This window comes from Pleurodeles waltl, chromosome 1_2, assembly GCF_031143425.1.
Source record: "Pleurodeles waltl isolate 20211129_DDA chromosome 1_2, aPleWal1.hap1.20221129, whole genome shotgun sequence".
NCBI classification, from domain to species: Eukaryota; Metazoa; Chordata; class Amphibia; order Caudata; family Salamandridae; genus Pleurodeles; species Pleurodeles waltl.
Window position 1 is genome coordinate 642378324 of NC_090437.1, and position 72089 is coordinate 642450412.

Consider the following 72089-nt stretch of genomic DNA (forward strand, 5'->3'; position numbering starts at 1 on the left):
CACAAAATTTCTACCACCCAGTGATTCCTCACCTGTCCTGATAAAAACACTACCACACTTGAGTGCCTATACCTAGTGCCTGCGTAAGGAATGGATCACCCCTGGGTCAACAGTTGCCTCATGTAAGTACCAACATTGACCATTGTGTGATCTATTCCTGTCGCGGGCACTAGGCCTACCCCAACAAGTGAGATATCATTTTTATCAGGAGACTTGGGGTAACGCTGGGTGGAACGAAATTTCTTATGCCCAGCCCTGAAACCTGAAATTGAATATTAAAACTGTATTTTGATGATTTACTGATGTCTCCATCATCTGCTTTGAAATCTAACAATTAGGTGCATATTGTGTTGTTGCTAGTTTATATCATTCTTTTGGAGTGATTAACAGTATTGATGTTTAGTAGGCTAAATCTTTTCAGAGGTTTCGGTCAGTTCATGGTTTTCATGTATGTTTATAATGTAGTTTTGAGCACCATATATGTGACATTGATTTTGCGATTGTAATAAAGCTTTGAAATTTATCCAGTTTGGAGTTTGATTTGGTGTTAACCCCTTAAGTGCGGGCGTCGGCCAATGGCCGACGCCCGCACTACTTCCCTGGTGCGGGTCACGACCAGTCGCCGACACCGGGGAGGCAGTTTGAAAATCCAACGCACCCGAGGATTTTTTTTTTTTTTTATCCCCGGGAGACACGGAAGAGCTTCCGTGTCTCCCCCCGCCCCCCCACCCGCCCCTTTGTGACATCAGCGCGCGCTGACGTCACACTGTTGTTTTCCCCATTGGAGCAAGAAGCAGCCGTAAGGCCGCTTCCTGCTCCGATGGGGAAAACGGCCCCAAACGGCCTTCCCTGCGTTCGGGAAGGCCTCGTATGAAAGGGGAGACTCTCATACGAGGCCTTCCTGAGCGCGTTTCCTGGCCTCCGATCGCAGCACAGTTGCGATCGGGGAACCAGGAAACGCCACTAGACGCCAGGGATTTCACTTGGGGGGGTTGGCCCCCCTAGGAAAACGGGTCAGCCATATTTTAAAAATTTAATGTTGGGGCCCCCTGGGAGGGCGCGATTGCACGCGATCGCGCCACCCACAAGGGGTATTTAAAAAAAAAAATAAATAAGGACATTGACAAGGGGTCGCCCATAGGCAGGGCGACCCCCTGTGGGCCATATTTTGTATTGTTGATGTTGGGGCCCCCTGGGGGGGGGCACGATCGCGCCACCCCCAGGGGCTAATTTAAAAAAAAAAATTAACAAAAAAGAAACAAAATTGGCAGGGGGTCGCCCATAGGCAGGGCGACCCCCTGTGGGGGCAATTTTTTTTAGTAGTTGTAGGGTTTCCCAGGGGGCCATTTTGGCCCCAAGGAAACCCTACAACTACCCAAAAAAATAAAAGACAGATATAGATATAGATATATATAGATATATCAATCCATGTAGATAGATATGTCTATCTACATGGATATATCTATAGATCGATCTACATATATATATATATATATATATATATATATATATATATATTTATATATATAGAGATATATATAGATCAATCTATAGATATATCCATGTAGATAGATATATCTATATAGAGATCTATATATATATATATATATATATATATATATATATATATATATATATATATATATATATATATATATATATATATATATATATCACTTTTGTCAGTGCATGTGTGGTTTCCCTGGGGGCTGCAATCGGCATATATATATATATTTGCCAACAGCTGTCTTGCAGTTGCAGCTTGCGTCTTCAAAGCAGTGCACATACTTCAACTGACGCATTTCAACTGTAGCTTTTAGGCAGCAATAAAGAAGTCAAGTAAGTCTTGTGATTATGTTTCTTCTACAAAAGGATAAGACTTTTGTCTAGTGGCAGTTTTAGTGCCATAAAGAAGCGCAGAAGGTTTATGTGACTACTGCAAAGAGCAAATCTCTATTTTAAGTAAATAGCTGAGTACGTTAGTAAAGTCAGCCACTACCTGCGCTATAATACAAATGAAATGTATGTGCGGGGTGTGGGGTGGCTATGGAGAGATGAAGAGCATGTTTGCTGGGTGGTAATGAGGGAATCCGAGGAGGAGGACATGGGAGTGGGAGCACCAATAATGATTGTTGGACTGGGCGCAGGAGGTGCTAAAGACTGTGAGGAATGGTATGTGACAAGGTGTTTGAGTGTCTTGAAAGAACGTACTGATTGAGGGAAGAAGTGCAGGTAAGGTGGCCTCTACTGTTGCACGTATCACACACACCAGCAATTTTGTGACTGTCTATGTAGGCTAGTGTTTTAGAGAAACAGTTTAGCCAATAGCAGAGATGGCATCTTGATGGATGACTGCTGCTGACGTCACTCTGGTTATAGAGGACAGCTCTGACATAGGATCAGAGACTGAAACAGCAGATACTGAGACAGCATCTGACGGATAGGACAATGGTGCAGACTCTGGGAATGATTTTTCAGTTGGAGGAGTGCCATTGGATAACTCCTTCCAGTAAATTGTGAGGGAGGTGATGAGGGCAGTCCTGTTGTCCCTTCGCAAGCACAGTCTGTGCAACAGGGCAATAGTGGGTTAGCCCAACCCAGAGAGCAGGTGAATGTGGGGGCAAGCACAGAGAGGGTGCTCTCCTGGGAGCTACCCAATTTAGTTCAGCCACGAATTCCAGTGCCCAAATTGTATTGTGGAGACATCAAAATTATCTATCACAAAACCAACTGGTTTTGTAAGGCAGGCACCTGTGTTTTTGGTCCTGGGTTCGGCGGCTATATAGGGAAACATACTAAACCCAAACATTCCTGGAAGCTAGACATCCGGGGGAGTCCACAGAGGTGTGACTTGTGTGGATTCCCCAAAGTTTTCTTACCCAGAATACCCTGCAAGACTGAAATGTTGAATAAAAACTCTATTTTTCTTGCATTTCTGTCACACAAACTACAGGAATATGCTGCGATACACAAAATTTCTACCACCCAGTGATTCCTCACCTGTCCTGATAAAAACACTACCACACTTGAGTGCCTATACCTAGTGCCTGCGTAAGGAATGGATCACCCCTGGGTCAACAGTTGCCTCATGTAAGTACCAACATTGACCATTGTGTGATCTATTCCTGTCGCGGGCACTAGGCCTACCCCAACAAGTGAGATATCATTTTTATCAGGAGACTTGGGGTAACGCTGGGTGGAACGAAATTTGTGCCTTCTTTCAGATTCCAGAACTTTCTGTCACCAAAATGAGAGGAAAAAGTGTTTTTTTGGCCACATGTTTAGGTTTGCAAAGGATTCTGGGTAACAGAACCTGATCAGAGCCCCACAAGTCACCCCATCTTGGATTCCCCTAGGTGTCTAGTTTTCAAAACTGTGCAGGTTTGCTAGGTTTCCCTAGGTGCCTGCTGAGCTAGAGGCCAAAATCCACAGCTAGGCACTTTGCAAAAAACAGCTCTGTTTTCTTTGTCAAAATGTGATGTGTCCATGTTGTGTTTTGGGGCATTTCCTGTTGCGGGCACTAGGCCTACCCCCACAAGTAGGGTGTCATTTTTATCGGGAGACTTAGGGGAACGCTGGGTGGAAGGAAATTTGTGGCTCCTCTCAGATTCCAGAACTTTCTGTCACCGAAATGTGAGGAAAAAGTGTTTTTTTGGCCACATTTTGAGGTTTACAAAGGATTCTGGGTAACAGAACCTGATCAGAGCCCCACAAGTCACCCCATCTTGGATTCCCCTGGGTGTCTAGTTTTCAAAACTGTGCAGGTTTGCTAGGTTTCCCTAGGTGCCTGCTGAGCTAGAGGCCAAAATCCACAGCTAGGCACTTTGCAAAAAACAACTCTGTTTTCTTTGTCAAAATGTGATGTGTCCATGTTGTGTTTTGGGGCATTTCCTGTCGCGGGCACTAGGCCTACCCCTACAAGTGAGGTATCATTTTTATCGGGAGACTTGGAGGAACGCTGGGTGGAAGGAAATTTGTGGCTCCTCTCAGATTCCAGAACTTTCTGTCACCGAAATGTGAGGAAAAAGTGTTTTTTTGGCCACATTTTGAGGTTTACAAAGGATTCTGGGTAACAGAACCTGATCAGAGCCCCACAAGTCACCCCATCTTGGATTCCCCTGGGTGTCTAGTTTTCAAAACTGTGCAGGTTTGCTAGGTTTCCCTACGTGCCTGCTGAGCTAGAGGCCAAAATCCACAGCTAGGCACTTTGCAAAAAACAGCTCTGTTTTCTTTGTCAAAATGTGATGTGTCCATGTTTTGTTTTGGGGCATTTCCTGTCACGGGCACTAGGCCTACCCCTACAAGTGAGGTATCATTTTTATCGGGAGACTTGGAGGAACGCTGGGTGGAAGGAAATTTGTGGCTCATCTCAGATTCCAGAACTTTCTGTCACCGAAATGTGAGGGAAAAGTGTTTTTTTGGTCACATTTTGAGGTTTGCAAAGGATTCTGGGTAACAGAACCTGATCAGAGCCCCACAAGTCACCCCATCTTGGATTCCCCTAGGTGTCTAGTTTTCAAAACTGTGCAGGTTTGCTAGGTTTCCCTAGGTGCCTGCTGAGCTAGAGGCCAAAATCCACAACTAGGCACTTTGCAAAAAACAGCTCTGTTTTCTTTCTCAAAATGTGATGTGTCCATGTTGTGTTTTGGGGCATTTCCTGTCACGGGCACTTAGGCCTACCCCTACAAGTGAGGTATCATTTTTATCGAGAGACTTGGGGGAACGCTGGGTGGAAGGAAATTTGTGGCTCATCTCAGATTCCAGAACTTTCTGTCAACGAAATGTGAGGAAAAAGTGTTTTTTTGGCCACATTTTGAGGTTTGCAAAGGATTCTGGGTAACAGAACCTGATTAGATCCCCACAAGTCAGCCCATCCTGGATTCCCCTAGGTGTCTAGTTTTCAAAAATGTGCAGGTTTTGTAGGTTTCCCTAGGTGCTGGCTGAGCTAGAGGCCAAAATCTACAGTATAGCACTTTGCAAAAAACACATCAGATTTCAGTATAAAAATGTGATGTGTCCATGTTGCCTTTCCTGACGCGTGCATTAGGCCTACCCACGCAAGCGAGGTACCATTTTTATCGGGAGACTTGGGGGAACACAGAATAGCACAACAAGTGTTATTGCCCCTTGTCTTTCTCTACATTTTTTCCTTCCAAATGTAAGACAGTGTGTAAAAAAGACGTCTATTTGAGAAATGGCCTGTAACTCACATGCTAGTATGGGCACCCCGGAATTCAGGGATGGGCAAATAACCACTGCTGCTCAATACCTTATCTTATGCCCATTTCGGAAATACAAAGGTTTTCTTGATACCTATTTTTCACTCTTTATATTTCAGCAAATGAATTGCTGTATACCCGGTATAGAATGAAAACCCATTGCAAGGTGCAGCTCATTTGTTGGCTCTGGGTACCAAGGGATCTTGATGAACCCACAAGCCATATATATCCCTGCAACCAGAAGAGTCCAGCACATGTAACGGTATATTGCATTAAAAAATCTGACATTGCAGGAAAAAGTTACAGAGTAAAACGCTGAGAAAAATGGCTGTTTTTTTCAGCTCAATTTCAATTTTTTATTTTTTCAGCTGTTATTTTCTGTAGGAAAACCTTGTAGGATCTATAAAAATGACCCCTTGCTAAATTCAGAATTTCGTCTACTTTTCAGAAATGCTTAGCTTTCCGGGATCCAGTATTGGTTTCACACCCATTCCTGTCACTAACTGGAAGGAGGCTGAAAGCACCAAAAATAGTAAAAATGGAGTATGTCCCAGTAAAATGCCACAATTGTGTTGAAAAATGTGGTTTTCTGATTCAAGTCTGCCTGTTCCTGAAAGCTGGGAAGATGGTGATTTTAGCACCACAAACCTTTTGTTGATGCCATTTTTAGGGAAAAAAAACCAAGCATTCTTCGGCAGCCCTTTTTTCCAATTTTTTGGAAAAAAACAAAATTTTATGTGTATTTTGCCTAATTTCTTGGTCTCCTCCAGGGGAACCCAGAAACTCTGGGTACCTTTAGAATCCCTGGGATGTTGGAAAAAAAGGACGCAAATTTGGCATGGATAGCTTATGTGGACAAAAAGTTATGAAGGCCTAAGCGCAAACTACCCCAAATAGCCAAAAAAGGGCTCAGCACTGGGGGGGAAAAGGCCCAGCAGCTAAGAGGTTAAATTGTCTATGCTATCTAGAATTGGTTATGGTATAATGTAATTGATTTGGGATTGAATGATTCTGAATACTACACTCTTCGCCAAGTCCAAAGATCTAGTCGACCTCTATAAGTGAGAATAGTAATAGTGTTTCACCTGTGCGCTTGTGGTTTCTGAACTTGAGACTGGGAGGAAATCTTCCCGGCCCCAGCAAGCCAACAGCAGCATTGAATACTAATGAACTCCGTCCTTTATACCAATGATTCGCACAAGTTCCTGTACAGGATCTGGAATGAAAGTGGTGGACACCTATACATCTATAGGTTGAGATAATTTGGATATCAGGTCTAATAAGCTGTAGCCTACAAGCAAATCTGACCAATAATTTTCCACACAGGCACCAGAGTCCTCTAAAAATGTTGGGACAAACCAACAAAAATAAAGGTAGAACAAAAACATGGGGTGGATCTCTACAACTGGAGCCCACTGAAAAACGTTGCATTTTGGTTAACTGTGATACATTGACACAGCCTGAAGTTATCAGTATGCTGATACACATCCTTCTTAGTCCTTTCAACACTCCCCAGACAAATGCTCTAAGAGAAGATGTCCAAGTGCAGATGCAAAGGGTATGTGAAACCCAAAACAGACTCACAACGCTCATCTAACATCATCATAAAAAACAAATTGAATGAATTAGGGTTTTGTCCCACAACAAAACCCTAATTCAAAAAAGAAGGTGGCAGATATTTATGTTAAATATGCCACATGTACTGAGAACTCTCCTTATGAACAAGATGTGGACATTGGCACTTCTAGACAGCACAGCAGAGGTCATAATAGTTCGCCAGAATCTTCAAGAGTTTCTGGTTTCAACAGCAACTAGTACATTTGTACAAGTTGAAACACCAGATCAGCAGGTGAGCCCTCCCAGCAGGCTATATGAATTGGGCATTCAAATTGAGGGCAACAGTACGAGCACTATTAAAGCAGTTTCCTGGGAAATTTAACATATGGTTATGACATTCTCTTGACTGAAGTAGATTGGCTGCCGGAGTCTGAAGGAAAGTTCCACAAAGAGAAGATGTTATACTACCCTCCTTCTCAGTTCTTATTCCTGAAGCAGTTAAACAGGTGTATGCAGAAAACTGGACTCTTGCATAAGGCTGAGCTTTATACCGCACTCATGTAGATTGGGCTTATGGTCCCTCTACCAGATAGTACCCATATGATCAAGTCTGCAAGTGCAAACACAACACCCTATTAGACACAAAACAAATCTCCAGTGATGGAAATTCTCTCACAACTTGAGTATCAGGGTGTAAGGGAAGGTTGTGTGTCTCCAATGAATAGTGCTCTTTTTCCTGTCATGAAGCCTGATCATTCCTATAGCACAGTCTTAGTCTACTGTATAGACATTTAAACAGTCACAGACACACCTCTTTGAGATCTAAAACACACACAGCACGGCTCTTATGAAGAAGCGAGCCCATAAAAAATACAAAACAACCTTGGCCATTTCCAATGTTTTTTGTCAAAATATGCCGCCTGGAAGCATTGACTTAATGGCGTGCTCCACCCTAGGATCACAACAGAGGTTTTTTTTTACTCCCTCAGGGTGTAAGAAAAGCCCTGGACTATTTGCTGCCCTAGTAACGTCAATTTTACATGAAATTGACCCAGAAGCATTTTCCTGGGATGATGACATCTATCTGAAGGATTATGAGCTAAATGGACAATAAAAGTGAGTGGATTGCATAGTGTCGGGGTTTGCCAAATAAGGCTACAAATTCAATTAAAAAAAATACAAAATTGGTTTTCTGAGCGTCCTATTTCTTGGATATAAATTGTCCAAGGAAGGCAAAAGTCTTTCCCCTCACTTTCTAAAGAACTGTTCTTTTGCAACCACCAAACACCATGAAGAAACAACAGTCATAGTTAGACTTTCAGAATTTTTGTAGAACATTTATACCAGACTATGCACAGTGGATTAAATCATTGTATGATTTAATTCATCCAGATTTTCCTTTACACATTGAACATCTGAACATACACAAATACTCAGATAATTACAGACTGAGATGCTAGCAGCTAGACACTTAAACACTTGTGTCAATAAAACACAGGTAACACAGTGCCTATAGCATCTAAATCACATCTATGCAAATGCTGAAATGCATTTTTCATCCAAAATATTGACTGCAGTTCAAATGGCTGTCATAAAGAAAAGACCATTGTCTCAGGGGAAGCACATTATTGTTGTAACGCCCATCTCAGCCCTAGAGACTATTACTAAAGTGAGCGTTCGGAATGCAAAAGCCTTACGTAGGAGATGGGTATAGTGGGCCACTTCCTTAACAGCTACTGATGTAGATTATGTCTTTGATCCAACTTTGCAGATTCAAGAATTTCATAAATACGAACAAGAATATCCTGTGCAAGTGGCATTTGACTCTTGAATAGTATGATTATATAATCTATACTAATTGTTCAGCTCAACCTGCAATAGGCACCAAGCAACAATACTCGCCTGCTTGCACAGCAGTATGTGGTGTCATGAAAAATGGTGAGCTCAAGCCAATAAGACATTCATTCAGTCTCTAGGGGATTGCACATCTCAGCTGCCTGAATTAAAAGCATTGATTCTGGCAATAGAGAATACAGATCGTGACTTCCCCCCACTGATAATGTGCAAGTTGTAATAGTGTCACCAGTCTTATAATGTAAACTTGCATTATTGGTGCCCGAATGGATTCAGAGACTCCAAAGGCAACGCTATCAAGCATAAATTGCATTGGGGAAAAGATGGCACATCTCAAAGATTATCTGCCATGGGCTCATGTAATTCACACATTGAGTCACCAATGTGTTTGGATACACATTGCAAGGAATTCAGTGGTTGATGAAGCTGCAGAAGCAGTGTTTCAGACTGCTGCAATGACTGTGATTACTCATTCTCATATGAGGGTGGATGATGACATCATGGCTGCATTCACTGTGTGTAGCAAGGTAGCAGTAATGTGTGGGATGACTGGGGGGGTCTTACTATGTAATACTAACATGATACCCTAAAGTGGACCTTTATTTCACACTAGTAAACCATAGCTCAGTTCTGGTAGAGTGCCAAAGAGTATTCACGCTACTTAGAGGAACTTGGGTTAAGGAATTCATGGCACCAACATGGATGATAAGTAATTGACATGACTCAAAAGAAATCCCAAACCACTTTATATCAATAAAGCAGATTTTTATATTAATTTAGACACCAAAACAAAGTCAATACATGAAATTCTATTATTGCGGTCAATGGGAGAAAACACAATATGCAATCGGTCACTTGTGGGGTGAGTTCTGTGGATCCCACATGGGGTTAAAGACTTAAGGACCCACAGACCAAGCAACAGTCAGTACAATTTTACCTGGTTCGAGAGGCCGGGATGCAGAGTGGTGCTGGCTGCCCTTGGTGCTCATCGGGACTCGCAGTCTTGAGTTGGGCACCTTAGCAAAAGGACCTTGCAGGTCAAGTTCAGTAAAGCCCTTTGGTTCTTAAGTTGGGAGTTGGCCTCAGATCAGGAAACACCAGGCAGAGCAGCTCGGTGAAACTCGGGTGACTTGAGTTCATAGGTGCTCCTGGCTGTCTGAGTGCTGAACGTGATCTGTGGGTGCTGGCTTTACCAGGCATTCCAATGCAGGCTGAAAGGAGATGCAAAGAGTAGATAACATAGCCACTGAGGTGGATTGTTGCATGGTGACAATGTCTCCTTGGGCATGGAGCATTGGGCCTGGAGCGTCGAGTAAAGCAGGTAGTAGTCAAGCTGACCACCAATAAGCCTTGGTGCTGGCAAGCACAGCGGTTTAGAAAATCTTCTTCTGGAGGACCAGGGGAATGATGCAGAAAACTGAGTCTCACTGAGGGTGTGGTCTGCAGCTATCTGAAGGCACCTGGCCAGTTACTTTTGGGCAGCCATGCTAAGGGGCCCGGTGGTCAGTTCTTCAGTGGTTGTGAAAGTGCAGTCTGGTCCTGCTGTTGTCAAGGGACTAGTCCCTCTAGTCCTAGGGAGTTCTGGTGAAGTGGTCTGGTTGCAGAGGGGTTCACCTTCCTTATGGAACCAGTTTCTGGTCCGGGGCGAGTCAAAGTCCAGTGCCAGAGGTGTCCTTTAAATTCTAAATTTAGGGGTGTTAAGGGGTGTGAGGACCAATGGCCAGTGGGCATCTAGTCCTGCGGCTAATCCGCCCCTGATGTGACCACATCATCGTTAGCTGATGGAAAGAAGAACGTATCCTGTAATACTAAGAGGCTGTTCGAAAAGCATCCGTGTGGCAAGTTGAAAGGTTATCTAGTGCGCAGATTCAGGAGTTAAGAACAAGAGGTTTTTTTCTTAGCGTGGTTGAGTCTCAACGATTACAGGTACTTCTCTCTCCGTTAGTCCTGATGAGGCCCGTATGTGAAGGGACTGAAACGCGTCAACCTTTTATATAAAAAGAGAGGTTGTGAGGAAGATATAAACGCCCTATAAGGATTTTGGAACACATCTCTCTCTAAATAAGGATGAAAATAAAGAGGTTATAGAGATGTGGTAGAAAATGCAATCATTTCTTAGATGTGGATTTATGGTGTGAATAATGGAGATAACTACATGGTTTTGAAATAAGGAGAGCAAAGAGGGACCATATATATATTTTTCCATGTACTTTTTCAGGTGTATGTTTGGTTATTGGTTGATTTATATGTATTTTATGTTTTATATTGTCTTTTGGCCTTCCTTATGTTGGAGTGAAATAATGAACTAAAAGTTTTGTAATTAAATTGCATTTCCAATGATTGATTTATGGTTTCATTGTTTGTGAGTAAGAATTATATTTGTCCCTACTATTTGACCACCATTGTTTGTTTAACACACCCAGTGGGAGGGCATCACTAAACTACCCAGAACCCACTATTCTTAAGCTTTTCAAGATGGCACAGGCCATCTGCCAGAGTGGCCTACCCTAGAGGTGTAGTCAACCTTAGGGGAGTGTCTGCCTTCTGAATAGCTAATTTTTCTACCTGCCTATGTCAGAAGGTGCCTGGGGAAGGGGAAGGTTTTGTCCTCAAGTGGGGGACAAATTCCTTTGTTCAGAAGCAGCGGTGTAGCCTTTGAAGCTCGCTGCTGTGATGGGCCTAAACACTATCCATCCTGGCATAGCAGAGGTGTGACCTTCTTCCCGCACAGGCCTTTGTCCTGACCCCTGGGAGTGACACACACTCCCCAGCCTATGGTCAGAACTCTGTCTTGGGGAAGCCTGCCAAGGCAGGGGAAAGCTGAAAAGTTGGTGGGCATCCTGTGAGGAGACCACCTTGGTACATGCTAGGTGAACCTGGGCACAAAAATAGTGCTCAGGGTTAAAAAGCCTGGTGTTTGACACCAAACATGTGAGAATTCGGTCGGCCCATCTTGGAACTGGACATCTGGGGTTTGCCCAGGTGCCAACCTATGTTATCCTACGGACCGCCAGTCACTTGCGTCAATATTACGTTTTATATGCTATTACAGGGCCATATATGCCTGCACATATATGTCCACGCTCAGAACACAATGCACCCTCCCTTCTGGGCTATGAGAGTGCTGCCTTAGGGGTGACTGACTTATGTTATGGCCAGTGAGGTGGCTCTGCCTGCACCAGGTGTGGACATAGTGTAACTCTAGCAGGCGAGCTGCTTGTGCAGCTGATATAGCAGCCCTGCAGGATTTGCTTTTCCGCAGGTCATTCAGGGTGGCACAAATAGTGCTGCTGCCCTGGTGACCCCTTTACCATCCCTGCCATGGGTACCACTGGTACCATTTACTAGTGCCTTACAGGGGTGGTAAAGTCCTTGCCAATTGGGATTACCTATCACAGTTACAATTTATGGCAATGAGCACTGGCACTGGGGTCTGATTAGCAGGCCTTAGTGAACTTTCAGATAAAACATGACAGCATCAAGCAACAAAAAGTGGAAGGTGACCATACAAAATGGGCACTTTATAACACTGTGTCACACAGTGGGACATCTTTAATTAAATAATATCCAGAAAAACACTCATATTTATTGAATTCCCAGAACATTCCCTTTTACCGCATTCTCGGTGGTGGGCGATCTGGTGATACCCAACCACGACGGCAGGCTAGTGCCAATCAGAGCTGCACAGGAAGAGTTTGCATCTGCACATGCATGGGTGGTGGCAACTTTGGAAACGCTACTTGTGGCATGGTCTGTACAAGCAGATGAAACAATATGTCCTCTGCTGTGACATTTGCCAGTAAATCAAAAGTTCCACTATTGCACACCCCCATAGTTACCCCTCTTGGTTTCAAATAAACTCCTCTAGTGCGTGTATTTGGTTCATTATGGACCCTTAAATTCTGATGGGACTTTTACGTACATTCTACTAGCTGTAGATTCATATTTCTAGATTCCTATGGGTTTGGCCACAGCGATTGGTTGATGTTCGAACTGTCAGTAAAGATTTGCAAGTCTTTGTGGACACATATGCAGTAGCGACCTTCCATTGAGAACAGGGTCCTGCATTTGCCTCTAAGACTCACAGGGATAGCATCGGAACCCTGATGTGTTTCTGTGCATTACTCCTCTCCCTATCATCCTGAGGGAAAATCAATAGTGGAGAGGAAGAACTGTGACTGAAAGCAGTCCTTAACAGCTAAAGTATTAGGTCCAGGTCATAGTTGCATCCATCACTTGTATGGAGTTCAGAGAGCTTTAAATAAATCTGTTCAGAAGATCTTTGGGAGGATGTACATTCCAGATCTCGAAAATCCTGGCACAGTGGTGGGGAACTCACCTTTTGACATAAATTAACATTTCACTGACTTACAGGAATTACAAGACTTCTACGACAAGCGCTCAAATGAAATTATCAAACCTTCTGCCACTGATGAAGTGAAGGAGCAACCAGCACCTCCCTGCTGGATTTCAAAGGTTAGGGATCTCAAAGATTGTCAATAAGAAAGAATTCAGACCATCATAACAAGCATTGGTACCAGTCCTAGGCATTCAACGTACAATAATTGTGAATCTGCCACCATTTGCTGGTTATAAAAGTAATCACTTTGTCTCAGTAGATCAGATAAGATATACCATGTGGTCAGTCCTACACAGTAGGCCATGAGGGCTCCTTAGTCGTTAACTGCCTCATCTCATGTCTCTGCATGAGATCACTCTACACAAAATAAAGTAACACAGGTAATGCTTGTTCCCAGCTGGGGAATACTAACGCTGAATTTCCATTGGTTCCTGTTACTACTGCTACTACAGGACGCACTCCAGATATTAATTTACAGTCTTCAACTGCTGTTTCTAACAATGAAGTTGTGTATTACCAACAACCCTTGGAAGTGACTACTAGTCACCCTTCACCACATGAGGTCCTTATTTTTTCACAAATTGCCTTTGGTTATTTTATCGATATTGTAGATTGTTCTTCAAATTCTTCACATGTTTCTGTGCACTGAGTCTGTGCTTTTCTTGTCTGACAAACCTGATTCCTTTTAGGTCCTACATTTGAATTGCCATTTCACAGATTTTCCACTTTATTTGGATTGGGTTTGTCACAGTACTCTTCTTGATTTTAAATGGGCATTACCTCCAGAAAACATCACTCCTGAACTAGTAGCGGAGGTGTTAAAGCCTCATTCTTCTTCGCATAAAATGCAAAGAGACCTGTCCCTTGTGAACATTTCTGGATTTCCCCTCTCTGATTGAATTGTGTGGGATACGGTCCCATTTGATATTTTTGGTCATACCAAAACCCTGCAAATACCATATGTTTTAAAATTTCAATAGACAATGTTATTGTCCCTGGTGCTATCGTTGATGAATGGGATGTGACAACAATAAGAAATATGCTGTTGGAACTGCAAAGCTATTCTGTATTTGAAAATGAAGATTTGTATTTGAATTTTGCTATTTATGATGATATTTTTTGTTACTATCATTATGCTCAGCATTCTTTACATAGGGCTTGTTTTCCCTGTGCAATTTTTAATTGCACACAATGGGAACATTGTCCGACACCACCAATAGACAGTTCCAAAACATACGTGTGAAAGTTTGCATGTTTTCCAGGACACAATCACCTGTACCTGTCTTCCTATAATTATAAACTTACCCCTTGACCAGCAAAGGAAAACATGCTTACGTAAACAAATTTAATTTATTTGGATTCATCTATATCCGAATTAACCCTACAGGGTTATGACTACAGGAAAAATAAATTTGATTTGAAGTCAATTTGGTGAACACGTAATTGGCAAGTATAGGGTACAGATGCTTTATTTAGAGCCTGCCTAATACCACAGCAAAAGATTTTCCTGAAAAAACAGCGCAACAAACAACTTGCATGGGTGTGGCTAAAACAAAAAATTTGACTACTTCTAGCATTCCCTTTATAGCATGTTTTGAAAATTGACAACATTTGTGAGCTCTACAAAAGATCAATTAAATGAAATGATACAGAATGGAACAAATAATTCTTCACTTTCCGGTCCAGACAGGTGGTTAGAGTGGCAGGTCGATACTAATGGCTATCATGTGCATTTTTAAGCTCCACTTTGGGTTTTAAAGCAAGCAGAACAGACCCCTAATACGTGCAGTCACAACATTCAGGGGTAGTAAACACTTACAGTGTGTGAAATGTGTGCCAACAATGGTTACAACATTCCACATTAGCTGCAGTGAAAGAACCCCTATCTCCTCTATCTTATAACATGGATTTACAAGATTTCTTGTGAGGTGCTAGAATACCAAGTCAGAAATGCTTCCTATACGCCATATATAATAAGATTTCGAAACTTTCCCAGCAAGATGCTGCTGAATGATTGAGACACATTTATAGGGAACATTTTAAAAACACTAGCTGTTGTGGACAATGGTATCACTACTCTGTCAACTACCATTTATTCTTTGAATAATATTATGCCATCTGTATTATATTATACAAAATGATATGTCTTTATTACAGCACAGACACAACCACCTGAAACCAATTATGCAAATGAGTTGGATTTTACTTTTTTTTTTTAAAATCAAACTTGTACCATGGAAATACTTGAACACAACAGAGCTGTTTTTGCCCTTAATTTTAATATGTATACAGAGAGTTATGGCAAAAAAGATGTGACTTAGACCATGCTGAACATCGAGCTTTTAGAGAAATTACCCTTTCCAGTAGCCAAAACACCATCAGCTAATCCATGGCTTTATAGCATTACTAATCTCTAAATTCCAGATCATGTCCTGTTTGAAAGACTCGAAAGTAGGTATGGAGATATGGGAGATAATTTTGCTCACAAGTTCTGGGTTCTGCCTTTCGATTACAAGTGTGTACGAGGGGAAACTGCAGTCTTCCTTAGTGGAAAAGAATGTGAAACTTTGTTTGGCCACTCATCACTTTGTAAAGAGGTCACGTTGCATGGCACGTGTAATGCATCTATAGTGAACTGTTATCTGAAAGGTGCACTAGACTCTTTGATTTGCCCAGTGTTCCGGTTGCTCTCAAATGGGAGTTATTTGGTTCTGAATGACCAAGGTTGTTATGGGATGAAACCAGGTGTCCCATATGTGGTGACAGTCTCCAGGGTCATAACCTTCTGTAACAATGTGATATTTCTACCCACGCATGTAGTAAAGAATACCATGAGGCCTTTGTTAGAAATGGGGTCTTTGGTTGGCAGTCAGGTTGTCCACTGTCCAAGCAAGGACCCTCAGTCTAGTCAGGGCAAAGGAGAAACACACCTGGTTAACCTCCACTCACCCCCTTGGTAGCTTGGCATGAGCAAAAAGGCTTAACCCAGAGACAATGTATAAAGTATGTGTGCCAACACACACAGTAATACTGTGAAAACACTACACAATACACCAGGTTAGAAAAAGAGCCAATATTTTTCTAAACAAAACAAGACCAAAGCAACAAACATCCAACATACACAGGCAAAGTTAGGATTTTTTAAAGAGTAAAATTTAGTATAGCACTTAGAAACACAAATGCTTCGAATTGGTGATATCATAGCATTGTGACCGAGTCGTTCCCAACAATCTGATGCCAATGGCGCCGGTCACGGAGTCACATGGACACCAGGATACAGTACCTTGTAAAAATGAGGAAGTCTGCCGGTGCACGGAGTCGGGGATCGCAGCGTTGCTGGATCCTAGGTGGCATCAGTTCCGGTGCTGCGGAGCAAAGGAGTGGAGCATCACGAAGAGGTGTTGGGTCCTTGCTGCGGAGTAATGGAGGTAGGGCGCCGTCGGTGCGAAGCATTGGGTCAGCGCACTTCCGACTGAGTCAATATCCGGCGGTCATGACGTGGTGTGCGACTTCCATGGAGTCGCAGACTTCAGCGAGGCTGCAGCGGCGTCGGGCCTGTGGGGTTGTCACACTCCAGCAAGGACCACGGGTTCAGTTTGCAGGCAGCGTTATGGGATTTGCAAGTAGCATCAGTCAGGAGTCGTCCGAAGTCAGTTTCCTTAGGTCTTCTTGATTTCCCACCAGCTTCTCCTTTCAAGGACCTAGGGACTGGAGTAGGCACCATTTGTCAGGGCAGGAATCTCAGCAGAGAGTCCAGGTGCTGGCAGAGGAAGTCTTTGATTGTCCTGCTCAGAGCAGGCGTTAAAGTGGTGTTAAAGTGGCGTTAAAGTGACACACCCATAATAATATGTGGGTCTCCTTGTGCTTTGCTGCACTAGTGTCAAACTTTTTTACGCTAGTGCAGCAAAGCGCCACAACAGCATCTAAACTTTGGACGCTGTTGAGCTAACAACCACCATGGTGTGCCGTATTGCAAATATGGTGCAACCATGGTGTTCTTTGCGGGGCCAAGGGGAATGGAAGAAAAGTTGCGCATTGGGACGAATGCACCACTTTCTTGTAATTTCTGCCCGATAGTTGGCTGTCTTGACTTCAGTATCTGCTGGATTGACTGGATCTGACCATTTTTGTTCCTTGGAACTTGCATCTCAGGCTGGGTGGATCTGTTATCTGCAGTTGTGGGTTTCTTCCTTGATCCCATTGATTTTGGTTCTTGAAATATGTTGAGAACCTCCTAGATTATGTTTCATCCCCTTTCTGTTTTCAATTAAATTCATTTATTAGTTTATTGGCTTTTTATTTGGCATGTTCTTGATACATAAGGCATTCATTTGCTTTTATTATTGAAATGCATTTTTATTCTACCTGTATAAAATGTTTACAAAGATTTTAGTTTACTCTTTTCTCTCACGTCCATTAGAGAGGTGTAGCAAAGCATGCGAGGGCCTGCTTTGAGCCTCCATTTTTTTAAATGCACATTTTTAACTTTGCATTTCTGTTCTGTCGGTAAACCTTTACATGACTTTCATTTATGTGATAATGTACTGAAAAATCATTGTACATGTTGCTTGTTCTTAGTAAGCGTTGAAGCCATCTAGACCGCACACTCTGTCTGTGGCTAAGCAAATGGAACGTGATGCCTAAACATTCTGATTGTCCGTGGAGACAGCTCCGTGTTTGTACACATATCACAGCATCAAGCTTGCACCTCTGACACAGTGTGACACGAATGGTGCTTGTATTCGGAAAACTGCCTCTGCACCATATGAGGAAGAGAAGCAGGTCCACCAGGGTTACCCTGGAATGTGACATGCAGTGCATGATATGCAGATTGGCTGACTCTGATCCTGAAACTGACCTCTACCCTAATAGCCTGCATTACACCAGACCAGCTTCCTGGCTTCCCAGTACATCTTACCTAGGAATGGGGGTTGGGTTTTCCCAGTAGATCTGGCAGAGGGTGCTCCCACTAAGCTCTCAGTAGTGTAAGTATTTACAGATAGTCTTTTCCACAGTCTTTGTAATGCTGCTTGCCATGCTTTGTCTGATTTGCCTAATAATCGCAACCCATGTTTTTTTATGCAAGGGTAAGACTGTTGCAATAAATGATCTAAAATACATGTTTGCATTTTTTTGTGTCTAATCTTGGGTACTCTAATTGACAACAAAGGGATAGATCTGTTTCCACGATTTCCTTGGGAATCTGAGTAGTCATGTTCGAGGTTGCAAAACCCATCTAGTACCCTGGAGTGTTTAGGGGTTCAGACAGGGCGCTGTGAGCTAGCTAGGAAATTTCTGATGGTATGTGCAGACTGAGGGGGTTATTCTAACTTTGGAGGAGGTGTTAATCCGTCCCAAAAGTGACGGAAAAGTGACGGATTTACCACCAGCCGTATTACGAGTCCATTATATCCTATGGAACTCGTAATACGGCTGGTGGTATATCCGTCACTTTACCGTCACTTTTGGGACGGATTAACACTCCTCCAAAGTTAGAATAACCCCCTGAGTCCCTGTACAGTGGATACACAGTCCTACTTGATTCATATGAACCATATAAAATACTAGTGCTTCTCTGTATACGGATAATTGTAATAGATCATTCATATCCAGAGAGGTTTTTTATCAACATTTTTCTTTACAAATCAAAGGAAAATCGTTTATTAGGTGTATACCTATGTATTGTAGCAATATGTTACCACAGAGTCAGATGCTTGATTTGGAGTGTCAGAATGGTATGTCCACTTTGGAGGGGGGTGTATTGTTTGCCAATTGTAATTTTGTACATATGTGTCATGAGTTTATGCAAATGGTTGCCTGGTGAAAAAGCATATACTTAATACAGTAGGCCATTGTTGATTGTTGGGGATGGTGACAAGCCAATGATGAAGACATAAATTACTGGTTCATTGGGAAAAGTAAAGCCAGTTGTCAGGGGGTCTGATCTGTTTATTATGAAAATGTACCACAAAGGCTATAGGATGGATGTGCTTAACCATTAGGCTTTTTAAACATGGACTGTTACTAGCAGGGGTGTACAAAATGTGCATTATTTTTATTTGCATAATTATATGACATTTTGGGAAAATGACATGAAATTGTCCATAATTAAGCAAAATCCTAAAACAAAATTTGGCGCTACATTTTGTAATAAAATGTATGCTTACATCAATTCTGGACACAAGGATGTATTTTGCACAAAGAAAATACTGCAAAACATAAGCGCAGTAAACAGCAGCCACTCGTATTCTGTTCATTTGTGTATTTTTCATTGAGTTGTGTTAACTCTCTTCCATGAACTGTATGAAATTATCAGACATCTTATCATATTATAATTTCGGGATATTTGAGTAACAATCACAGTATGAAATTACACTAGTTTATACCAGCATAATGGATTTTTTTTCTGTGCCTAATAATTACACTGTCTTAAAGCTTCTAAATATTCGTTGTGCTATGCAGAATTACAAAAACTACTGTGATAGGCAACAGCATTGGTTTTGGTTACCCACTCTGACAATCCACTAGAGAAAAAGATTTGCACTGGAAGGGTCCTCATTAGGCTCCTGTAGGAGAGGAGTATATTGTATTGTTTTGTCAACTGTAATTGTGTACAGATTTGTAACTTTATAAATGTATGCAAATGGTTGCAGATCTCTGTGCCTTGTATAGGCTGGTAGTATGGGGTAGTGCATTCCCACACAAAAGAATACCAAGGAAACGTGGGTGTCACCAGACCATTCAACAGAGAATCAGATCGGCCATGTCTACATTGCCAAGAAACTCCAGAGGTCCCTGCAGGATGTGATGAAAGGAACAGACATGGCGTTCTATGATCACCTTGACAAACCAACCCAGTGATGGAACACCACCCTCCTCAAAGATGCACAGAAACAGAGTGAATATTGAGTCATTCTCAGTAAAATGTTTCAAGTCCTGCAATAACTAGAGGATGACAGAGACCCAGTAGAATATTATTGGGAGAAGGTCAAAGAAACAGTTACATCAACATGCCCGGAGGTACTGGCTCCCAAGAAACTCCACCATAAAGAATGGAGTCTCTGCAGAGACTCTCCACAAAATCCAAGAACACTGCAGTAAACACCAGCCAAACAGGAGCAGAAAAAGCAAAAGCTCCAGGCAAGTACAACAAAACCAAGAAAGAAGCAAAGAAAAGCATACGAGCACATAAGTGAAGATTCATTGATGATCTTGCCACAGAAGACGTCCAGTAAGCAGCAAGCCATGGGAACTTGAAAGAAGTCTACAACATAACAAGGAAACTCTCTGGCAGGTATTTCAAGCCAGAAAGACCTGCTAAGGATAATGCTTGGAAGACAATCATGGGTAACGAAAGTCAACAATGAAGATGGGTGGATGGAGCACTTTGAAGAACTGCTGAACAAGCAAGTGCCGCAGTCTTCACAAGACTTTCAGTCAGCTGATATGACTTGCCAATCAACATCAGCAGACCAACCAAGGAAAAATACTGCAAGCCATCAAACATCCTGGAAAAGGGAAGGCAGCAGGACACAACAACATTCTTGCAGAGGCACTAAAAGCAGAAGTTGAAACATCAGTAGACATGCTGTACCCCATTTTTAGAAGAATCTGAAAAGAGGAAATGGCCATGTCAGACTGGAAGGAGGGATATCTCATCAAGATCCCCAAGAAAGGTGACCTGAGTAACCATGCAAACAACAGAGGGATCACTCTTCTATCAAATCCAGGCAAAACAGAGTCATCCTGAACAGAATGAAGGAACAAGTTGGCACTTTGTTGTGAGATCAGCAAGCTGTCTTCTGCCAAAACTGATCCTGTCCAGACCAGATTTCAACACTGCACATCATCATTGAGCAGTCGGTGGAATAGAACTTCCCCTTTCTGCCTACTTCATTGACTATGAGAAGGCATTCAACAGTGTGGACAGAGAGACCCTTTGGAATCTCATCCACCACTACAGTTTTCGAGATAAGCTGGATAGAATCATAGGAACTCTTACGAACAAATGACCTTCAAGGTAGTCCATGAACGACAACTCACAGAAGCATTCCAAATGAGGACTTGAGTTCAACTGGGTTGTTTGTTCTTGCCTTTTTTGTTCGTTGTGAACATAGACTGGACCCGGTGCATGGAGTTGGGGATTGGTGTGTCGCTGGATCCAAGGTGGTGGTGGTTCCAGTGCTGCAGAGCGTAGGAGCGGGGGCATCACTAAGAGGCGTCAGGTCCTTGCTGCAGAGAGGTGGAGGTGAGGCGGCGGCGGTGCGAAGCTTTGGATCCACGCACTTCCAGCGGAGTCGATATCTGGCAGTCACGATGTAGTCTGATGACTTCCACGGAGTCGAAGACTTCATCGCACCTGCAGCGGGGTGACCTCCAGCGAGGACCACAGCGTCTGTCGCAGGCGCCATCATGGGATTTGGCAGCTGAGTCAGTCCCAAGTCATCTGAAGTCGGTTTCCTTGGATCTTCTTGATTTTCCACCAGCTTCTTCTTTCAAGGGCCCAGGGACTGGATTAGGCACCAGTTGGGAGGGCAGGAGTCTCAGCAGAGAGTCCAGGTGCTTGCAGAGGAAGTCTTTGATGGCCCTGAGACTTCAGAACAGGGGGCAAGCTCAGTCCAAACCCTTAGAGATTCTTTTCATACAGGAATATACCACAACGTCCAGTCTTTGTCCCCTTTCTCAGGCAGAAGCAGCAACTGCAGGATAGCCCAACAAAGCACAGTCACAGGCAGGGGAAGCACTTCTCCTTCAGCTCTTCTCCTGGCTGAGGTTCCTCTTGAATCCTTGAAGTGATCTTGAAGAAATCTAAAGTCTGTGGTTTTGGGTCCAATACTTATACCCCTTTCCACCTTTGAAATTGCCGAACTTCCAAGAAAAGTCTCAGTTGTTTACAGACTCCTGCCTTGCCCAGGCCAGGCTCTAGACACACACCAGGCACCAGGTGGTTAGAGACTGCATTGTGTGAGGACAGGCACAACCCATTCAAGTGTAAGTGACCACCCCTACTTGCACTCTAGCTCAGATGGCTCATCAGGATATGCAGGCTACACACCAGTTCCCTTTGTGTCACTGTCTAGAGGAGATTCACAAACAGCTCAACTGTCATTCTGACCCAGACAGGGATTCCACAAACAGGCAGAGTCACAGAATGATTTAAGCAAGAAAATGCCTACTTTCTAAAAGTGGCATTTTCAAACTAACAATCTAAAAACCAACTTCACTGAAAGATGTCTTTTTAAACTGCGAGTTTGGAGACCCCAAACTACACATTTCTCAAAGGGAAACTGCACTTTAAGAATATTTAAAAGCAGCCCCATGTTAACCTATGAGAGAGATAGGTCATGCAAAAGTGAAAAACAAATTTGGCAGTATTTCACTGTAACATGTAAAACACATCAGTACATGTCCTATTTTTCACATTCACTGCACCCTGACCATGGGGCTACCTAGGGCCTACCTTGGGGTGCCTTACGTGTATAAGAAGGGAAGGTTTATGCCTGGCAAGTGGGTACACTTGCCTAGTCAAATTGGCAGTTTAAAACTGCACACATAGACACTGCACTGGCAGGTCTGAGCCATGTTTACAGGCCTACTCATGTGAGTGGCAGAGTCAGTGCTGCAGGTCCACTGGTAACATTTGATTTACAGGCCATAGGCACCTCTAGTGCACTTTACTAGGGACTTACTAGTAAATCAAATATGCCAATTATGGAAATGCCAATTACACATACAATTTCACATAGGGAGCACTTGCACTTTAGCACTGGTCAGCAGTGGTAAAGTGCCCAGAGTAACAAAAACAGCAAATACAGAGGGGGTTATTCCAACTTTGGAGGAGGTGGTAATCCGTCCCAAATGTGACGGATTTACCACCAGCCGTATTACGAGTTCCATAGGATATAATGGACTCGTAATACAGCTGGTGGTATATCCGTCACTTTACCGTCACTTTTGGGACGGATTACCACTTCCTCCAAAGTTGGAATAACCCCCAGAGTCCAGCACATAACAACAACCTGGGAAGCAGAGGCAAAAAGTTAGGTGAGACAACGCCAAGGATACCAGGTCAAACAGCCTTCCAATCTTATTTTTAGTGTGAATTTCGATAAGCCGAGCTGACTGAAAGCCTTGTTGTTTAAGAAGGATGTTACTTTAGTATCTGATAGAGAGACCTTTGATCTTCCAGTTGCAAGGTCTTCTGCTTAAGTTCAATCGTTATTACATACTAACTTGCCCCAGCATTTTGGTGAACATATTTACCAGATATTTCATGCATATAGTACCACTGGAGTGGTCCACTTTATTTAAATGGTTGGGTTTGTATTTGTGAGCACATTCCAGTCTGTATTTGGAGTGATTCTGCACTTTGTGCACTCCTTTATTTTCCAGTGTTTTTGGAGGGATACAGATTGAGTAGTCATTGCTATTTTGGTTTGTGATTTCTGCTCTGCAATGGTTGTTCCACCATCACCAGACCAACTGGTGATGAATTTACCACACATGCTGCTGTAACATGAATGCATGATACCGTTCTTCGGTGTGTCTCTGTTCCGGGAATTGACTATGTATAGGTCTCTTTAGGGTGGTTACAATGCATGCAGCCTGTGTTCTTCTGTCTGCTGTGCCCTTTCGAGAGTACACTGGACTTGTGTCTGGCTATGCAATTGATTCAGTTCGTGAATTTTAACATGCACATGAGTTTGTTGAAGATCCATCTTCAGTGTTCTCCTATGAGGCTGCCTTTGCTGCTGAGTGCATATTATGAGCCTTCTTTTCTGGTTAATGTGAATGTTTCAGCTCTGGGATTTCTACTCTAACATTAGAGATACATAGGGGCAGATTTACAAGCCCCTAGCACCGCCTAAATGCTGCCTTAGCGTGATTTTTGTGACGCTAAGGTGGCGTTAAAGTGGCCATTCCCCTGCACCATATTTACAAAGTGGTGTAATGCATGCATTGCACCACTTTGCAAACTCTTGCACCACATTATGCCTGCATCAGGCATAATACATGCAAGGGTGGTGCTCCCATGCAGGGAGGCACTTAAAAACTGCACTGTGGAATTTACAAGATTTCACAGCGCCATTGTTTTCTGTCATTTTTAATGCCTGCTCAGAGCAGGTATTAAAGTGACGCACCCATAATAATTTATGGGCATCCCTGTGCTTTGCTGCACTAGTGTCAACATTTTTACGCTAGTGCAGCAAAGTGCTACAACAGCATCAAAACTTTTGGACGCTGTTGTGCTAACGTCTGCCACGGTGAGCCATATTGCAAATACGGCGCAACCGTGGTGTTCTTTTGGGGGCCAAGAGGAATGCAAAAAAAGTGGCACGTTGGGACCAATGCGCCACTTTCTTGTAATTTCTGCCCCATAGTTGTCTGTCTTGCCTTCAGTATCTGCTGGATTGACTGGATCTCACCATTTTTGTTCCTTGGAACTTGCATCTCAGGCTGGGTGGATCTATTATTTGCAGTTGTGGGTTTCTTCCTGGATCCCATTGACTTTGGTTGTGGAAATATGTTGAGAACTTCCTAGACTATATTTCATACCCTTTTTGTTTTCAAATAAAGTGATTTATTAGTTTATTACCTTTTTATTTGGCATGGTCTGGAGACATAAGGCATTTGTTTGCTTTTATTATTGAAATGCATTTTTATTCTACATGTATAACATTTTTACAAAGATTTTAGCTTACTCTTTTCTCTCACGGCCCTGAGAGGAGTATAGTGAAGCATGCAAGGGCACATTTTTAACCTAGCATTTCTTTTCTGTCCGTAACCTTTTACATGACTTTTCATTTATGTCATAATGTACTGAAAAATCATTGTAAATGTTGCTTGTTCTTGACACCATCTAGACCGTACACTCTGTCCACGGCTAAGCGCCTGGAACGCGATGCCTAAACATTCTGATTGTCCATGGAGAAAGCTCCGTGTTTGTACACATATCACAGCATCAAGCTTGCACCTCTGACACAGTGTGACTTGAATAGTGCTTGTATTCTAAACACGGCCTCTGAACCATATGCGGAAGCGGAGCAGGTCCACCAGAGTTACCCTGGAATGTGCCACACAGTGCATGATATGCAGCTTGGCTGACTCTGTTGCTGATGCAGATACTGAAACTGACTTCTACCCTTCACAGGACAAATAGCCTGCATTACACCAGACCAACTTCCTGGCTTCCCGGTACATCTTACCTAGGAATCGGGGTGGGTTTTTCTAATAGATCTAGCAGAGGGTGCTCCCACTAAGCTCTCAGTAGTATAAGTGGTTACAGATAGTCTTTTTCACCATCTTTGGAATGCTGCTTGCCATGCTTTGTCTCATTTGCCTAATAATCACAACCCATGTTTTTTATGCAAGGATAAGGAGCAGAAAAAGCAAAAGCTCAAGGAAAGTACAAAAAAACAAGAAGGATGCAAAGAGAAGCTTAACAGCACATAAGTGAAGAATCATTGATGATTTTGCCACAGAAGACGTTCAGGAAGGAGCAAGCCATGGAAACTTGAAATATCTCTACAACATAACAAGAAAACTCTCTGACAGATATAGAAAGCCAGAAAGACCTGTTAAAGATAAAGCTTGGAAGACAAATGGGTAACGAAAGTCAACAATGAGGATGGATGGAGCACCTCGAAGCACTGCTAAAGAAGCCAGTGCCACAGTCTTCACAAGACTTACAGCCAGCTGATAGGACTTGTCAATCAACTTCAGCAGACCAACCAAGGGAAAAATTCTGCAAGCCATCTAACATCCTGAAAATGAGAAGGCAGCAGGACACAACAACATTGTTGCAGAGGCACTAAAAGCAGACGTTGAAACATCAGTAGACATGCTCTAACCCATTTTTGGAAGAATCTGGAAAGAGGAAATGGCCATGTCATACTGGAAGGAGGGATATCTCATCAAGATCCCCAAGAAATGTGACCTGAGTAACTATGCAAACAACAGAGGGATCACTCTTCGATGAACCCCAGGCAAAGTGTTCAACAGAGTCATTGTGATCAGAATGAAGGAACAAGTTGGCACTTTGTTGTGAGATCAGAAAGCTGTCTTCTGCCAAAACAGATCCTATCCAGACCAGATTTCAACACTGCACATCATGATTGAGCAGTCGATGTAATAGAACTTCCCCTTTCTGTCTACTTCATTGACTATGACAAGGCATTCAAAAGTGTGGACAGGGAGACCCTTGGGAAACTCATCCACCACTACAGTGTTCGAGATAAGCTCAATAGAATCATAGGAACTCTTACGACTAAATGACCTTCAAAGTAGTCCATGAGCGACAACTCACAGAAGCATTCCAAGTGAGGACTTAAGTCCAACAGGGTTGTTTGTTCTTGCCTTTTTTCTTCCTACTGACCATAGACTGGACCATGAAGACATCCACTCACGGAGAAGAAATGGGATCCAGTGGACACCTTGGGTACAGCTTGATGACCTGGAGTTTGCAGATGACTTAGCTCTATTCTCCCATACCCATCTGCAGATGAAAGAGAAGACCAACAATGTGGCAGCCACATCAGACAATGTGACCTCAACATTTACAGGAAGAAAAAACAAGATCACTGGAAGAGTTTGAGATCTTCACTTACCTGGACAGTGTCATAGAGAATCAAGGTGACACAGAAGCTGATATTAATGCAGGAATCAGCAAAGCAGGGGCCTCTTTCATTCAGTTAAAGAAGATCTGAAGATCCAAGGACCAACCTTTGCAAACCAAGATCAGCATTTTTAACACAAACATAAAATTGGTCCTCCTGTATGGAGCAGAAACTTGGAGGACAACAGTGACTACCACCAACAATGTCCAGACCTTCATCAACACCTGCTTCAAGAAATTCTTCCACATCTACTGGCCAAACACTATCAGCAACAATGACCACTGGCAGTAGACATTCAAACTCCCTGCTCATGATGAATTCAAGAGAGGACGCTGGGGCTGGATAGGTTATACCTTCCGAAGCCTGAATCAAAAACCACCAGACAAGCCCTGAACTGGAACCCTCAAAGGAAAAGGAAAATAGCAAGATTTATATATCAATATTGTTTGACCCCAGGGAAGGCTACACCCAAAACACATAGGTCAACCATCTATCCTGTATGCTGATGGTTTGAAAATAAAAAGATAGCGCCATTTGCTGGAGCTGTGCCGCTTGTCTCTTTGGGCCCCAGTTTTGGTCAGGAGAACAGATGAGGACTTGGAAGGACGGAGATATGCCACATATATATATGTATATTCACTTAAAAAACCAAAGGTTACAGGGACGTTAAAGTTTGGCTCACTTTGTCACCATAGAATTCCACCTGTTATAGTTAGACGTATCTCAAGTAATTATAACTTGTGCCCTAAAATTACTATAACTCAAGCCCCCGCTATGCACAGTTTTCTGTCAAATATTTTACTGCAAATACTACATTGATATTATCAATGATGTTATCAAAGATGGCATGAGTATCTTCATTTGTGGGGTAATTAGCAAGGCGTGGCGAGAGCACTAGTTATATTTACCTTTGGGCACGAGTTATAGTTACTTCAGATAATTCTAACTACAACAAGTGAATTTCTATGGTTTTGGATGTTTAAAATGCGGGCCTAATCATAATGTCCTTGTAACCTATGGCTGTTTTTTGAATGAATTTATATGTTTTTTTAAATTCTGTTTCCTAACTACAACCACTGTAACCTTTGTTTTCTTTTGTGAATTTCTATGATTTTTTTTTAGGTAAAATAATTTTATCAGATGTTAATCCAACCACCTGTGGCCAGGCCCTGCAGCCAACCCCTATAATAACCCATCCCCATTCTGCCACAGCCTTCGCCCATGCAAAGGTGGGGTTGGCCAGGCCCGTGCACCCAACCCCTACAACCACCCCCGTGCTGCTCATGGCCTTTGGCTATGCTGTGCCAGGATTTGCCCTGTGGCCAACCTCTTTCCCCACCCAAAACAGTGCTGCACACGGCCTTCGTCTGTGCACAGTGGGAGTTAGCCACAGGGCCTGGCCTGCGGCCAGTCTCTGCAACCATCCCCCCTAACCACCCAACCCCAAGCTCCATGGCCTGTCTCTCTGGGTGTGAGAATAGGTATGAAAGGGTGTATCTAGGTGTGAGAGTGGCTGTGAGAGTGTCTGTCTGGGTGTGACAGTCGGTACGTCACTGCCTTAGTGGGTCTGTGTGTGGGTGCACCATTGTCTGTGGGGTCTGTGAGTGGGTGCATGAGAGTCTGAGTAAGTCGCCTGTAGATATAGTTAGGATCATGTTTCCATAGAAAAGCATTTTTTGACTTGCCTATATCTTTGGCACCATTTGATGAAACTTGTTGTGCATGGGAAGTTATGGATTGATCCGTCTAATGGGGGCCAAGAAAAGTGGGGGTCAAAAACTTGAATTTCCCATGTTAACTTCTTTTGGAGTTTTGAACACCACTATAGCCTGAACCACTATACAAATTTACACCAAATTTGTTTCAGTACACAGATTACCCTTTTGCATATTTGGTGTAAGTCAGTTGAGCAGTTTTTGAGATATTAAAGGGAAAATAAATTTATATATCTAGGTCCGTGTATCCATTACAACTTTTTTGCTGCGATTTGTAGCAAATTCACAAATGCACGCACCTACAGGAGTGCTGTGGTTGGCTGGCTGCAACCTGACCAGAAAGTTGCAGATGTCATTTTAAGTAACAGGACACAAACCCCGGGGTTAAAAAATAAAATGAAAAGTGGAATAGGGGGTCAGAGTGGAGGTATCGTGACCCCAGGACCTTGATATCATCGAGGTCTCCTGGCAACATTGTGAGAAATTTGCGAATATCTGCAAAAAAATATATAAAAACATTCACAGGCTCATTTATACACTAAATCATTCACTCATAGAAGCACTCAGACACTCATGCACTCACTCACAGACCCACGCAGAGGCATACACCCACTTTCAGACCCACTGAGACCCTCACGCACCCACTCACAGACCCACTCAGACACTCACGCACCCACTCACAGACCCACTCGGACCCTCATGTTCCCACTCACAGACCTACTCAGACACTGATGCACCCACTCACTGACCTACTCAAACCCTCACACACCCACTCACAGACCCAGTCAGACACTGACCTACCCACAAGCACATTCAGACCATCACACATCCACTCACAGACTCACTCAAAAACTCACACACCATCTCTCACACTCAGACACACACTCTCACACCCAGAGGCACCCTCTCACACCTATTCTCACACCCAGAGAGACAGACTATGTGGCCAGCTCCTGCCATGCACAGCCAAAGGCTGTGCGCAGCAGTGGTTGGATTAATGTATAGTAATTCAAATTACTTTACGTTAAAAGAAACATAGAAAATCACTGAAAAAAAACAAAGGTTACAGGGACGTTATAGTTAGGAAATAGAATTAAAAAAACATAGAAATTCACAGAAAAAACAAAGGTTAAAGGGACGTTACAGTTAAGTTCTGAATTTATTCACAATAAAACCATAGAAAATCAGCAGTTAAAGTTATGGTTAACTCAAATAACAATAACCCATGCCCCCGCCATGAACAGTTTCCTCATCAATACTTTTATTGCAATGTTGCAGTGATATCATTGATGCCATAGAAGGTGTCATCAATTATGTAATATGTGGAGTAGTTAGCTGTGCATGGCAAAGGCGTGAGGTATAGTTACTTTAGGGTGCGAGTTATAGTTAGTTGAGTTAATCATAACTTTAACTGCTGAATTTCTATAGTTTGTGCGAGTAAATTCAGAACTTAAGTAGAACGTCTCTGTAACCTTTGTTTTTTTCAGTGAATTTCTATTGTTATTTTAGCGCGCACACATGTAAATATAACCAGCACTGTGCACAGCATCCTGCATGCACCCAAACCCAAGTTTCGGCTGTGCACAGTGTGAAGTTGGATGAAGTGAATGTTTTTTCTTTACATTTTTCTTTGGATCCATGAATACACCATGTGGATCCTTGAATTGGGGGAAAACAAATTGGACAATTTTTTGCCCATGAAGGATCCCTTAGAGATTCCTATAGGGTCAGAATACCTGTGTCCGGACCCTTATGTGTTTTTGCACTCTTTTCTTCCCAACCACCAGCTGATGCGACAAACACAATGGCAGCCACAATTTTTCTGTCTGGGTGTGGCCATCATATCAGGGCCTTGTTTTTCCCACGGATCTGCAGATCCGAGTCCAAATATGCAGATTTGGATCTGTGGGTCCTCTGAGTCCTTATATATCTATATTTTTTAATCTTAAATAACTCTGAATGTACTGAAAGGATAGGATTTACACCAAATCACAAAAAGCACAATCTCTGTACCAAGATCTAGCATCCTGCCAAATTTGAAGTAATTCTGTTCAACGGTTTGGGCTGTAGGTGTGTTTAAATACCCTATGGAAAAATTAATGGGGGAAATGTGTTTTGGATCCCCTTTTTCTTGTATCCCGCCTAACAGATCACCCCAAAACTTTCAGGAGAGCAGCTGAACTGACCAAAGTATAAGTTTTGAATATTTTGTGAAGATTCGTCAGGCGGTGCCAAAGTTATTGCAAAACAAAAAACACTCTTCCTATGGAAACTAGGTCTTATCCCCCTTTCAATACACACACATATATATATATATATATATATATATATATATATATATATATATATATATATACATATATATACATATATATATATATATATATGTATTCACTGAAAAATACAAAGGTTACAGGGGTGTTATTGTTAGGTCCTGAATTTACTTCCACAAAACCAGAGAAATTCAACAGTTGAAGTTACCTGAGCTAACTATAACTTGGGCCCCTGTAATGCACTTATTACAACATCACACATTACATCACTCATGACATAGTCAGTGACATCACTCATGACATCACTGATGACATCTCAAATTACATCACTGATGTCATCGAGTATCTGTAAGTGGTTATATGTACGTATGACTGAAGATGTGACTGTTTGTATTGGTGAGTTTGTAGTTGAGTTATTTTCTGTATGAAACAATCAGTGGGTGTGTTGCTAGGTGTATTTACCGCAAAAGTGGCTGTGTGATAGTCTGTATTGGTAGAGTGAGTGGGTGTCTGAGTAGCTGTATAGCTGATCAAATGGATGAGTGGGAGCGTGAGTGTCTGAGTGGGCCTATGAATGGGTGTATGGGGGATAGAGTCGGTCTGTAACTGGGTGTGTGAGGATCTGAGTGGGTCAAAAGTGGGTGCGTCAGTGTCTAAGTGGGTCTGTGAGTGGGTGCATGAGACTGAGTGGTCTGTGAGTAGGTATATGAGTGTCTCAGTGGGTCTGTGTGTGGGGGCATCAGTGTCTCACTGGGTCTGTGAGTGGGTGCATCAGTGTCTGAGTGGGTCTGTGAGTGGGTGCGTTAGTGTCTGAGTGGGTCAGTAAGTGGATGTGTGAAGGTTTCAGTGGGTTTCAGTGGGTCTATGAGTGGCTGCATGAGTGTCTGAGTGGGTCTGTGAGTGGGAGCAAGAGGGTCTGAGTGGGAGCATAAGTGTTTGAGTGGGTGTGTGAGTGGGTGCATGATTATCTGAGTGCATGTATAAGTGAATGAATTAGTGTGGGAATCAGTCTGTGGTTTCTCTTCCAAATGTTTTCATATTCACAAATATTTTGTGAATAATTTGCAAATATCGTGCTTGGTTTATTTTAAATCCATAATTTGCCCCTAAAACACACCTATATCACACCCCTGGGGTCAGGGTACCTTCACCCTAACCCCTTATGCCACTTTCTTTTAGGATTTTCACCCCTGGGGACCGTGCCCTCTGAAATAAAATGGCTAGTCAGGTTATGGTCAGCCAGTTATGCAGCTTCTTTTCACACGTGCATTTGTGAAAATTCACAAATTATTTGCGAGCTTAGAAATACACATTTAGATTTCCTTTAATATCTTAAAAATTACTGAAAAGATTTACACCAAATAAAAGAACACGTAATCTGTGTACCAAAAGTTAGCTTTCTGCCAAATTTGGTGTAATTCCGTCCAGTGGTTTGGGCTGTAGTCGTGTCTAAAGGTCCTATGGGAAACATAACTTTTTTGATCCCCCTTTTTCTTGGCCCCCACTTGACGGATCACTCCTGAAATTCCCATGCGCAATGAGAATCACCAGGCCACTTTCTGTGGAAAATTTTATGAAGATTTGTCAAAAGGTACAAAAGATATAGGCAAGTCAAAAAAAGCTTTTTCTATGGAAACTAGGTCCTAACTATAACCACCTACTGGTGACCACCAGTAGTTGATATACATGCACACACACACACACACACACACACATACATACACACACACACACACATATATATAGATATATATATATATAGATATATATATATATATATCTATATATATATATATATCAACACTTCGTTTGGCATTTCCCTCTCTGCACCTGAACGCCAATGGTGCTGGAATGGGACGCGCGCCACCACGTCTTACATAAAACACGATACCTTAAGAATCATTAAGGCAACCAGCACTCCGCGATTGGCAAACCAAAGGTTTATTTAAACAAAACAGGAACGCGTTTCGGCGTGACCGCCTTTATCAACCTGCGGGCCGCCATTTTAGCCCCCTTTATATATCCTATGTATTTGGCTGTCATTAGTTCACTTAAAGCAACACAATGCATTGAAATATAATGTGTAACACAAACTACGAATAAATCACAAATAAATAAATACATAACTCCATCAATCACGGAAACACATTGTATAAATGTCATTTGAGAAATAAACAGTGTCTGGATGAAATGTTGGTCATCTATTAAAGCTGGATAAGAAAAATCATACGATAATCTATAGAATTTCAAATTTAGAATTTTAAATTATTTAGAAAAAAAATGTATGACCATTCAAATTATTCAAATTATATAGTTCATGCTGTTACAGATCTATTTAAAGCTGGATACGAAAAATTGTGCAATGATCTATGGAATTTCAAATATTAAATATGAATTATTTAGAAGGAATATATAACCATTCAAATTATATAATTCATGCTGGAACATCTAATTGATCTATCTCAAAACAATTGAAGTATGGCAAACAAGACAGTGATACCATTGTCAAATATCCAGTTTTCGTGAAAGGGGAAACATGTTATTGTGGTATATTTAGTATTACATAAATAATTCTAGGCTTTTCCTATCACCAAATGTGAACAACTATTAAATAGTAAAAATAAACATATTAGCTCAAATGTATGTATAACTCTTCACTTGAGTTTAACCCCACTGTTTCTCTTGAATCTAATGCCAATATATATCAAGACTCTAATTTTCTCAAATGTTTCTCCCTGTCACCTCCACGAATATCCTTTCTTATCCCATCGATTACACTGTATTTGACCTCTTCTACACGTCCACCATGGAACTCGTGCATATGACGGGCAACCGGGTAAGACTCATCTTTGCTGACTATTGCCCTGAGATGTTGTAAAATCCTTTTATGTACTTGTAGTTTGGTAGTTCCTACGTATAACTTAGGACAACTGCATTTCAAAATGTAGATTACATATTCACTCTTACAGTCATATCTGCCTTTGATGGTATGTATTGTTCTATGTGCTTGCTTGATGGTTTTGATATTTTCCCCATTTTTGCACGCCTTACATTTAGTACATTTGTAGAATCCATCTTGTGACTTTAACCAACTGGTTGTTGAAGTTTTGCCTTGTCTCACATCACTTTTGACCAAAATATCTCTCATGGATGTCCCTTTCCTGTATGTTATAACTGGCCTATTTCTTAATTCTGTGCCTATAACGGGATCACTTTTAAGCATATGCTAGTGTTTCTGTAATAGCTTTCTTACGGATACATGGGCAGTATTAAAAGTAGTTACAAATCTTACATTTCCCATATCATTTCGTTTGTCATTTTTCTTTGTGCCCGAAGAATTACCTTTCCTATCTGAGGTAAACAACAATTGGTCCCTGGTACGGGATTTAACTCTTGTAGTACTGTTTTCTAAAATCTCATTGGAATATCCTCTCTGTCTTAATCTCTCTATCATCTTGTTCTGGACATTTAAGTATTCTTGTTCTTTGCAACAGATCCTTTTAGCTCTCAATAACTCTCCAAAAGGGATATTATTTTTCATTGACTGTGGATGGTGACTTCTGGCATGTAAAATACTATTGCCAGCTGTGGCCTTCCTGAATAGTGTGGTTTCAATTTTGTTGTCTACAACGTTCACTTTCATATCTAGAAATTCAATTGATTGTTGATCAATTTTGCCTGTGAATCTCAAATTACATTCATTGATGTTGATTTCTTTAATAAAATTGTTGGCAGTGGTTGAGTCTCCCTTCCAAATTATAAAAATATCATCAATGTACCTGAGCCACATGATAATATTGTCGCTCCATTTTTCCAACGGGAAGTTATTTAAGATCTGTTCCTCCCACCAACCCATAAATAAGTTGGCATAACTAGGAGCAAAGCATGTTCCCATCGCAGGACCACATACCTGCTCAAATATCTCATTGTTGAAATAAAACATGTTATGTTGTAAACACCATTGTATCATTTTTAACAACATTTTGCTGTGATGATAAAAGTTAATGCATCTCTTTCTTAGAAAATACTCAACCGCCTGCACTCCCAAATTGTGTGGGATGCTTGTATATAATGCTGTTACATCTAATGTCATCAAAAGATATTCACTTTCCCAGCTTACATCAAAAATCATTCTCAAAAAGTCACTGCTGTCCTGCAAGTAAGATGATAAATTTCTGACTAGCGGTTGTAAGTACGCATCTATGTACTGAGATACAAATTCGAACAAACTCCCTTTTATAGACACTATAGGTCTCCCTGGTGGTTTAAGTGCATTTTTATGAATCTTTGGTATCAAATAAAATACAGGTAATTAAGGGAAATCTACTTTAAGAAACTTATGCTCTTGCTCACTTATAAGACCTCTGTCTCTCCATCCATTGTGCCAGTTCTGAATCAAATTGTACTTTCACATTCTTGACATGCTCCAAATCAATTCTTTTATAACATGTTATGTCATTTAACTGTTTGTAAGCCTCTTCCATGTATTGTTGTATAGACCAAATTACAATATTTCCTCCTTTGTCAGAACTTCTCACCACAATTTCTGGATTATTGGACAATTTGTTCAATGTCTTATAGTACCCACTGTTCTGTGTTTTTACTTTCTTAGATGACTGGGCCCTCAAGACCTTAAGTCCTTTGATTAGAGTGTCCGAAAATTGATCAATCATATCTCCACTATACGCTGGAACAGTTCTAGACTTGGGCTTCAATCCTGATGTCCCTTCTTTGTCTAGGCACATACCTTCTAATTCCAGTCTACTGATTACTTGTTCTTCATCTAATTCCTCCATTGAACTGTCTTCCAATTCCCATAGATCTCTCATTAGCATCACATCTTCGATTAGGTTGATAAAGGCGGTCACGCCAAAACGCGTTCCTGTTTTGTTTAAATAACCTTTGGTTTGCCAATCGCGGAGTGCTGGTTGCCTTAATGATTCTTAAGGTATCGTGTTATATATATATATATATATACTGGCAAAAACAAAGGTTACAGTGAGCTTATACTTAGGAAATAGAATTAAAAAAATGCATACGAATTCACATACAAAAACAAAGGTTGCAGTGACGTTATATTTAGGCTAACATTTTAAACATAACAAACCATAGAAATTCATCTGTTTTAGTTAGAATAATTTCAAGTAACTATAACTCATTAACAGTTTTTTGCTCAAACATTTTACTGCAAATATTACTTTGATATTATCAATGATGTTTTCTAAGATGTCATGAGTGCTGTAGTATGTGAGATAATTAGCAGTGCATGGTGAGGATTATTTAAGAACATAGGTCTTATATTGTAAATATAGATCATGGACAAAGAACATTATAAATCATAGATACTGTGCATAATATGCAATTGCTGAAAGGTAGTAATTGCTATCCAAAAGTTCCAATGCTACATATTATGACATCATTTAAATACTACTCATAAATAATGAACACTCCAAGGCAAAAACACATTCCATACTGTAGTGCATGTAAGGCCCATACGTTTAGAGAAAATCATATATACAATGCGATGACCTCACTAATCAAGAAGCATTCAATACTGTGGGAATTATGCAGTAGTCATCATTCTGTATGAGTTAATCTCATGAAACATCAGATATCACCATAACGACCTAGATCTTCCTAGGGCCACCATAAACACTGAGTCGTTAAAGCAATACAGTTAGAACACACCAAGCCCCATAGGTAGATCAGTGATGATAAGCTCAAGTAGGCACATGAGTTCTCCGCTCCTATTAGCAGGATTACAGTAGTTATTTAGGGTGTTTTGTAGAGCAAATGTACTTGAGATAGGCCCCTTGGGCTGCAGGAGCCCCTGCCTGCCTATTACCTAGAGTACGGTAATCTGTCCCTAAATGCAACACAAACCACTCTCTGGTGGTGAACAGGGCCTCAGATGCCAACCTGACCCACAGGAACAAGCCCCAGAGCAAGCACCCGAGGTATGGCTCAACCGCTGTGGGGGCACATTCTCTATGACTCCCCACGTGCAAGTTTGTGTACGATTATGATTGGGTGTGTGAGTGGTTCCGCAGATGACATCACCAGAGAAGTCATCAGTGATGTAGTTTGAGATGTCATCGGTGAAGTCACTGATTATGCCATAAGTGATATAATATGTCATGTAATAAACAGTGCATTACAGGGGCATAAGTTATAGTTAGCTAAGGTATCTATAACTGCTGAATTTCTCTGGTTTTGTGGAAGTAAATTCAGAACCAAACTATAACGTCCCTGTAAACTTTGAATTTTTTCAGTAAATTTCTATGTTTTTTTAACACGTAGTAATTTTCATTACTATACGTTAACCCAACCACCACAATGCACCTCTCTGGGTGTGAGAATAGGTATGAGACGGTGTATATAGAGTGAGAGTGGCTGTGAGAGTCTCTGGGTGTGAGAATGTCTGCATCAGTGTTTTAGTGGATGCGTCAGTGTCTGAGTGGGTCTGTGAGTGGGTTCATGAGGCTCTGAGTGGTCTGTGAGTGGGTGTATCAGTGACTCAGTGGGTCTGTGTGTGGGTGCATCAGTGTCTCACTGGGTCTGTGAGTGGGTGCATCACTGCCTGAGCGGGTCTGTCAGTGGGTGCATGAGGGTAGCTTCCAAGGTTTGCGGGGAGCGTGTTTGAGTCTCCGGACTTAGCCAATGCCATATACTGCTGGTGATGGCATAGTTGACAGCGGGTAGTACCCAACACAACTTACTCGGTGTCCCAGCTCTCAGTGCCATTGCACGCCACTAGAGAAGGAACCCGCCGTACTGGGGATCACTGTAGCAGCTGAGGATGGAAAATCCAACTACACCGCTAAGCAGGATTTCTCACTGCCATTCCAAACATACCAAACATACTCACACCACTACTCATAGATCAGAAATGCCCACTTAGATAGATATAAGGGAATTCCCAATGCTAACCTATGAGAGGAGCAGCCCTCACAGTAATGAAAAACAAAAAAGCCTGTTTGTCACTACCAGGACATGTAAAACATAAAAATATACATCCTATCTTTTACATACACAGCACCCTGCCCATAGGGCTATCTAGGGCATAGCTCAGAGATGACTTAGTTGTAGTAAAAGGGGTGTTTAGGACTTGGCAAGCAGTCTGAATTACCAAGTCAATGTGGCAGTAAAATGAACACACAGGTACTGCATGGGCAGGTCTGAGACAAGTTAGAAAGGCTACTTCTGTGGGTGGTGCAATCAGCACTGCAGGCCCACTAGTAGCAATTAATTTACAGGCATGGGGTATATGAGACATTTTACAAGTGACTTACAGGTAAATTAACTAAGCAAAACAGGTGCCAATCATATCAAGTTTTAGGGGAGAGAGCACATGCACTTTAGCACTGATTAGCAGTAGTGAACATCCCAGAGTCGTAAAGCCAAACAAAGGTCAGAAATATAGGAGGAAAAAGGCAAAATGTTTGGGGATAACTTTGCAGAAAGGGCCATTTACAACCCATATGATATGGGGACTAGACCTTTAACTGTGGATTACACTATGTTAAAACCTGCAGACATAATTTCTGTTACTAGTAATCTGATTTTGTTTACCCACCCTCTAACAAGTCTAACAAGTCCTGGGGTTCAGAGATCTGCATTTGAGAATTCTGGCTAAGCCATCTAGGATGGGTTCTATGTAGCCTTCCAAATTTATTTTTCTACATGTTTGTAATTTTATGCAAGGCATTTACGAGTTTGTATTAAGGTATTTTTAAACCGAGTCTGACAGTTTTCGCTCTTTGCCAGTCTCTTGTAATAAAAAGAAAATGTACATGCACACAAATTCACACATAGATGGCTAGTACTTCTAAATGAGGCAGCCATCGTAAAGGGTGTTGTTCATGGCGAATATTTGATTCTATGATGACCACTGCATTTGGAATCATCATTCCAGCCATCTGGGATTGGTACAGAAATTAAACACTAAGCACAGTCCCTTTCCAAGATGGTTATTCAGTGCTATGTTTAATTGTTTTACTTATGTTTAAAAGCAAGCACATGCCTGCCATATTCATGTGGTCGCAATTTTCAGTTTCTATTTCATTCTTTTAATTTATCTTGCATGTGTCTGTTGAGTTTGTGCATGTGTTTTATTGTAGGTAGGTGAGTGGATAAATGTAATAATGAGTTAGTGGGCAGATGAATGGATGCATGAATGCAAGTATCGGTGACAGTGATAGCATGATGAGTTATTGAGTAGCTCAACTTACCAGTAAATGGAGAGACATTTTTGGTTGTAAGCCATATCTATTGGCAGTGTCAATGTTTGAGATTTATTTGTGACTCTATGAATGAATGCTTTGACACCTTAAAGGTGAACCATAGTCCTACAGATGTAATTTGCAAAATATGGAATTGTAAAGCAGAATTAGCTGCAAAATTGGAGGTCTCAATTAATGCCACTAGTATAAACACCCCAAAAAAGCTGAATAACATTATGGCCAGCACAAGCATGTGCTTATGCACATTGTGTATGAACAAGAGGAAATAGTGTGCCATCACTAAGGCTCTTTACTTGTATGAATCACAATGTAATTCCACAATCTTAAAAAGGGAGATGCTGATTCCTCATTGTGCAAGTTTGGCTCACAAATCCTTGTGGCCTTCCAGGGTAAAGGCTGCTTCAAAATTAGTAGTTCCACAGTCTTACTCCTACTATTCATACTTTTGAGCATAAGTATATTTTTTCATAGTTACTGTGACCCTGGCCATCACACCCCCAACAAAAGTGCTACTATATGTCCTCTGACCTAGCTTTCCAAATCCCAAGTACTAAGGTGCAGATTTATGAAAAGTGGTGCTGCACCTAGTGCCCCCCTAACAACATGATGTGTGAGCCTTATTTAAAATACGGCGCACAAAGGCGGTAGTCAGGGGCACTAGTGTCATAATGTTTTAGGCGAGTCCGGTGCTTTGCAGGATTAGCGTCAAAAATGTTGATGCTAATCCTGCAAAGCACCCAGAGGACCATTGAAAACAATTGGAGCCTCCCTTTAATGCCTGCTCTTTGCAGGCATTAAAAATGCTTATAAAAATGACGCAAAGAAATCTCTTAGATTTCTTTGTGCCATTTTTTCGCTCACCCTAGTGCTGGAATGCCCCCCCCTGCACACATTATACCTGGCGCCGGCATAATGTGGTGCAAGGGGTTACAAAGTGGTGCAACGCAAGCATTGCGTCACTATATAGATATGGTGCATGTTTTTGCATTCCAACGCCACATTAACGTAAAAACAAATGACACTAACGTGGGGTTGGAATGGCGCTAGACCCTCTTAAAACTCGGCCTAAATTTGTTAATGCTCTCCTTCCACTATCTAAAAAGAGAAACAATCAATCAAAGACTTATGTAACAACCTAACTTAGAATGCACTAACTACACCACCATATAGCTGTTCATACAGGGGTAGGACCTCCTCCACCAGCCTCTCTAGTTCCTATGGTGTGAAGACAGGGCCCTGTCACCTGCAGGATGTAGCACAATGGCTTTCAGAGGCAGTACACATTAGCTCACATCGTGGAGGTCTTGCTGGCAACAGTGTCATGAGTCAAGTGAGCAATACAGCAGAAGATGGCGGTCACGACCGCCACGTACAGGACCATCAACGCCGGCGGTCATCGCCATTGGCCCAAGTCCGCAATACCAACATCACGACTTTTGCTGGTGGACTCAAGTCACTTCCACCTGTCCAGTGCAGCAGGTCAGGCATCTGCCATTTTGGGCACATTTCTTCGGTGGATGTGTTTACTTATCTGCATCATACAACTATTCCACCCCAAGATCAGTGTTCACGTATGTAGTGCCATCATGTATGAGCAACATTATGGTCATATATTCATTTAATGATGTGATTAGGGAGTATATATGTTGATTACTATGCATTGTGACACTTCTACACTAACATTACTCTCATTACTGCATTCCCATTTGCATGTAAGCCAATGTGCAGCAGTGAGGCACGAATCGATGAATATCTATGGGCTGCACTGTATATGTCAGAAGTTCTACACATCCTCTACATATGTTAAGTATCAGGTAATATGCAATGTGTAATAAATGTGTGCATACAGCATAAATCATAGTATACTCTCTTCTCTCAACATAGTAATGCAGCCATGAGGAGAGTGAGACACCCGCCAGTGTACCGTCCACTGGTAGACCTGGAAACCATGGAGGACAGGCATGTTGTACAGACATATCGTCTGAATCGTCAGACCATCATGGAACTTTGTTCTCAGTTGGAACCAGATCTGATGCCTGCCAACCACACTCCCTATGGAATACCTCCCATCGTTCAAGTCTTGTCAGTGCTACACTTTCTTGCCACAGGGTCCTTTCAGAATACAGGGAATTTAACAGCTGGGATGTCTCAGTCCATGTTCAGTCTGGTGTTGAATGATGTACTATGTGCAATATTGAAACACCTGGACATCTACATCAGGTTCCCCCACAAAGATGATTTGGCCTATTTGAAGGCAGATTTATATGAGATGGGACTCATTCCTGATGTGGTTGGAGCCATTGATGGAACCCATGTACCCCAGGTCCCTCCCAGTGTCACTGAACAGATGTATAGGAACAGGAAGAACTACCACTCAATCAACATACAGGTGGTGTGTCTGGCAGACCAGTACATCTCACAAGTCACAGCCAGGTTTCCTGGATCTGAGCATGAGTCCTACATCATGTGGAACAGCAATGTCCCACATCTGATGGCACAACTGAGAGGGTCTGGCTGCTTGGTTAGCATTGGTGTGTGTGTCTGTTAGTTATATCTCCTGTCATCACAATCTACCCAGTCCCACATACAACATTGGAATTGTTGTCCCTTTGTGTACACATGTGACTCCAGCTATCCAAATCATTCTTGGCTGTAGACACAAGTAAGGTACCTAGCCATGCCAGGGGAACTCCGTTACAATGGGGCCCACTGGAGGCCAAGGCGTATAATCGAGCGAACATTTGGGCTCCTGAAGGCAAGATTCAGGTGACTGGCGCTATCTGGAGGAACCCTCCTCTACGGGCCCCAAAGGGTATGCCAAATAATCATTGCCTGCTGCGTGCTCCATAGTCTAGCCCTGAGACTTCAGATACCATTGAGAGTAGATACGTGGGAGGCAGCTGGACCCGTGGCTGGAGATGGTGATATGGCAAAGTGATGAAGATGCTGAGAAAGAAGTCAGTGAATCTAGGGCAGATCTCATCAATCAGTACTTCAACTGACATACATGTATGTGAAGTGATGCATATGATGTGCTTATTGAGCACAACTTGTAGTAGATGGCTGCCTTTACACCTCCCTTCTAGCTTCATCTGTGGTGTCATGTGCTCAAATGCCTATGTGTGAGTTGAAGATGTAGATTGATAGTTAATAAAGTGTACAGTACAATATGTTCAGCTGTTTCGTGTATAGTTACATCAGATCCTGACATACACTTCTCTAATGGTCCAATCAGTATTGAGGTATGTTTCTTGGTTTCTCCTATCCTCTTTTCACTGATTTAGCCATGGGCTGTTTGGCTTTGCAACCTTTGCTTGAGGTATTCATTGTTATTAGGCATTGGCAATTGCTGACAGAGATGAGAGTAGAACTAGCCAAGTAGCTGATAATATGCATGTAGGTACAATGTGTTGTGCCTTGCTAGTACTTCCTTCATACAAGTGGAGTTGTGACTCCTTCATCACTTCCTTGTACAACTGGGGGATGTGCAATGGTATATTATGTGTCATTTGTAGTAAATGGCCCATGTGTACTCCATGATGCACTGTGGCTTCACAATGGGTGGGTACCTAGTCGTGACTTTGGGACCTAGCTGTGTTTGTATACTGATGTTGCTGTCCAAGTTGCAGACCACTGTATACTGACAAAGGTGAGTGACAACCCACAGTTATGGGACCTATTTTAGTGCATTGTTTCAGTACTGTGTTCCTCAGTGATGTTCTTTGTGTGTTCCATGCGATAAGTGTATGCGTAGCTATGGCATGGTAATGTAACAATCCATTACCTGGTGATGTATAGTTCTTATCAGGGTGGCCCTGCATGGTAGGCTGTCTACCATGGCCATGACTTTTATTACCTGTAAGTGTGCTTAGTATGCTACTATGGCTTCCCTTCTGATGGTACTCATTGTCATTCTCTTTTTGCAGATTGGAATACTGACTACACCTTGGTTTTACTCTGGATTTCAGACTCACTTACATCTGGCCTGTGACATTTCTGTAATACTGTGTCTCCAGCTGAGGGTGCCTCTCTCTGATGTCTATTATACTAGCTGTTCAATGCAGGGAGGGCATGCTTAGACCACAGTTGGCAAGCATGACAATTGTTGATGTTCCATTAAAGACACATATACAGTAGCTGTGTTCAATGGTGATTTATTGTGCATATTCTAATAGTGATAGTCAAAATAAATTAACAAAAAGGTCATGAGTGAGGTCAAGGTAGGTGGATTCATCAGGGTAGCTGCTACATCCATGGGAAAATGGAGTAATGACTCAGAACAGTCAAGACGGTGTATCAGTGGCACACAAGGGAGAGAAATCAGGTGAGGTTCACTTTCTGGCATCAGGTTTGGTCTTGGCGTCTGCTCCAGCTGGATCTATGGATGGACATTCACATTTTGGGGGGTGGGGTTCTTCAGCTACAGAGGGAGGGGTGTCTGAGGCCTGTGGTTCCCATGACAGGGCCTCCATTCCACTAGCTGCCGTAGATGTAGATGGGCCAACTTTTAGGGTGCTAGTAGTAGGGGCCTGATGCTGTCTGTATTGACCAATGAGGATGGTGTTGATGTCCCTCAGCACCCCTGCAATGGAAGCCGTATGGGTATTTTGAGCCTGTCACTGCTGCATGACTTCCTGGCGGTATTCCCTCTGCAGGCTTTGATTTTCCCCCAGCATGGTAATTATTTGGCCCATCCTGCCCTGGGAAGAATGGTATGCTCCCAGAACTTGGGAGATGGTGTCCTGGTCAGTGGAGTCCCTTTGAGGCCCCACCCTCTGGCTCACAGCTTTCCTCCCATGCACCATTCCCCCAGGTGCCTGTGCCCCAGGCACAGTGGGTACACTCTCAGTGTTAGCAGGACCATCATTGTCTTACCAGACTCCAGTCGCCCAGGTATTCCAGTCAGGCCCTCCGGATGCAGTAAATCCAAGACCTTATCCTCCCAAGATGTGAACTGTCGGGGAGGACGTGGGGGCCTACCACCAGTCTTCTGCACAGCAATTTGGTGGCATGATGCCATGGAACGCACCTTCCTCTGTAGGTCGTTCCACCTCTTCCTTGTCCTCCCATGTGCGTGGATGGCTTTCCACTGAATTGACCCTGTCGACTATCCTGTGCCACAACTCCATTTTCCTGGCAATGGACGTTTGTTAGACTTGTGCTCTAGTTGTGGCTTTACCCTGACAATTTCATCCACCATGACCCTCAACTCTTTGTCAGTGAATCTTGGGTGTTTTCATGGGGACATGGTAGTGGTTGTGTAAATGGGTTTTGGGGGTGTTGTGAGTGTTAGGGTGCAGTGTTATGTACTTGGTGAGGTGTGGGTGCTGCATTGTGAGAGTGAGATGGTTGCCGCGAGTTGTTTGTGCTAGTGAGGTGTGTATTGTGTTGGTTGTACAGTTGTGTGGTGTATGATGAGCGAGATCTGTATGTGTGCCTATTGTGTAAAGGTGCTTTCTCTCAAATATTTCCTGTTCTTGGTGTTTGTGAATGGCGTTTGTGTTGCAAAGGATTGTGGGCTGTGTAGGGGTGTGTTAGATAGTGCAATGAGTAGGAGTATTTGGTGTGTGGATGTGTGTGAAGTGTGGGGTATACAAACTATCCAATGCAATGTTGTGATCTGACAGTAGTGAGTTTTGACCACACGGTTCTTACCACCAATGGTTTTCCACCATGAAAGAACCGCTGTGGTGATTAGTGGGTCGTAATATGGGGTGGAATTTCTTTGGGCTGGTGGCGCTGGTGGTGGGACTGCCTCTTTCTCTTCTTCCAGTCTCCTGGCTGTGTAGGAATTTTGACTGTTTTTTGACGGTCTTCATCGTGTGGCTCTTAATACGGTGGTTCGATTACAGTCAACATTGCGGTCTTTTAGTGGCCGCCACTGCAGCAGTCTTCCAAAAAGACAGCCAAAGTTGTAATGAGGCCCATAGTGTACATTAAGCAATCCCTTCCTTTTAAACACAGAGTTAAAATATTTTGATTACTCAGTGTGGTCAGGCAACAGAATTTGCAAAATAGTGAATTAAGTTTGCAAGTGAATTACACATATTTAACAAAAGTAACCACTTGCCTGTGATACAAAGTCAATTTTGAAAGTTGCCACTATAGTAATACCACAGATCAATGCCGCTCAAAGTGGTTGCTGTAACAGAAATGGAGTTAAAAGATAAACACTTTTCATTTGGAATACATTTTTAATTTACATTGCAAAATTAGGTGACAGTTACCTAACAATTTGAGGAAGCGTACATCAAGTAGATTAGCTCATGTACCAGGCGGGTTCAATCTTCAGTCTATGGAATAGGTGCATATTTTATCTACTACACAATCCCGAGAGCCCAACAATGATAGCAAATCATGCTGCTCATCCACTGAAGTCGTTACCCCTAAAACTATTTACATAGTTTTAATACAAGAAACATACTGCTGTTCACCATTGGTCCTTTTTCCTCAAAAGAGTGGTCTCTAATGCAGGTGGCAGCTGCAGCAGATGACCCTCCTTGATTCATCGGAATACTACTTAACAAAACGCCAGGGTCGGTAGTTCCCAAAGCCCCATTGATAACTTCTTGAATTAAAGTGTAAGAATCTTTAGAACATATTGCTGCCTGCATGAAAAGATACCCTTCGATGTTTCTGGAGGAAATGTATGTCACTAATCTTTTATAGAGAGTCTAGGAGCACGCGTTACCCCTGTTCTTGATTACCATAAAAGACAGTTGGGTTAGATGTTTTGAACTGATCCGACGACATGTTTCTTTTAACTTGCAACACTGAAAGGCTCATTACACTCTCAATGGAATAAGTAGGCCATCTCAAAGTGTCTGTGAGACTTCACTTTCCAAAGTGTCTACAAAGAGACCTGTAGAATGTAGGGTTAAATCCATGGAGCGTTAACACTGGTTTCGTCTTTCTGAGGTTTTTAAAAAGAGAGTATATTTGCTTGATAATAAAAAAAAAACCTTTGCCATCTTGAAACATTTGTGACAGTGTTTTTTGTTTAATGTCTTGTGTTTGTAATGTATAAAATGAACACTTCCATATTTTGTGCTGGTATGTCTGGGAAAACCTGTTTTAAGAACTTGCAAATCAATTGTTCCTAAGTAAAGGTTTTCTGTATTTTTTAAACGGAGGTTACTCGAAGAAAAGGTTAGGAAGCTTTTCTCAGTCACATGAAGGGTTATGTAAAGTAACCTGTGGCAAGAAATATAAGCTGGCACCGGGGCTGCTGCTGTCGCTGCTGGAAGTGTGCTGATTCAGAAAGGAAAGAAGAGGTTGCCTTTCCTGTTTCTAACATTTCTGTTGTTTTTACATTCTTAAATTCTCTTTAGAGGTGACTTGTGAACCAGATGTTTCTGGAATCTGAATAATTTAGAAGAACTCAGCTATGCAAAGCGGCCTGATCCGGCAGCACGGTGCCACGGCCCGCACAAGATGGTGTTTCTCTCTACCCGGTACATGGCAGGGTCTGAAGTTTGGGGGTTAATATTGTCTGCAAAAGGTATTCGAATTCCCAGCGGGTTTAAAGGGGCATTTCGGGTCAAAAAGAAACTAATGTGGCCTCTAGTAGCGTCGTGTAATCAGCAGCTCTTTAATTGATGTACAGTTTCCTTTGAATGGATTTGTAAGGTTAGAGGAGCTGTGCACACAGAGGTTGAGGGAAGCCGTGGGAATGCAGGGTCTGGCTTTGATTTAATAAGATCAGGCCCAGAGATCTTTCCAAAGATTGACTGTTGTTAGAGGTCCACGACTTTATGTAACCTTTTATTCAATATGTGACTGTATGAGACACCCGTGAGCAATGGCACACGGAGTACGAATAACAGCAAACGGAAAACCGATAAACAATACCGGGAATCATTTAGGCTCTGAGGAGATGCCCTATTTTCACTTTTCTGTGCTTGTATAAATATGGGCTTTATAGCCTACTGCCATCAAATAGTTAATTTCTCTGCACTGATAAACCACGAATGATTCTTTATTTCTTTTTAGGGTCGAGCGGAAATCGCTCTGTCCCTGTTGTAATCAGGCCCATCTCCTGCCCATCAGTTTGGTTGGTTCATGGGCTTCCCTTTTAAAATTCACTTGATTTCATTAGTGAAAGGCATGCATGCGTCATGCCTTTTCCGGTGGTTAGCCCGCCTTGAACGCACCGGACAACTACTGAAAACATACAAGGATCCAAGTTTTCTGTATGGTTTCTGGACTACTTTTTCTCTTTATTTTGCAGGCAGCGAAATCTTGCTGGGCAGTAGTCAAGCACTTTGCATGACATCGACTGTGTTACATGGATAATTGCACTTTTGCTGGTTACATGGATAATTGCACTTTTGCTGATATGTTTCACTGCGAGCAAATTTTTGTTTCCTTTTGTGTGTTTGCTTTGCGTTCATAGCAGCCGTCGGCTTGCTTATGTGAAACTGTTTTACTTTTCAGTTTATGTGGCAAGAAAAGTCCAGTTAGGAGTTTACAACGCTAATAGCTTTAACTTGAGTAAACTCAAGACCCATTGCATTGCAAATGCTTGTTTTATTTTTGTCTTCACTTTTTTAGAGTTCACAATTGGACTCCTGCAATATCATTCGATCGCAGCATGGCTATCATACCGTATTGTCATCATTGCATACTGCAGTTTCAAATCATTACTACTTACATTACTACAGCTTAGCCCTGTAGAAAATGATAAAGCAGGCATGGTGGTCCTTATGTCATTAGTGTTTGATTTCATCCAGTTGAGAAGACCCTTGCGTCCGTATTGAAAAACATCTGTAGGTGATTGTAAATGGAAGAGGGTTCTACTGCAACACTTTTTGATTTAACTTATTTCCCAAGACTGTAGAGCAGTTCTTAACCTTTTGACTCCTGTGGATCCCCCGTTATTCAAAACTGGAACTTCGGACCCCCAGTGAATCATTATTGGAATGGGGGAGGATGGAGAAACTGGGGGCACTAAGGGCTATATGTACGTAGCATTTTGCACATCGCAAACAGCAAATCGGGCCGTTTGCGTCGTGCAAAATGCACTTTGGCAAGTACAAACCCATTTTTGCGATACGGTAAACTATTTACCAAATCGCAAAAAGGGATTGCGAGTCACAATTAGGAAGGGGTGTTCCCTTCCTAATTGAGAGTCGCAGACCCAAGTATGATTGCTTTCTGACCGCGAATGCGGTCGCAAAACAATCGCAGCTAGCACCAGTGTTATACTGATGCTAACCTATTCGCAAACAGGAAGGGGTCCCCAAGGGACCCCTTCCCCTTTATGAATGGCAGCAAAAACATTTTTTCAGAGCAGGCAGCAGTCCTACCGACCACTGCCTGCACTGAAAAAACGAAACGAAAATGTTTCATTTTTTGTTTATGAAATGCATCTCGTTTTCCTTTAAGGAAAATGGGCTGCATTAAAAAAAAAAAAAAAACGGCTTTATTTTAAAGCAGTCACAGACGTGGTGGTCTGCTGTATCCAGCAGGCCACCATCCCTGTGATGGCGGCCATTCCCAAGGGGGTCGCAAATTGCGACCTACCTCATGAATATTCATGAGGTGGGCATTTGCGACCCCTTTGTGAATTGCAAATAGTGTCATTGACACTGTGCAACATAAGGTTTTGCGACTTGCAAAACCAAACTTTCGTACATGTAGCCCTAAGTCATTACTGGAACCAGAGGACACCGGTCTAAGCATTTTTGATTATTTGAACCACAAAACAATACACATAAAATACAGAAACAAGCATTCATCAAATAAACAAATGATGAAATATTTTCTCTGATTCACAAATCAATACAAAAAAATCGAACTTCTATATTTAATGGGTAGGTTGGAGCTTTTCTAAGTTCAATTGAGGCCATTCTTCATTCTTACTGTGTCCTGGTTGATGCACTTACACTGTTTCCGCTAATCCATCCGAGGACGCTAACTTAATTTTCAATGTCCAATTTCAAATTAATTCATATTTACAGAACTTAACATTTTGTTTCCTTATTTGTACACAGTTTATTAATCTGTTAATGTTGTTTCATTTTCAAAGCAGTCACAGACTCCCTGAATAGGCTTTGTTGGCCCCCCTCGGTCCCCAGACCACATGTTAAGAACCACCGGCCTAGAGCATATCTGAAACAGCCTGATTCCTTAGCAGTATCTGTGTCCCAGAGCCCCTTCTTCCATGTTGCATTCTTGCTTAATTCTTTCAACATCTCATGCATTTAGTATTGATTAGCTCTCGTCTGCAGACAGCTTTAGCTTCTCATGATTGAGTGTGTATTTGTATTTCACCTTACTTATTCAATGGCTTCCTGTCTAGTCTTGTGTTTGTACCAGCCTTGAAGCACTGATGCTTCACTTTGCTTCTGCTTCAGTGAGTTTTATTCTTCTGCTGCTAATTTGAACGGGCTCTTTTTTAGTTTTCATTCAGCAATCCATCAGTGTTCTTGTCTTCTTTCCTTGATTTCTCACCCATCTACTTCTTTTCATTTCCATGCTCCTTCCTTATGCTCTCCTTTCCTCCTCTCATTCATCATCACTTCCCCAATTCCTTTTGTCACAAAAGAGCCCCAGCTCCTGCACTCTGACACTGCCAATCCCTTCCTTGCTTCTCTGTTGCTCTCTGGTGCTCCCATGCTCCTCCCAGTCCCACTCCTTATTTTTATTAAATATGTTTTTCAGTGACACTCCAGCACACTCTACTTTTATTTTTAATTGTGCTATAGCAGCTGGAGCAGTAAAGTAAATAAGCATTTGCAATGCAACGGGTCTCGCATTTCGTCGAGTTAGAGCTATTAGCGTTGTAAACTCCTAACCAGACTTTTCTTTCCACAGATCAGAGCCCTTTACCAGAGGATCCTAAGTGTGCAGTGGTGCGATGTCTTTATAGCACCCATGGTATAATTCCACATTTTGTCTTCCTTGCACAATGTGCTGAAGGGTCCTTAAGGATGAATGGAGGACATTCTGGAGGATTGGGATTCTCCTTCACCACTGGGACTGCAGGAACCTACCCTACTTCCCCACATGGTACATACACCTTATGTGTCGGGGTGACTGCAGCTTCTTGGGTTAGTGGTAATGAACAGCACATTGGACCCAGACTTTGTAAGTCCTCATAGAGCCTCAGCAGCGAAGCTGCAAAAGCACTCGGAGACACATAACATGTAGTTCTTGTCAGAATGAAAGCAGAATATAGACAGGGAAAGCGTGAGGTTATTTTCCTTCTGTCCTAAGGGCCAGCTAAAGTTGGACATTATAGCCCTTCATCCGCCATCCAGCGCCCGCTTTTAAAGATGTTTTGGCACCTAGGCAGCAGAAGATCAAAGGAAAACTGTGGAGATCGGGAAAGAGGGAGAAAAAGTCAAGTTAAGGGAATGCAAATATCAACAATAAGCGAGACTATTAGTGCTGTAAACTAACTGGACTTTTCCTGCCATATTAAATGAAAAAAAAAAAAAACAAGCGTGCTGCGAAATAAAGAGAAAAAGTAGTCCAGAAATCATACAGAAAACATGGAGCCTCGTATGTTTCCAGTAGTTGATCGGTGCACTCGAGGAGGGCTAAACACCGGAAAAGGCATGATGTATGCATGCCTTCCACTAATGAAAGCAAGCGCATTTTAAAAGGCAAGCCCCCAAACCAATGTAAGGGACTGACGTGACATGGGCGTGGCTAGAAGCCCAAAGAGAGATTCCAACAAGGGTCGGTGCGCTTTGCGCTCACCCCTAAGAAGCTAAAATGCCTACTGATGTGTGACAACACATATAATGCATGCATATGCATGCATGTACATGCGGGCATATAGTGGCCATTTTAGATGCAAGGTGAGTGCCATGTGCACACGTGCATCATGTGCATCACATGCATAACATGCTTTGTGAAGCACCAGCAGGCATTGTGGCACTTTTACTTTACTCTTTGAATGTAGTTGATGGCCATTTTAGAACAGTAAAACAAAAAAATAAAAGCAAAAGTGTGTGAGAGTGCCAGTGCAAATAAGAATTGGCAATACATTAGCTTATACTTCCCTTTTAAGGAAGGGTCATATTGGCTTTATCTATGAATGTAGTAACTCCCCACCCACCACAAAATTGGTATATGGGAAATCTTCTAATCAGCAACCTGTGTATTCTGCTCGAGCCATAACTATCTGAAGGGAAGCAGAACAATGAAGAAGAAAAGTAGAACTCAGTGTAATGAAGGGAAGCCGTGGGAATGCAGGGTCCTTAACCTGTAACTTCTGTGAACACCCACTTAATTATTATGTGAATCCGGAGACACCACCCCCCCACCCCCACTAAATCATTTTTGGAATCTGGGGCCCCTACTGAGTCATTATTCGATTTGAGAGACCACGACCTTCACAATTTTGATTATTTGAATTGCAAAATAATACACAAGAGACAGAAAGACACACTCACCACACAAATACTCAATTGATAAAATAGTCTATTTAGGGCCTCATTATGAACATGACGGTCCAGACCGCCAAGCCGGCGGCGGCGGAAATTACCACCACTGGCATGGCCGTCTGGACCGCCATATAATGAACAAGGGAAGATCACCACAGGCAGCCCTCTGCCACCTCCAGGCTTCCACCAACAGGCAGCCTGACGATGGTGGATTTCTCTATCCGACAGGGCAGCGCTGCTCCGGATAGAGAACCCTTGTTCCTCCAGCCTTCACTGGCGGTTCCCCCATCAGTGAAAGGCTGGCGGAAGGGGTGCTCCGGGGCCCCCGTGCACAGCCCCGTCGCACAGGTCACTGCCCGATTTATTGGCAGTGATCTGCGCGACAGGTGCTGCTGCACCCGCCGCACTGCAGCATTGACAACGGCTCCAAGTGGAGCTGTCGGCAATGTCCAGGCCCAGCAGAATGTTGATTATACGGCCGGTGGGGTCCTCAACAGGCTGGCGGTCTGTGTTCAGACTGCCAGCATGAACACGGCGGGGATTCCCGCTGTGCTCATAATGAGGGCCTTAGTTTGCAAATAAATATAAATATATCAAAATGCAGTTTTAATGGAACAAGGGAATATTGTAGCTTATTAAAAGTCATGTGAGGCTGCCCAGCATCCATAGTATACTTGCACTGCTCTCATAAATCAATATGAGTATAAACCTAATTTTTAGCCTCCAATTTTAATTCATTTTAAAATGTCCAATTTTACGTTTTACTTCTTTATTTCTACACTCTTTATTAATCTGTTAATAGTATTTAATTGTTAAGCAGTTGCTGACGCCCTGAGTAAGTGTTGGGTACACCTGGGGTCCCTGTATCACAGGTTAAGAACTGCTGTACTAGAACGTTCATCCTCTCTAGGCTTCACCATTGAAGATCCCACAAATGGGACAATTAATCTTTAATGATAGATTGTACTGTAACACAAATAAATGCTCAACATGTGGATATTTTATCAACTACCAACTATTTAGCATTTAAAAAGAAATTGTTGTACTTGTGCAAGCTCCCACATAAAGCTTGTAGTTGTTGATAAACATTTCAGGTAAACACATGCTTATAGTACGACCAACTGCTGGTGGAGTCACCTGAAACAGAGTCAGTTCAACCTTCTCACCTTCTCACAAGTCATGACAATTGTTTTCTATACATATCTGCACAGGATAACTATGGATGATTTCCTACTATTTCAACTCGACCTAAAGGTCAAAAAGAGAAATTCAGAAGCTTAAAGTGAACCATAAAGTAAAAGTAAATGTGGACCACTCTAATGAAATCAAGGCAATGTAGCACCAACAATAATGCCATGAATGATTGCAACACATCTTGAATCAATTGGAAATCAGATAATGCTTTTGACATGAAACCCTTGCTAAACAATCAAAAGGAACCCTTAACACTTCCTGGTCTGTCAGCCGGTAAGCAATTATTATATCTTTGAGAACAGGGCTGACAAATAAAAGTAAATCCGATCAGGGAAAGTCACTGCCTAATTTGGGACAACATTTGCTGGTGCTTGGTACCAGGACTGAATTCTCAACACCAGCACTTATGACAGCCCACCATGTGGAGGTGCTATTAGTCTATTTGTGAGGTAAGCATATCAGCAGAAAATCGATTTAATACACATAAAAATTAATAATACCATTGTTTACAGCTTTGGGTGTCCTGGAATAGTCTAATTTGTCATATTTGTAGGAGTGGAGTGTGAAGTTAATAGTTTTCATGTTACTGGCATTTGGCAGTGCTAGCAGAATCAATGCCGTGGGGTACAAGCCACAGTCTCTTAAGACTTACATTGGGCACGTAAGCACAGAAGAAAGGTAGCAAAGACTGCAGGGTAAAGTCCATCCAAGCTATATAGAAGATGGATAGAATACCTCAGTCCTGTCCAATTCATTCTTGAGTTCTTTAACCAGCCACATGACAGCCAAGCTCATTGAAGAGAACACGGAAAGACTTAAAACCAAACCCTTTTTGAAAAGTGTATATCCTTGAAAGTGTTTACAGTAATAACAAAACAAAGTAGCTTAGTCTGAAACTCAAATGCACAAAGGACCACTGCCTGGCATAGCTCTTGAAGGTGAATGGTTTCACACATTGCTGCATTCAAAGCGCTGGTTCATGTAAATGCAAACCCATTCCTTTAGATAATAGACCATCATCCCTAAAGGCAGCAGTTGGTATGAGTGCAGAACAGGTCAATAAAATAACAGTGTCATTCTTGAGCTAATTTAATTTGAAAGAAGAGTCAGACCCAGTACTTCCTTGCCCAAAGGGAGATAGCCATGAGCACAAACAAATCCACCCTTCTGGATCAAAAATAGTACACGTGGAATTGAGGTAAAGAAGATAAAGCAAACAGCAGAGTTATTGGACAGGGGTAGTAAAGAAATCAACTCTGAGGAACAATAATCCGGAGTGATGGTGCACTAGGCAGCTGGAATCTCTTGTTAGTAGCAAAATAAGCCAATAATGGAAAACCCATATGTCAGAGAAATTATGTAAAAAATATGAAATCACAGGCAAAGCAAATGGAGAGTAGAAACACTGCTGAAACTGCCTGACTGAGACTTCTGCACAGCTGGAGTGTAAGTAGTCAGCAAGTGCAGGTTACATTCTGTACATTCTGTAAGCGTTTGATGTCCAGTGTAATGGACTACATCCTCTCTTGGTGCATGTATGTATGTAAGGGTAGTTATGTAGCACAAACCTAGCTGATAAGCAGTAGCAAAAAAAGAGACAGTGACTATCTAGAGAATGTATTTATAAAAATCAAGAGGGCAGCAGAAAAATATGTTTAGTAATGGATGAAGGCATCAAATACTTTGAAGTGGTGTGTTTTTAATTATTCTTGAATTGCAGGGAGGATAGCAACTAGTGGGTGAGGTCATAATACTATGTGAAGAGGCGTGTCTTCAGTTTTGTTATGAACTGCAAGAGGTTTGTGCAATTGTCATGTCAATGGGAAAGTTGTTCTACACCCTGTGAGCATATACTGAGAAGGTTTGCCTTATGGTCTTCCCGCGGTTCCTCAGTTTCGGATTGGTGGTCTCTTGGCTCAAGTGTGTCTTCAGTCATCCTGTCTTTTGGTGACTTTGTAAGTAATGCAAGTGCTATTGAAGATGAAACAGGTCAGGGAAGCAGGGGTAAGCCTGTGACATTTGATCAATGTGAAGGGGTTGCAGTTGATTTTCTTTAGGCCCCTGATGAGACAATCCCCAGAGTATAGGATGCATTTCATCATGCACATGATGATTAGTTGATACTATTGATGAGTACATTGTCTCCATCTATGGTGGAAAGAGCTAGTGCTTCCACTATTAATCTGAAATCAGTTATGGCAAGAAGATTGTCAGGTTGGTTTGTTGATTTCTATATATTTTGCCCACCATGTTGCCAAACCTTATTAAGAATATGTAAGCATTCATATGCTCTTCATTTTCCAGTACAATATTGTAGCTCTACATTGTCTCCTTTTAGCATGTTGAGACTATCACCACTAATTCCATTTATGACCTACGACTTTCCCTTTTGGAGTAACATGAAATAGTTATATACTGTCAGGATTCTTGGAGAAAAGAGTTTTATTTTTACTTTCTTCTAATAACATTGTACATTGCACAACAATCACTGAATAAAGATCTCAGGGCTGCTCAATGAAGACCAGGTAGTAGCTAAATCAATAAAGCATGTGTGGACCTGTGCAGAAAAAAGAAAGAAAAAGGGTGAAAGATGTGTAGATACACACAGAGAGGCAGTCTTGAAGAGAGAAGCCACAGGATGAAAGGATGTGAAACTCAAATGGCATTATTACAGATGTTGATAGTGGGCCCTAATGGCTAGCAGTAGTGAATAGCCAGCATCCAAGCTTGTGCATTCGTCTGTGGTAAGAAGGGACATTGCAAATAGTTATGTGGAATTACGTAATGTCAAAAAGGACAAAAGAAGTACAGAAACAAAGATGATGCTTTTTTCTAGACATTCAATCAGGAGAATAGCTACTATTTGTTTCAGAATCTTGCAACTTTCCGGCAACAGTCTAATAGGGGGCATATTTATGACAAAGTGGTGCAGTTCAGTGCAGAAAGTCACCTTGCTGTGCTGCACTGCATCACTAGGAAAGGGCAAGAATATGCCATATCATATTTAAGGCTATATGGCACATTCCTTTTCTTTCCCCCGCACTGGCACACAATGGGCTGCATTGCACCAAAGCAGACACACTTGCACCATGGTGCAAGGATGCCTGTGTTGCATGTAGGATTGTGCAAGAAGGTTCACTTTCCTGTACAAAAAACACTCCTGAGAAGCTTTTTCATAGAAATAGGAAAAACCGAGAAGAAATAAAGATATTTCTCCTTATTACGTCTCCCCTAAGGGGGGCATATATTTTGGTGCATTCCCAGGTTTACCCGTTCTTGTAAATCTGTGAATGCATCAGAAACATAGGTGTTGTGTGGGAAAGTATTATGTGTACAAAAGCAAAGGGTGGTTGAGTTTGATATTGGAAAAGCTACAGCTCAGACATTGTAGAGGTTACAATGGTAATGTTAAGTTTCCTGTGAAAAAGAAATAATTGTCTAAGTTCACAAAATATTTTCCTGTTGTTAGGTTAATTAAACCTTAGCAGTTTAAATAAATGCTTGGAAACTTGCCCAAGTTTTCTACTTTTGTTACATTTCCAATGTCCTACTCATTCTTAGGAGGCATACGTTCAGAATCAAGAAGAAGTTATTAAGGGGGGATTTTCTGAAGGTTTGTATATCCAGTACAAGAAAGACCATCTTGTCTATCACATTTCTGATCTCTGTTGAGGGGGCATTGGTAGTGTAAGCACAGAGATCACCGAGAAGGAAAGCATAGGCACAGGGCAGGGCCCAAGGATCCACACAATATAGAGCTAGTACTGAAAGGGATGTTGGGTGCTGGCAAGGAAAGAGTTGTTGGTAAAAGAAGAGCAGACACAAACAGGGATGCTTTTGTGAAATGATATACATAACTCATCATAGTTCACAGTTGTGTCAAATATTACTCAATATTCAGAAATGCAAACAATTGTAATTTATGTAACACATCTAAAAATCCATATTATTGGTGAGACAAAAACATCAGTCACACCAAACCATTCATTCATAGCTAGTCATCTGCAATGGGAGATACAAGTTTGATAAAGCAATATAATTCATTAACTCTTTATTGCACTCTGGTTGCCATTTCATTTTTCTCCTTTCCCAGATAAACATATTTTATCCCCTCATTATCGACTTTGCATAAAAAGCTTTGATTGGTCAGCCATTGCCTTCAACAGGAATTATATTCAGTCATAGCTTATAATTTATATGTTCAATTGTTCTGAGCCTCATACTTAATTCTGTGTCTGTAGACAAATAAATAGTCTCCTTTTATTTTATATTAGGCAAACAAAATTTTGTTCAAATGTATGTTCCCTATTTCCATTCATCTGATTTACCTGTTGTTGATTTCACCCAGATTTCTCAAGACATATGTGCCCTCATTATGACATTGGTGGTAAATGCCGCTTACTGCCGTGCTGACGGCCGCCAACTTACCGCCACGCTGGCGAATATCCATTCACCATATTATGACACACACACACCAATCAGACAGAATACAGCCACATACACAAATCTGGCAGACTAAAGGTCAGTGATAAACTGGTGTTCCCAAAACCCACACTGTTACGCCAACAGAACAACGCCCATCACATTATGACCCAAGAATCACCAAAGCAGCCATTCAATGGCGGTAAACAATTGGCGGTACATACCGCCACGCTCACAATGGACACCCACAGACAAAACAACACCACATTAGCAAATTCAAACAACACACACCTGACACCCATACACACACCACACCCACACACCCACACCACTATGAAACACACACTCACATTACCCACAACCCTTTACAAATACAATTCATTGCCACCAGACAGACACCAAGGGCCATATTTATACTTTTTGATGCAAAACTGCGCAAACGCAGTTTTGTGTCCAAAAAATTAGCGCCGGCTAACGCCATTCTGAAGCGCCATGCGGGCGCCGTATTTATTCAATGACGTTAGCCGGCGTTAGCCGCCGGCGCTGCCTGGTGTGCGTGAAAAAATATGACTTACACCAGGCAGCGCCGGCGTAGGGGATATGGAGCTTGGGCGCCAAAAAATGGGGCAAGTCAGGCTGAGGCAAAAATATCGCCTCAACCCGATTTGCGCCATTTTTTTCGACTCCCAACCCCCATTGAATATTGGGCCCCCTTGCCCAATGGCCATGCCCAGGGGACTTCTGTCCCCTGGGCATGGTCATTGGGCATAGTGGCATGTAGGGGGCCACAAATCAGGCCCCCCATGCCACAAAAAAATTTAAAAAAAATACTTACCTGAACTTACCTTAATGTCCCTGGGATGGGTCCCTCCATCCTTGGGTGTCCTCCTGGGGTGGGCAAGGGTGGCAGGGGGTGTCCCTGGGGGCATGGGAGGGCACCTCTGGGCTCCTTCCGAGCCCACAGGTCCCTTAACGCCTGCCTTGTCCAGGCGCAAAAAAACGGCGCAAAAGCGGCTGGACGTCATTTTTTTTTACCTGCCCACTCCCGGGCGTGATTTTTGCCCGGGAGTGTAAATACGGCGCACATGCCTCGGAGTCAATTTTTTAGACGGGAACGCCTACCTTGCATATCATTAACGCAAAGTAGGTGTCCACGCTAAAAAGTGACGCAAACTCCATGGACTTTGGCGCTAGACACGTCTAACGCCAAAGTATAAATATGGAGTTAGTTTTGCGTCGGAATTGCGTAAAAAAAAACGACGCAATTCCGGCGCAAACAGAGTATAAATATGCCCCCAAGACCACTGCAACAACTAGACACACACACCACTCACACCCATACACCCCTCACGCACTCCACATCACACACCCCTAAACATTACCCAACACACCCCACACAACACCCATGGCACCACAAAGGCACCCCCATTTTACTGAGGAGGAGTTAAGGGTCATGGTGGAGGAAATCATCAGGGTAGAGCCACAGCTATTTGGAGCACAGGTGCAGTAGATATCAATAGCACGGAAGATGGAGCTATGGTGGAGAATCGTGGACAGGGTCAACGCCGTGGGACAGCACCCCAGAACAAGAGACGACATCAGGAAGAGGTGGAATGACCTAAGGGGGAAGGTACGTTCCATGCAAGCAAGACACCAGCTCGCTATACAGAGGACTGGCGGTGGACCCCCACAAACCCACAAATCACAGCATGGGAGGAGCAGGTACTGGCAATACTGCATCCTGAGGGCCTGGCCGGAGTTGGAGGAGGATTGGACACTGGTATGTCAACTTTTAACAATTATCACCCCCCATACCTGCATGCCATCATACACCCTCACCTTCACTCCCATTACTCCACTCCATTCCACACAGTCCACCATCACATCACACTAATCCCAATACCAAGGCCTGCATGCTGTACCAATGCATGGGCACCCCTCCCAGCCCTGCATGGACACTCATCACTAAAGCATGCACAGAATAAGGAACTAACAATCCCACAATACACTAACAAACGCAAGCAAAAGCGGGCAGGGCAACAATAACCATAGAGGGGAAGCAAGGGAAGTACAATTGTCAGACACCTGAAGCATAATACATCATTTACATCCCCACAGGTACCCCTGCCAATATCACTGGAGTGGAGGTGCCATCACTATCCAGTCCCCCAACAGAAGAGGCCCACAGTGAGGACAGTAACTCTGGACTTCTGGATCTGGACGATCTACCTGGCCCATCAGGGGACCACTGGACAGTCAGTCACCCAAGCCCAGTCACAGACCACCACAGAGCCTCCCCCATCAGGATGCAACACCACAGCACCCACCCAGCGTCCCCAATCTCTGTCTCCTGGACTCATCAATCAGAAGTGTGCCCACCTGTACAGGGACCCCAGGCCACACCTCGCTCACAAGACAATCAGGGACCAGGGGTCAGTGGCAGTGGGCACACTATTTAGGGCACAGAGGCACAGGCCAACAGGGACACTGGGAGGTCTGCTGTGCACCAGGGGGAGAACAGGACCAGGGAACCAACTCTCCAGGAGGCACTCTCCGAGATCCTGGGAGCCTACAAACATTCCCAGGACACGATGGGCCAGATCCTAGACAACGTGCAGGAGAATAGGCGGCTGCAGGAGGGAGAGTATCAGGGGGTGAGGGAGGACTTGCAGGCCATCAACAACACCCTGATCTCCATAGCATGGGTGCTGTCAGACATGGTCAACATTATGAGGGAGGCAGTGTCACACCAGCCACTAGACAGTCATCTGAACAGCCCTTCACTTCCGCTGCCGCTTGTGGCCAGGAGGGCCCGCCACAGGACCAACAGGCCACCAGCACCCCTCCCCTTGCAGAAGGTGAACCACTTTGCAAACATTCCCTGCGAGCCGGACAAAAGCCAAAGACTCTTGCCAAGACCACCGTAAGGAAATGAGACTCTCCTGTTTGTCCCCTTTGTGTCCCACTCAGTCACCTTGTCCACCTTTGACTGCCATTGCTCCCCTTCATATGTCCCCGTGGACAATGCACCTGTGCTACAAACAGACTGAAACAGTACCCTGGACTTTCCTCCATCATCATCCCATTCCATTGCACATTCCCCTCTATATTTTAGCACTACAATAAACACCCTTGGATAAAAATCAACTACTAGTATTTCATGTATTGCAAATATGTATTGATTGAAACAACTACAACCATTGCACATGAACTGTACATAGAATGAACATAGACTTCATGACCTGTAGCTGGCTGTTGTGATGACACCAGGAGGATTTTTCATATCACCAACATTTGCAAATGAATATTCAGAGGTAACAATAAGTGGGCCAAGAAGTGGGAAATGTCAGCATGCCAATGCCACACACAATAGTACCTTGGTCATACAAAATGTAAAGTTGCACTGTCTTACCTGTGTGTCATTGGAAGTATTGACTTATCACAGATGTTCTGTTGTCCACATCATCATACTCTGCCTCCTCATCCTCACTGTCCACAGGGTCCACTGCTGCCACATGGGCATCTCCAGTCTCCTCCTCCTGCAGAAAAGGTACATGGCATCTGAGGGCCAGATTGTGCAACATGGAGCATGCCACTACTATCTGTTTAGATGGGGGCACCGGAACATGGCTTTCAGGAGGCCAAAGGTCCTTTCAATTATCCTTCTGGTTCGCACATGTGCCTCGTCGTAACGTTCTTCTGCCCTTGCCCTGGCATTCCTCACAGGGGTCAGCAGCCATGATAGGTTTGAGTGACCAGAGTCACCTGCACATATTGAGGGACAACATTTAGCCATGCACTATTCTATTTGGCCGACACCATAGGCACACACAAACATATACTGGGTGGGAACCTGGGCTCACCTATTATCCATATCCTGTGCCTCTGTAGATGGCCAATCACATTTGGGATGCTGCTATTCCTCAGGACAAAGGCATCATGCACCAACCCAGGATACTTAGCCTTGACGTGGGAGATGTACTGGTCCGCCAGGCACACCATCTACACATTCATGGAGTGGAAACTCTTACGATTCCTCAACACCTGTTCATTCTGGCGTGGGGGCACAAATGCAATATGTGTTCCATCAGTTGCACCAATTATATTGGGGATATCCCATTGCATAGTATCTGGCCTTTACAGTGGCCAAATCCTCAATCTGGGGGAATGCAATGTAGCTGCACATGTGTTTTATCAGGGCAGACAACACTCTTGTTAGCACATTTTAGAGCATTGGCTGTGACATTCCTGCTGCTAAGCTCACTGTCACATGGAAACAACCAGTTGCCAGGAAATGGAGAACTGATACCACTTGCACAAGAGGAAGGATCCCAGTGGGGTGACGGATAGTAGATATCAGGTCAGGCTCCAATTGGGCACACAGCTCTGTGATTGTGGCCCTGTCCAGTCTATAGGTGAGTATTATGTGCCTATCCTCTAGTGTAGCCAAGTCCACCAGGCGTCTGTACATGGGAGTTTGTCTCCATCTCCTATTCATCCGCAGTGGTAGGTATCTAAGGGACACATGAGTGAGTAGGCTGTCATAAATTGAACAATGGAGCCACAACAGCAGTCCGCAATGTGCAAAAATGTAATGGGACAGTGTAATTTATGAAGTATGTGCCTATGTATCCTGTGATGCAGCATTAATCCATAGGCTTGTTCACCACCCCTGAAATGTCATCTGCCTGTCCTGTGTGGAGGGACAGGTGTGAGTGAGGAAATGCCACTGATGTTGTGTGCTGTGGCGGAAGGCGGTCGTGAACCGTCATGCAATTCCTCATTGGTTATTATTGGGCCCTGTGGGCTACAGTGGCCAATGGTGATCTATGCGTGCGGTGACGGTGTGAACCACCACAGACGTGACCACCATTTTCTATCTGATTCCTCAATTGTTTCTTGACCTTCCATAGGAGAGGACCTACACTGCATGTGCTGCTGCGACCTGTGTCTGGAACCTACCATGGCCCGTGTGACCGGGGAAAGGGCCCCAGCCTTCGCTTCTGAGGAGTTGGAGCAACTGGTGGATGGGGTCCTACCCCAGTACGGAGTACTGCATAGTCCTCCAGACCAACATGTGAGTACACTGTGGGCACGATGAATGTTGCATGAAGGCATGGAGTTGCGTGTGAAGGCCTCGTGTAGGGGTGGTGGGTGGATGTCCTCTTGGCGGTGTACATGTTGTGGGATGGGCGATGTGTATGACAATGGTGATGCAAACAGGTATGGTGGGCCATTTGTGTGACAGGTTGGACTTTTTGTTTAATGGTGTTCTCCTGTCTGTATTGCCTCTGCAGGTCAATGCCCATCAAAAGAAGGGAATCTGGCATGCCATTGCCAAGGACGTGTGGACCCTGGGGACCCTGGGGATCTATGGCAGGTGGAGCACCCACTTTCCTAAATGGTGGAAGGACCTCAGACCCTAGGCACAAAAGACCGCGAAGGCCCAGTTGGGGATGTTCTCCCAAGGAAGGAGTGCCCATCAGACCCTGACTCCCCTGATGTTCCACATACTGGTGGTGGCCTACCCTGAGCTGGATGGGTGCTTGAGGGCATCACAGCAGCCACAAGGGGGTGAGTACAGTGACTATCATTGCAACTTACAGCTGGAGGGGTGGTATCCAGGTGGTGGTTGTATGTCAGTGGGTGCCCCTAGACCAGGCCAGACATTGCAGCATAGGTCCTCTGGTAGCTAAGGGTTGGAATGTAAAATACTGCTTACCTAGCTTGTTGGTATTCACTCCTGGTCAAGTCTGCGTGGGTCCCAGGTGTGCTATAGTTGGCGGTGTGTGCCCCCCCGCATTGCTTGGTGACTAGCCATTTCACTGGTAGTGCTATGTATAGTTTGTAGGCCTGTTCCCTGTGTGTGAGGGTGCACTGTACGCCAACGGTGGTGTTGGTGCAGTCACTGACCCTGTGTATCCTTTGTCTCTCTCTCCACGCCCTTTCTTGTTTTGTCATCCTGTCCTTATGTGCATTAGCATCATCTGGCGGAGAAGCAGAGGCACCGGCAAGAGAGGGAGCTGCATCCCACGGGGCCCTGGAGGCAGACTTCACCAACGCTGAGGTCACCAGTGGGACGGAGGGCGAGGGGAGCACCATGGCGGAGACTGGAGGGGACAATACAGACTCTGATACCTCCTCCGATGGGATCTCCCTGGTGGCGGCAGACACCTCTGTGACCACCCCAGCTACAGGTACAGCAGCACCCCGTACCAGCACTGCCCTCCCAGTGGCCCCTCAGTGATTTCCCGTGCCTGCTCACCCAGGAGGGTGGGCATCTCCTTCGCCCCAGGCACCTCAGGCCCTGCCCCTGTGAGCCCTGCTGCCCTGAATGAGGAGGCTATTGACCTCCCGAGATCCATCTCTGTAGGGCAAACAACCATTTTGAATGCCATCCATAGGGTGGCAGCCCAGATGCAGCAATCAACTGCATTCCTTGAGGGCATTCACAGTGGATTGGTGGCCCAACAGAGATCGATTCAGGCTCTGGCCTCCTCTCTGATGGCAGCCATTGTCCCTGTTTCTGTTTCAACCGTTCCCCCTCCAACTTCCACTTCCCAGTCCCGTTCTCCTCAACCCCAACCCATCCCAAGCACACAGCCAGATAAGCATGCACATAAGACAACACCCAAGAGTGTCACAGGCAAACACAAGCACCAGACTTCATCCCACAGGCACTCACACAAACACCATACAGTTGCAGACACGACAATATCCACCATCTCCACAGTCTCCCCCTCCTCCTCCACCTCTCACTCAGTTACGTCACACTCACACCTGCACCTGCATGCAGTACATCAATATCCACTACCAGCATCATCACCACACCAAGCAGAACACACAGCTCACTGTCAGACACCCCCACAACATCCATGCACTCATCCCCTGTATCCTCTCCCACCGTGTCTGTCCCTCTTCCTAAAGTACACAAACGCAAGCACTCAGAAAACCGAACATCCATCAACCTCACAACAGCATACAGCCCAAGCCCAAGGACCTGCACCCAAATCCAGTAGACAAACACCTCCCACAACCACTCCCTCATCCTCCACTCCCATTACTCCTCCCTCTTCCCGCCCCAACGTCCCTAAAAAGTTTTTTCTTGCTCAACTTGACCTCTTCCCTCCTCCGTCCTGCATGTATGGCCAGGGTAGCAAGGACCCAGCAAAGCATCTCAGCCAAACATTCCACGGGCCCAGTGGTAGCACCACCTACTCGTGGTGGAAAGGATCCCAGGCCAACAACACTGAAGGGGAAGGAGCCTGCACTAGCTGGTAAGAAGGGGAAGGAGTCTACACCAGCTGGTAAGAAGGGGAAAGCCTGCACCAGCTGGTAAGAAGGGGAAGGAGCCTGCACCAGCTGGTAAGAAGGGGAAGGAGCCTGCACCAGCAGGCAGAGGGGGGAAGAGCCCATCCACCAGTGCCAGGAAGGGTAAGGGATCCCCAAACCATGAGCATGAGGAGAGGAGGCAATCTACGCCAGTGGAAGCTGCCAGCCAAACACTGCCACCACCAGCAGCCGTGGTTCTGCAGCCATCAGAGAGTGCAGGGGCTGAGCAGGAGCCTCCCACAACCACCACTACAGTGCAGTCGTCATCGCCGGTGGACGCCATATAGTCCAGCCTCCAAAGGCTGCTGTGTGGCCTGCCCCCACTAGAACCAGTGGGAAAGACACCCACTAGAGACACTGTGGCCATGCACTGCCCAGGACAAAGCACAGGGCATGTTGCCCCCTCCAGAACCAGTGGGCAAGACACCCACTCGAGAAACTGTGGCCTTCCACTGCCCAGGACAAAGCACAGGGCATGTTGCCCCCTCCAGAACCAGGGGGCAAGACACCCACTCGAGAGACTGCGGCCTGGCACTGCCCAGGACAAAGCACAGGGCGTGTTACCCCTCCGGAACCAGTGGGGAAGACACCCACTCGAGAGACTGTGGCCTTGCACTCCCCAGGACAGAGCACAGGGCGTGCTGCCCCCTCCAGAACCAGTGGGGAAGATACTCACTTGAGAGACTGTGGCCTTGCACTCTCCAGGACAAAGCAATGGGCATGTTGCCCCCTCCAGAACCAGTGAGCAAGACACCCACTCGAGAGACTGTGGCCTTGCACTCCCCAGGAAAAAGCACTGGGCATGTTGCCCCCTCCAGGACCAGTGGAGAGACACTCACTCGAGAGACTGTGGCCTTGCACTCCCCAGGACAAAGACCACAGGGCATGTTGCCCCCTCCAGAACCAGTGGGCATGTTCCCGGATCCAGCTGAGGTGCCCCACCCACCCGAGAAGCCTGACTATTTCCCAAATGATGCCCATGCAGTGTTCTCTCCGGATTGGTGCAGGATTCGAGTGGGGCCTTGGACTGTGCTCTGTGGCTACGTGGGCCCTCTGAACTGTGAATTGGGCAGTGTCCTTTTTTCATATACGTGTACAGATCTGTTTAATGTGTAAATCTGATTTAAAATTTTATTGTTGGACTGACCGTCGGCGTCTTCGCCGGCGTTGGTGTTCCCGGTGGAGCATAACATAGAAGATAATCAGAAAGACTTGCAGTTTGGGTTCCATGGCGGCGTGGTTCTTCCTTGTGGTCTCCAATGGTGAGTCCTTTCTCTTCTGTGATGTGTTTCTGCCAGGCTTTTGATGGCATTGGTACAGCCCCAGAAAAGGTGGCGGATTAGTGAGTCAAAATATGGTGGGCGGTACTTTGTCTTCCGTCTGGCTGTAGGTGGCTACCGCCGTGGTGACTGTTATTTCTGCCCTGGCGGTCGGTGTGGTACATTGGCTGTCTATCGGAGATATCACCGCCATGGTCATAATTTGGCAATAATTACCGCCAGCCTGTTGGTGGTATTACCGCCACTTTATCACCGACAGCCAGGGTCGTAATGAGGGCTCTTGTCTTGATCTAAGCCTTATAGAATGTTAACTTAATTTATAAAATGGTTAATCTATACTGAATCCTTAATCGAACCTCTTTGGTTACCATTGAGATACTATTGGTCAAATAACCATCATAATGTTATTATACATTTTTGTCTGAATCAAGAGGGAAATGCTTAAGTATATGCAAAACTTATATAATACACATGGATGATATATTGCTACTACTTAGTCATATGTGGTTCCCTTTCATGGTAATTTTATCTGTAAGTGAGAGTATTTGTACCCTTTTGCAGAAGACTATGGGGGTCACAAGCGGTAACCGCCGTGCAGCCGCACTCCCGCGGCCCCCATTACGACACTCCAGCTGGGCCGGCGGGCGCAAACCAAGTTTGCGCCCGCCGGCCCAGCGGGGATGAGGCCGCAACACAGGAGCCGGCTCCTAATGGAGCCGGCGGTGTTGGGGCCGTGCGACGGGTGCAGTTGCACCCGTCGCACTTTTCACTGTCTGCTATGCTATGCTATGCAGACAGTGAAAAGCTGTCCGGGGCCCTGTTAGGGGGCCCCAGGACACCCCTTACTGCCAGCCTCTTCCTGGCGGTGCAAACCGCCAGAAACAGGCAGCGGATTATCACCGCCGGGGCTAAAACTGCGGGAAACCGCCGGCACCGGCGGTGCGACCGCGGCGCTACCTCCGCGGTCGTAATAAGGGCCTCTGTACCGCCAGCCTGTTGGCGGTACTGACGCCACATTACCCCTTTGACCCCCTATGTTGTTTATATCATCACCTGACATATTTTACGTCCCTTGGCATTCACTATAATACTACTACTGACTTTCCTTGGCCAATGATACAATAATCTATGTCTCTGGGAAAAGGGGGTATAGTTTCACAAAGTTTGCATAGTATGACTTTCACATTTAATTTCCCATTACTTACAAACAGTTGATGTCAGTGCTCGAATTAGAACAATTTACTCTGGGAACCCATAAATTGGGGATCAAGGTGAGGAGAGGAGGTGAGATCACGAGAGGCAATCTTGAAAAGCTCTCTGGCAGTCAACCTGCACATTTATTTTAAAATATCTGCTACTAAGAGATTGTCAACAAAGACACATGTCACAGCTAATCTCTTCTAGCTTGCTTAATTGGCCTCAAAGAGGATGCTTTTCAAAATATATTACATGGTTAAGATACCTGCTGTATATGTCTCTGTTTGTCCAGTCATTTTGTGGCGATTATAGTAGTGATAAGATAACTTTGGTGGTTAATGCAGTTCTGGGAGAGTTATGTGCTTTGCTCAATTACAGTTTGGATTCATAAAGTAGCATAAAGGGTTAATGTGCATGCTGTAAAGCACATCATAAAAGATGCTGATCACAGATTTGTATTTTATGCTGATAGGCAAGTGAATTACTGTTTTTGACACCAAGATCATTTTGTTACTTCCAGTTCATAAGTTGCAGTCCTTTACTATAGCACAGCAATCTATTTACAGCATCATGTAAATGCATGCAAACCGTAAGTAAATAGTTTAGATACTTATTGTTTTTTTCCTGAATCAGTTACCGTTCTAAGATTGCAAAGTAGAGTTCCTCTGGGAATTCATAAAGTCTTGTCAGTACAGACAACCACAATCACTGTGTTATGTTTTAGCTGGCTACAAGTAAGGACCATGTGTGATTCCTACACCTTATAACCCTCATTGTCTCAGGTAATCTTTCTTGTACACTGATCTACAAACTTGTATAATTTATTGTGTCTCTGTGTGTGATGTAAAGTGCTCTAATATTCCTACACTGGAATGAGTAGCACTATATAGAACTGTATAAAATGGACAAGTGGGTGCCATTTAAAACACTATTATTGTAATTATTCATACACATGGATGAATTTTGCATTCTTACTATGTTTTTACATAGGGGATTGAACAAAGTGAAAACCTGCCTCCAAGTCTTAGTTTCTCTAAAGTACCTTTGAAGTAATAAGCTATGTGCCTTTCTTCCTTTCCAATGTATTGCCACCTAGGTGTTAGGCTCCAGGTGGCTCCCATCTAATATGATATTTGACCAAAAGATAGGCTGATGGCCTTTTAAGTAAGGCCTTTGTATGTGCCTAGCTGGAAAGCCACATCCCTGTCCTTCAGAGCAGAATGCCGACACTTTGCGGGCGCTTTTGAATTAATTCCCAGTTTCAGAAAAATGATACCAGGAAAAAATTAGCATGTTTCCCAAAAATAGCTGCAGGAAATGGAATCCAGCGTGATCCCTACTTTCTAGCACTGGTTAATGCAATACACTCAGCAATATTCATTTGCTGTAAGTTTCAGAAAAGTTGTTTTCTTAAGGCTCTATTATTTTCACCTGTTAACCATAAATCACATCTTTTTCTCTCTAATTCTGAGCCGTTCCAAGAATGTTGAATATAGTGTTGAAGTATTTAATCATTTAATCTTAAAATGTAATCTACCCATATTTTCTCTAATGTATCCTTACGGCCTCTTCCTTGCCTGTTATGACCTCGTTAAGACAGTCCTACATCGGTGTTATTTGTATACAGTAGAAATGATTTAAATGGAACCTACTGATTAGAGCAGATTCCTCTCCCTCCCCTTGAGGATTATGGGAGCCATTGACTGCTTCCACCACAAGTATGATGCTTTGCATTCGAATTCATAGTGGGTGCAGCTACAGACGTTGACATAGCACATGCTTTGACAGACTTCTGGACCCTGGCGGCTTTGTTGGTGAATCAGCACCGCCATAGAGGAAAGACCATCATTTAATCTTCAAAAAACACATTTTGTGAATGCCTTTTACTGGAAGTAGCTCTAGTGGTTTACACTATCATTGTATGGCGTGTATGTCCTTACAAATTGGTTCATAGGGTTACCTTCTTTAACAAATGATGGTATCATGATAGATATCACGTAGTATATTTAATATCAGAGGTCTAAACTGTATTAACAGCCAACTCCACGTTTTTAAGCATTAATGCTGCCTGTTAGCTGACACTTCTTGCTGAGTTATGTATGCAATATTTACTTTTATCTTAGCTTCAAATCCTGCCACATAAGTATTTGTTTTTATAGAAATACCATCTGCAATGTTTTCTTGATGGGACTCTAGAGAAACTAAATACATGACCGATAGGTTCCTGCAGTTTGCCGATACAGAACTTGTCACATCACTTACTCATTGCCACTGAAAATAGTATCGAATACTACGAGGAAACGTGTTTTTGCTTCCTTATATACAGATTTGCAATCTTTAGGATAATTACAAATCCCCCTAAGAGTGGGCATGGAAAACTGCACTCCTCAATGCAAATGATCAATCTTCTGAAGAATCCACCACTTTGTAGATAGGGAGAAAGCGAAAACTTTCATTCTTGTATGTGTGTGTTTTTATACCTGAGAAATGTCATCACTTCCTCTACACCCCCTAAAACAGTGGTTCCCAACCTGTGGTCCGGGGACCCCTGGGGGTCCACAAAGCCTTCTCAGGGGGTCCACGAAAACTAAAAAATATTACCACATTTAGGTCCCCAGCTTTCAGTAATGACTCAGTGAGGGGTCCCCAGATTACAATAATGTTTCAGTGGGGGTTCACGGGCTCCAGTAATGATAAAGTGGGGGTACACAGAAGTCAAAAGGTTGGGAACCAAGGCCCTAAAATGTTTCCGATCTTTGGGTGTTTTTCCTGCTCTATTTTTACACATGCTTTGAAACGTTCAAATTTGTTTTTGCTTTGATGTGAATGCCATGAGTGTCTGATCTAGTCTTCCCAATCCCAAAGCACCTAATGGCTGCATCCTGTTCTATTGTCAAGGGGCTAGATTTGTGAGATGGTGGAAGGGCAGTTCTCACAATTAGAGTTTTTTGTGTTGTGTTGGGAGTTTGCCATGTCTAGGAACATATCACTGTCCTGTTTATGTGTCCAAGAGAAAAAAAGAGCATTCTATGTAAATGTGCAGTTTGTTTTCATATGGTAATACAGCCTTGTCATAGGTTGCCACTGGCACAAAACTTTGATCATCCTTAAGAATCAATTGTCAAATGTTCCCAAGAGTCCTCATGATTGAGGATCTCAAAGAAAAAAAATAGTAATTGATATCCCAGGTTTACAAGAAGCCATAGGTTGAGGTAACTATGTATAGTATTGTGAAATACAGTACTGTGAAATAGGAGAAATTCATCAGTGTTCTGCAGGCATTGATATCTATATTTGAGATTCACAACATCCAATCAATGATTCCACAGTTTGCAATGCATGATTTGTAGTAGTTCTGTTGAGGAAGTGTAGCAAGCTGAAGCAAAGTAGCTAAAAGATACAGACAGAGAGTATAGGGATGGTCACCTAAGTGGAAAGGACATGCATTAGTTTAAGGGACTGTCAACCGTGCATATTTTCCAGTCTGATAGCATATACCTTTCAGTTTTTGGCCCTTTCCTAGTGTATATTTTACACATATGTGCCACCAAGATATGTTAGTAAGTTTGTGCACAACTTACCTATCCATACATGCCTTTTTCTGTTATCACTGCTGAAGCATTTCCGGTATGCTAGAAACAAGGTCAACAGATCTTTTCACCATAGCAAAAGGGGTTGGAGAAAATCCAACATCACCAATTACATCAACATTCTAATTTACAGTATGAGCAATTTGGCAACATGAGGAAAACCCAAGTCAGAAAAAAAGTTAAAGGGTTTTATTACAAGCTCAGACTCAGGTTAATGTTGATGATTCTCAAGACAAGACTGGAACAACCAAAGCTTAATTAACATCCAAAAGACATTCTATTAATATGAAACAGGACATGAGCACCAGAACCTGATGCTCTGAAAATAAACAATAATTTCTTCTAAACCTTTGTATAGATCTCAATTATCTAATTCGTTCTCTAATCATTGGGAATCCCTTGAAGATACAACATATCTAATGTCTCCTCTGCTGGGCTACAAAACATGGGGACAAAAAGTAAAAAGGAAGTAAAGGACAAAAATAATTTGGAAAAATTACATTGGGGCAGGATAAAACTAACTAAAGTTGGCAAAATCAAGTAAAAGGGGAAGGTGTCAGCATTTCAGAAGCTCGGTCAAGAGTCTTCTCATTGGGTCAGGAAAAAATCTAAGTCTTCTCTCAGCAGGCATTAGGAAGGTTAGGGGCAAGTGCAAAGAGTTTTGTACCTCTCAAAGTTCAAAGGAAATTATATCCAAATACAATTGGGGAAGAGAAATTAAAATCCAAAGTAAAAGATGATTTGTCCATTAATCACACCCCATGGATTAAAAGGTTAAATTGTCCAATCAAAGTACGTGATGTTACAGGCATCTGCAACATCAGGAAAGATTCCCACTACAGTCATGGGAAGGAATCCATCTTTGCTCTCCTGTACACCTTTACAACAATTTTAAATGTTCATGTTCTAAGTCTTTTAGTGTTCCAATTTCAAGGTTACTTTCTAAGGCTCTTTATACATAAAACAATAAGACATCTATTTCAAAACTAACATTTTAAGGGAACAAATCTGTAAATGAATTATACATTAGCAAAAGAAAACAGTTTTCTCATGTTCTGAAAGCCGAGGCCTAGCAAACCGATATGGCTAACTAAAGCAGAATATAATTAAATAGGCACACTTCATTCTTGTTAAGTTAAGAACATATAAACAGTACATTTGTAAATTCATCATTAATAAGCTTTGTCATTATTCATGTTACAGTGGATTTGCAGAGTGAAACAACTTGTTAATACAGTTCAGTAGGTGTACTGGGGAACTACAATTTTCAACATTAGCATACAACATTTAAAGAATTTCTATCAATAAATTAATTACCATTTCAGTGAAAACTATTTCTTAAAAGCATTAGGAAACACATGAAATCAAAAGAATAATTATACTAAGCTTAAAATATCCCTACTGCATCACATTAGATCATTAGCCTACAGTAAATGAACTTCAATATGGTTTTCAGTGCAACACTTTACAGTTAACGTGTTAGTATTTCACATAATATAATGTCAAACTTTCACATATAGCTCATCATTGTGAATCAAAGGTTAACAGAAATATTTCAGCTGCACCAATACTCACCACCAAACAGCAAGATCTCACCATGGTGTCAAGCCTATTGTCATAATACAATAACACACTATCAGAAAATAAAAGTGAATTGAGCATACACACGTATGACATCTCTCCTTCCCTTGCTGACAGCTTGCACAGACATTGAGTGCCAGTATTAGCATCTGCAATTGTTGAGATAGTGCAGCACCTGAAGTAGATGTCTAAATTAGAATGGCTTCTCTGTAAAATGCTTACTGTGATGGTAATGGCCCTCAGGAAAGAGCCAGTGCT